This window comes from Myotis lucifugus, unplaced genomic scaffold (genome assembly GCF_000147115.1).
Source record: "Myotis lucifugus unplaced genomic scaffold, Myoluc2.0 scaffold_1070, whole genome shotgun sequence".
Lineage (NCBI taxonomy): Eukaryota > Metazoa > Chordata > Mammalia > Chiroptera > Vespertilionidae > Myotis > Myotis lucifugus.
In genome coordinates, this window is record NW_005872118.1 from 1 (window position 1) to 71298 (window position 71298).

Consider the following 71298-nt stretch of genomic DNA (forward strand, 5'->3'; position numbering starts at 1 on the left):
GGCTACCTCCCACCTTGCTGACTGGTGGGCCATGGCTGACTTCTCGCCCAGGGGCCTGGGGACCAGTGTGCAGGGCTGTGCAACGGAGAGGCAAGAACACACACACTGCCCTTGGTGAGGATGGCAGGGCCGGTGCAACACAGGGTCAGGGAGAAAAACCAGATGGCACGAGGCAGCCCCTAAATTCAGCAGCAAGAAAACAGACCCAGAGAGGGAAATGGCTTTCCACAAACTCATCCACTCAGGGCAGGTCACACCTGGAAGCCTGAGCACAGCCAACTGTTTCCTTCTGTCCCTCATTTCCCGCCAAGCAGAGGGGGAGGCAGAGCTGACTGGGCGGACTGTGCTCTCTCCTCAGTCCACCAGCTCAGGTGCCTGGCGAGGGCTTTGTCTTTGGCCATAAGGAAGAGAAATGAGTGCAGACCAGCCCCACTCAAAGCCCTTGCAGCCACCTAGACCCTTCTCTTGATCTGGGAAAGGGGGTGGTGGGAGGGAATGAGTGAGGCAGGCCAGGGGAACTCAAGGCTGAGGCTAGGCAGGGGGTGGCCACCCACCACTTTTCCCTTCAGGCTGTCCTCGCTGAGCAGTGTGCCAGCTGGGCTTCCCTTTGGCGATGCAACCAGTCCTTTCCCACCACAAGGGGGGTGGGCAGAGCCCATGGAAGCCCAGTTCTGACCCTGCTCTGGTGACTGTCACCTTCTGCTAGCACCTCCCATGCTGGAGCAGCCTAGTGCACGTGTCACAGAAGACAGGAGAAGAACCAAGCAATGCTTAGAGAGATGGAGTTACATTTATTATTACACACTGGCCCAGAGAAAAATGTCTCTAGAATTCTGGGCAAAGTCACTCAGAAAGTTTCTTGTATTGCTACCTTTTGAGCCTCTTTATCTCCCAAATATAAGGTTTTCTGCCCCGCTTTGCAAGTTCTTAAAGAGCCCCTATGTGCTGGGTCTTTGAGATCTCAACCAAAGACTTGGCCTGGTGCCAGCACTGATATCTTTGTCTGGGGAAGATGGATTCTTCATTCCCCACTGGTTTTATGTACATAAGTCAAATCATTGACTCTTTTGGGTCATTGTTGGGGAGGGAGTTATATTGAGCCCTGAGGACTATAAGCTTAATGGAATTAATTCTCTGCCAAATAAAGTCAGTGGGCTTGCTTATAAAATAAGGGCCAGGAATGAGGGCCAGGAATAATCTCTAGAGGGTCCAAAGAGTCCTGTACTCTCTATTTTCCCTGGCTGTAGTAAGTCGGGTGTGATGAAGACACTTCAGGATCCCATTGACCTTGATTGCCATGGGGGTGGTCCTTTTCAGGTAGGAGTCAGTCCTTGGGTGGCAAATTTATCTAAACAGAGTCACCAGGTTGGAAGGGATGGACCAGATCAGAAGTTGATACAGGCAGAGCATCTTGGACGTGCTTCTGGACTGCTTTCTGGGGGGACTGTAAAGCCTGTAAGAAGTCGAGTAAAGATTGGTTATGGATTTCAGCTTTTTTAGATTGGGCAGGTCAGGGTCTGAAAAAATCACTAGAATCTGTAGAGGCCCCACTGGTTTTAGGGCAGCCTCCCAGGCTCTTTGTCTGTGGCCCGGTTCCCTCTTGCTTCTGTGGAGTCCCCTTACCTTGTAAATAGCATTATGTACATGAGCCGTTGCAAATGTGTACCTGCTATCAGTATAAATTGTTACTGATTTTTCTTTTGCCCACAGGAGAGCCTGAATCTGGGTGACTCGAGTGGTTGACACCCAGCACTCCAGTGTGTTCTGGGGTAAAGCCTCGACTGCATGTGAAGCATTATTTCCTACCCTATGGTTAACTTATTTGCTTTTTTGATAAGCATAGCTGTGGCTGCTGCTGCCCGGAGGCAAGTAGGTCACCCAAATATAAAGAGGTCAAGTCTTTTGGACAAATAGGCTACTGGTCTTTTCTAGGGGCTGAGACTTTGTGTGAGTACCTCTTTGGCTATGCCCCTTGTCTTACATACCTAGAGGTGGAAATACTTATTTATATCTGGTAGTTCTAGTTGGCCTATTGTCCTTGCTCTCCTCATGTCTGTCTAACTTCCCAATATATTACCTCAAGGATCCTGGCACTGAATTCTTTTAGAGAAAATGGACGTTGAATTTCTTCTGTAATTACTTCGTGCTCAGGCGGGTCAGAGGTTCTCTCAGAGTCAAGGGATCCTTGCTGTTTGTCAGAGGGATGATGAGGCCTGGGCACAGGAGGAGGTGGGCTTGTGACCTGGCAGAGACAAACTGTAACAGATGGTCCAGTGGAAGGAAAAGAAAACATTTTAGTTTTAATAACCTCTATAGAAATATAACTTTTATCCTTAAAATTACCTCTATGTTTATCAAAAGAGCCAAATCAAGACCAATTTTTCTATTGTATTTAATTTGGCCTACTTGTTTACACAAACACGACAATAATGGTAAGTGACTACCTTAGCCAGAATTTCACGATTGAATCTTAGTGTGCCCCATAGGGCCAGGAAGCCAAGCCATCCAGCTGCTTATTAGCTAAGTGGGCTGATTTCCTCCGTGATAGAGAGGAAATATCTCTGAGAAAAATAACCCAGCAGCACGGCTTAAGACTTTTGCAGATTATCAGGGGTTCAGCCTTTAATAAATCAAACGTTTAGCCAGATGAACCAACAAAAATGTAGAATTAATCAAAGTAGCTTTCGCTTTTACACAGGCTTTCACACTTATATTTATACACCAGACAATCTGAGCTTTTTACTTTACCAGATATTTACTCAGAGTTTATACAGTCCATCTGATTCCTCATTAATTGCCTGAGGAAGCTGTATGGCTTCCGGGGAGGTGACCAAGCTCCCCCTTCCACTCACTTGGAGTGGGCCTGATTGATAGGGGTCCCTACCAAACCGATTCTGTCGACAGGTCCAGAGGTGTCTGTCCACTCTCTCCAGATGCTGTCCAGGTCCTGGACTGAGGTCTGGGAATGCCTAGAGTACCCCGGTTTAATTCTGCTCAGATCAGCAGTGTGTGTGCCACCCGGAGGCCTGTCTGGGGCCCACGGGCCCCAAATGTGGTCCAATCATCGGAGGCCAAAAGGCCAAACATGGGTTGGTTTTCTCGGTCAGGAAACCAATAATGTTACAAAAGACCGTAGAAGAACCAAGCAATGCTTAGAGAGATGGAGTTACATTTATTAGCACGCGTGGGCCCAGAATTCTAAAGACATTTTTCTCTGGGCCTGCGCATAATAATAAATGTAACTCCATCTCTCTAAGCGTTGCTTGGTTCTTCTCCAGTCTTCTGTAACACAGGCATTTCCTACATGGAGGCCACCAGGAGAAGAGGAGAGGGAAGGAGGGCATGTGGAAGGTGAGTCAGGGTTCAGACCCAGGCCACCAGACTGTGGCAGGCAGCGTCAGTCTGCAGGATGGCTCAGCAGCCCAGGAGACGCCTCCACCTGCCAACTCCCTGGCCCATGAGAACACCTGGATGCTCAACTTGCCAGAGACACAGCCTGCTGTTTCACATGCCAGTCAGGAGTCATATACCCTGGCAGTTTGACCAGGAAGACCTACGGTCACTAATACAACAGGCACCATGTATCACCTGCTTCCCATGTGCCAGGCACCATCCTAGAAACTGCAGGTGCAATTGCAAAAGAACAAAACAAAAACAACCTCCCAACTCATTCAATTCTCAAAGCAATCTTGCAAGGTTGTATTCAAACAACCTTCAACAGGTAAGGCAAGTGAGGCCACAGTCCAGCAGGTCACACATCTAGAGAGTGGCAGGTAGGGGTTGAACCCACAGCTGCCCGGCTCTGCAGCCGTCTTTCACACCACCCGGCCCCTCTCTGCATTCTTCTACATCTTTGATACCATCTTCGTGAGTGCACCCTCCCTGGCCACCCAGAGGGCCCCTCTGTGACACCCTCTCCCAGCATCAACACTCAGGGAGTGGAGGCATGGGCAGGGGCACGGTTGTGAATCCCACTTCTTCAGGCCTGCTTGGGGGTGTCAGGTTAGTGGGGTGAGCATGCTGGGAAGAGGGAGGGAGGTGGCTCTCAGGAGGGAGCATCAGAATCCACAACCAGCTCCTACAGCGAGGCTGCTTTGGTCTCGCTGAGGCTGAAAAGGACCAGTGACCTCTGGGCACTTGGTGGTGATGCAGATTCTCAGGGAGCCCCACCCCAGAGCCCCTGAGCCAGAAACCCAGGTCCATCCTGTGTCCAGGCAGCCCAGGTGAGCGTGAGAGAGGCCGCAGTCTGAGAAGCATGCATCAGACCATGAACTTGAGGGCAGGGCTTTGGTTTGTCTCCAGCCCCTGGCGCACAGTGCTCTATAGTCTGAAACAGAAATGATGGGAGGCAGAGACCATGTACATACTGCCTTCAGGACCGCCCACTTGACTAGGCACCTAGCGAGTATGTGACAAAACTTGCCGATGAACTGGTTTACTTTGTTTTTTGGGGGGATGCAGGCATAATGCATGCTGCCTAACACAGAGGACACACTCAATACATATCTACTGAACAAATAGTCTGTATTCCGTGTCACCAGGCTCTCTTCTGTGGCCAGAGAAAGTTCCACTGTGTATGCTTAAGGGGAAGGAGACAATTACTAAATCCTCCAAGGGTCTCAACTCTCAGGTGGTGACTTCAGCCAGTGCACGGAGGCAACAGCTCAATAACAGGTGCACGTGCAGCTTCAGGAAAGCTACACAGAGACACGAGGGTTTCCTAATGCCGCTGACATCCAGGGGTCAGAGCTGCAGAGCAGCACTCAGCAAACTGGCGCTGCGGGCCGACTCCAGCTCGCCACCCTTCTTTTGTTTTTGTTAATCCTGACCCAAGAATATTTTTTCATTGATTTTTATAGAAAGTGGAAGGGGTTAAGGCAGGGGCATAGAGAGAGAAACATCAGTGTGAGAGAGACACAATGACTGGTTGCCTCCTGCACATGCCCTGACAAAGACTGGTGGATCGAGCTTGCAACTGAGGCACATGCCCTTTACTGGAATCGAACTTGAGACCCTTCAGTCCATGGGCTGAAGCTCTAACCACTGATCCAAACCGGCTAGGACTTGCCACTCATTTTTGTATGGCCTGTGAGCTAAGCAGTCTTTACATTTTTTAATGATTAAAACAAAATATTTTTAAAGAACAGACTTTTGTGAAAACTCTATAGAATTCAGAGGACAGTGTCCACAAATAAAGTGTCATTGGAGCAAAGCCCTGACTGTTTATTGACAGATGGCCTAGGACCGCCTCCTGCCCAGCGGCAGTGAAGAGTAACTGCACAGAGACTGCACAGCTCAGGCCCTCCACGTTGGCCTTCCTGCGGCTCCCTGCACAGATGGAGAGAACAGCCTCCCAGGTCTGGGTGGGCTGCCAGCACAGTCACTTTCTGGCTAGTGGTTATGTCCCCCATCCAAGCCAGCTCTGCAGCCAGGTGGCGCCAGCCCCACCCTATCCCTCTCCATGACTTTGCTGTCCAGGTCTCCCCTCTGGTCCAGGTCCATCTGAGGGGAGAGAGGAAAGAGCGCTCCCAGGCCTCACATAGCGAAGGGGGAGCCCGGTCACGCTCCTCCAGGAACTCCTCCAGGGTGATCATCCACCGCTCTGGGGGACCCTGGGCCACCCCCAGGCCTGGGGCTGGGCAACACCCCTCTTCTGGATGCTTCCTGGTGGAGAAGCCCATTCTGGGTGACAGGTACTCCTGGAGGCCGAGGGTAGTGTATCCTGGGGTGCTGGCATCGCGAGGTGGGGCAGAGTGCTGTGTCCCTGCTGGGCATCAGGTCCTCACTGCTCTTGGGTTTGTGGTGGAGCCGGTCAGTTCGGAGGAACCTGGTGTCAGGGCGAGGGGACACAGAGGGACACACGTCAGCCTCTCACTCTCACGCACCTGCCTCCAGTGGGCTCTGTGCTGCCTCCGGCTCAGGGAACACAGGGAGCCCTGCTGGGGAGCCCAGAGCACACTTCTCCCAGGCTGGCACTGGGATGTCAAGGACATGCTGGGATTCTCTAGAAGTTCACAGTGGGGTTTAAAAACAAAATAACGTGGGAGGGAAGTGCAGAGCTCCTGCTAAAGCTGAAATTAGCAACAGCTGTGAGGCAACTCCCTCCTTAGCCCTTGGGACAGCGTAGACAGACCATCTTCTGCACCATTAACAAACTTAAACGCTGTAAAGGAATCACACTCACCCATGTCCTCTGACCACGATGGACCGGAACTCCCAGCCCTGTCCCCATCCGGAAGCTGCAGGAACTCAGGCTCGGAGGATGAGTGGCTCACCCAGGTGCCCAGAGCCGGTCAGTGAGGAGAAGGGATCTGGACCCAAATTCGTGAAAACTCCCAGGCCTGAGCCTGAAACTGCATGATGTGCCCTATGGAGGCAAACCCCTCATGCTGTGAAGAACTTGCTGATTGTCTTCTTTAAATCACACAAATAACACAAAGCCTACAGCCCAGATCCAAGGGCACTGGAAAGTGCCCAGAAGGAAAGCCGACTTACCCTTCAGGCCCCAAGGTGAGCTGTCACTGGACGCATTACTATGGCTCTCGAGCTGCCTGCCCCGGACCCTGAGAGGAAAGGACAACCCTTAACCCATAGGGCCAATGACCCAGTCTAGCCCAGACTAAGCCCTCCAGCCTGACAACAAGGACATAACAGAGCGATTCTACCACAGCTTAGGGGAGCGCCCCCAGGAGCACAGACCTGAATTCTGGAGACGCCCCAGGAGGGTCCCGCCTCCCCTGAGTGCCAGGCCCCGTGCACAGTGGGCATGGGCTGTGTGGGATGACAGCCTGTGCTTCTGTGTCTGTGAGGTCTGTGGCTGGGCTCAAACAATTTTGTTAACAAAGGAAACTTCACGCAGAACTCCGGTACAGACCAAACAGGGCGGCTCTGGGAAAGTGAAGGGTGTGGAGCCCACCCTTACTACACATGGAGCTTTCTAGACCACGTGGAAACACCCTGCCTAGACCAGGACAGTGGCACCTGGTGAGGGTGGGAGCCAGCACAGGGCAGAGTATGTGCGCCCACGGGTGGACAATGAAGCCTGTGCCCGCTCCAGGGTGCTGGGGTCTCAGGAGGAAAGAACGTGCTGGCTTTCCGTGGCTGTTTGCTGTCCTTCAGCTCCTTCTCTTTTTTGTCTCAAATTGACATCTGCCCCAAAGGGAAAAGAAATGGACCTCCCCTATGTCAAGTGTGGGGCAGCCGCCCTCCTGGCTGCAGTGTGTGCCCGCCTGAGCGTGTCTAGGGCAGCCCTCCCTGCCTCCCTAGGATCACAGGGGAGCACCTGCTGCAGGGATGGCGGCACCACCTGGCCAGGGCAGGCGGTCCCTTCCAGGCCTGCAGACCTCCCCTCCTGGTCCAAGCTCCCAGCACACCCAGTCCCACGGTGCCACCCCCCACCTGCAACTCCCCCCAAGTATCATCAGGGCTGGTCCCACTGCACAGTCATGGCTGGGGACAGGGACTGTGTGCCCGGCGTCCCTGCACACAGCTGGTGTTGAGTTGAACTGCACTGAGAACCGGGGACACACTAGTAGAGGCTCTGCTTCCGCCCCCCAAGCAGTCTGCTCTGGACTCACTGGGGCACAGGGCACCCAGGTCCCCAGCCCCGGCACGCTCCCCAAATAGGAGGCATCAGAACAAGCCTGTTAGCAGCGGGGCTTGGGGGTGAACCAACAAGTACTTGGTTTCCATGAAGAGCACAGAAGCAGAACGAGCCCCCTTTCTGAGTAGGAAAAACTTGAACAAAAAAACCCACCTTCCTCTTGGAAAAGGACGTGTCACTGAAAGGCAACTGTGATACAGCTCAGTGGCTCCCAAAGCCTCCGTCCATTCCAGCCCTGCTCTGCCCACCCCTTCACCTCTGTCTCTTGATGAGAGAAGCTCCAGGAATCGGAACACTGAGGAAGAGGATCCCTTTCCTCAGCGGATTCGGTGTAAATCTGGCCCCTCAGTGACACTTCCAAGAATGCTGGCCGACTCCTCCTGTCATGTTACCCTCCACCCAGTGCCAAGAGGGGAGGGCTCCGCGGTGTCACACTGCCCCCCACAGAGCCTGTCTCTGCCCATAAGTTGCAGGAGTCCATGCCAGCACCATGGAGCTTTCTAGGCAATGGGAGGGTGGGAGATAGTGCTCCTCCTGCACTTATTGTTGATACTTCAGAAGCCGAAGCCAATGTAAACGTTCTCAGTTTTTGTTTTAATTAAAAAGTTAGCTCCCCACCCTCCTAGGATTTTGTTCTTTGGAAATTATAAAAACCAAAGCGACTATTAATGTTCTAGAAGGCTGGTCTCATTCACTGATTCCCTTCTGCCTACATGAGAAGGCAAGTGTTTCCACCAATTTCTAAGATGAAATTTACCCCTGGGAGCTGCTCTGGGCAACTCCAATCCAGGTGAGGAAGGTGAGACCTTCCTGCAATCAGTGCTCTCTGCCTGGGCCACTAGGCCTTCCTTCAGGCAAGGGCACTCAGAGCCTCCAGAATAGTGACTCCCCATCACGGGAGGGGTGCAAGCAGGAGCTGCATGCTTAGGCCCCTCGGGGAGGCAGGGAAGGGGTGTTGAGGAACTGCGGGTCCCCATTCCCGCTTCAGCATAACACCTCCACTTTCACCGCCTTTGTGTATGGGACTTGCACACAGGCCTGAACTTGAAGGAAAAGCACTGTTGATGGAAACAGGTCTGAGATCCAGGCTGAAGGGCACCATGCACCGTCCACTCCCCGTGCTGCCTGTGGTTGGGAACTGGAGCTCCAGGGACCGCTCACGGGGGCTGTCATCTGAATTCTAGCCCGCGGAGAACATAAGGCTGGTGAGTCAGCGAACCTGGAACATCCACGGGGAACCTGGGTTTTTGCCAGACGGCCACCTCTGACTCTGGCCCAGCCCTGAGTCGTGGTCTTGTCCAGCTCCTGGAGGAGGGAGGGTCGGGTGGGCTATGCCCTTGGGGAGTATGTGCCCTGTATGTCCTCTCTCTCCGCGTTTCTCCTGCTGGGACAGCCTCACACTCGGGACTCTCTCTGACTTAACTGTAAATCACTCTTCCGCCTTCGAAATGACTGGGACTCCAAAGGAGAGCAGTGTCCTGGCCTAAGGGCCATGCAGCAAAGGCAGCTGATACTTAGAATCCCGGAAGCCTCTCCCACCTCCAGGGCCAGCTGCACCATAAGCAGGGCCCTGAGAGCAATCCTCTCCCAGGGGCCTGGAGCCTTCAGGGGTTGGAGGAAGCAAAAGGAAAGAACCACCACCTGAGAGAGGTGGCGGGTTCCCTAGAGACTGAGCCTCACCAGCAGCTCCTCACCAGCAACGTCAGGAATCCATGGGCCACCAGTCACTGCTCTTCCCTGAGAAGGACTAGGATGCCCTGTGCCTCAGGCCTGCCAGCTGCTCTCTGACAGCAGCCCTGGGTCCCCCCAAACCGACACCAGGGTCTCCATTGTGCAGACAGTTCTAGGTCCCCCTGAGCGTGAGCACTGGGCTGCCAGGGAATCGCCGTGGGCAGTGCTGGGTGTGCAGTATGAGGGGCCCTCAGGAAGGCTCCACAGGTGTCTGAACAGGCCTGGGCTCTGGCTCAGGGGGGATCCAGGCTGAGGAAGCACAATGGTTAGCCTGGGGGTGGGGCCTGGAGCCACACAGGCCGGGAGCAGGCCCAGGGGAGGTGGTGCTCCCGGCTCCTGCCGGAGCCCAGGCCAGGCTTCTGCTCTGCAGAGATGGGGAGACCAGGCCGAGTGCTGAGTGCCCACAAGGGACACGGAACGAGCCCACCCCAGCCGCACAGGGCACAGCACCCCTGACACCCAACAGTCAGTGGCTGCCATTTCAGTGTCTGGCCAGGATCACAGAGGGACTGCCTCCTGCCCTGTGCTCACTCACTTAACCTTCTCCCAAGGGTGCTCTGATTTGTAAACCAGGGGCCAGGTCCTGAAGCTGAGCCAGGCAGCCTAGAAGGCAGGGGGCCTGTCTGTCTTTGCTGGGCTTGTCAAACCACGGTTATGCTTGTCATAGCTTCCAGGGTCCAGTGGGAGGTAAGATGATGAAAAATCATAACTGCTTCTTTTCTCGTCAGTTTCTAACACCTCCGGGGCCGTCATTTCCAGCTCTTCTGCTGTCCTCAGATGCTGTCATCTCTAGGTCATAAGCAGAATGTCTTTTTGTTTTAAGCTGTATTTCTCCCCTCTGTTGCACATTTTAAATTTCCCAGTGCTCATCCCCAGATGCTCCTTTTCACAGCATCCTGCTCTGGTTGCACCGTGCAAAGTGGCTCACTCTGCTATCATGACCAGCATTTTAAAGCTTTTGCCTCTGTGCCCAATGCCTGCTGACCCTGTTGCTCTCACATTCCTTTGTCTCTGGTGTTGCAGACGCTCCTCATGTGTCCGGGGACCCTGACCTCTCATAGGCTCCCCCTGGCAAGATATGACCCGACTGCCCTGCTGGGAGTGTCTCCCGCTAATCAGATGCCTTGAAGAGGACAGTAATGTCCCATCTAAGCTGCGAGCATGCAGGGCTACTGGCATCTGGAGACATCCAACCTGTCAATCCTCCCCGAATCCCCTTGTTTTTCAGTCTAGGACACCTGCCCTCCTCGCCATGGACCAGCCTCCAGTGCAGGGACCCTGTCAAGTCTCCTCCCTGGAGAATAAACCTCCAATGTTGCCTGATTTTAGCCCAAACTCTGGTTCACCTCTGTTCAGGAGCCGCTTGGTGACACCAATTCCTGAGCAGTGGTGTGGGTCCCAGGGCTCAGGTCCAGCTGTCCAGATGGCGGAGTTACCCTCCCAAAGTCGCACAACTGTAGGCGGAGCTGAGCTCTGAACCTGTGTCTGTGGGACACCAACCTGTCCACAGTATCACCCATATGCTGACCACCACTCAGTCTGAGAGGCGCCTCCTGCCCCTGTGAGCTGGGTCTTTGGGAAGGACCTCGGGCCGAAATGCTCATCCCTCTTGGTTCTGGAGGGACCCGTGACTCACCGTGGGTGTGGCCTGGGAGCCAGGAGGTGGAGGTGGAGCTGGAAGGAGCTGTAGTGATGGCTGAGGATGAACAGGCCCTGGAGCCCAGCTCTGATGGCCTGGGCTTGGTGGCTGGGTCAGCGGAGGCATCAGTGCAGTCAAGGCTGCCTCTGGGTGGGGTCACTCCCTTTGGTATTGGGACCCCAGGGCCTGGGGCAGAGAAGGACAGTGAGTAATGGGGCTGCAAAATCCCATGCCAAGGTGGGGCGATCACACTGAGGCCTAGAAGCAGAGGCAGCAGGGCCAGGGAGCCCAGGGACAAAAGTGGGGCTGTGTGCCTCATGGACTGTCGTCTCAGGTGGGGCTCTGGTGGCAGCCTAGCTGGAGGCCCCTGGAGGCCGGCCCTGGCTCTAACCATGGCTCACAGTGCGAGCCCCCAGAAGCCAGGAGAAAATAAAGGTAAGCTCAGGAGGCTCAACAAAATGTTGGTAAAGTCTAACACGTTAACTACTGTCCCACTGCCGTGTCCCTCAGTCCCTGATTCAATAGTAAGAAGACCTGGCCTATGGCTGCTCAGGACCACTCCCAACCTGTGGGCCAGGCCCTCAAGGTCCAGGATGTGCACCCTGCCAACGGGCTTCCCTTATGATTTGAGAAAGAAGTTCATTGCCATCCTAAAAGTCATCTGTTTAGGAAGTCTTCATCTCTCATGACTTTGATTGCAAGAATGATTTTTACCTTGTATGTTTTGCAATTTCTGAATTTTCTTCTATGAACATATACCCTTGTCTAAGTTAAATAAAATCCTAATAAAAACAACAACAACATTGGAGAAAAAACACACCTAAAATATCTTCGACTACCTCCTAGTAGGAAAGGGGATGGGCTCTCCAAATACAAGTGAAAAATGAAAGTGGCTGGAGTTCCTCAGAGCATCAGGACAAGGTTGTTTTGCCCAGTGTCCTGCTCCAGGCAGCCTGAGAGCTATGGACCCAAAGCCATACCCACTGTGGGGATTCCGGTCCCTCCACACTCTCCCAGGACAAGTCCCCCATGGCCCTCAGCCACCCAGTGTCTGGACTCATGGGGTAGTTTTAAGCACCCAAGCCTTGCAATGTGAAATCAAGAGGAAATTTGGATTCTGAAAGATAACCTTGATGAGCAGCAAGATTCAAGTCTGGTGGGATGAATCTGACAGGCGTCCATTGCGTGAGGTCAGTGTGAGCAGCAGCAAGGAGGCGGAGGTGCCAGACAGCAGCCAGGGCAGAGAGACAGCGTTTCCAGCAGCATGCGGGGCAGGCAGGCGGGGGACCAGCATGGGGCAGCCCAGGAATCAGAGCAATGCATGCAATGAGATCAGTGCCACATCAACTGACAGGAGCAGTGCGAGCGTCATTCGTTTACTTTCACGGTGACCTTGCATTTATGATAGTGGTTTTCCACTCACAGTACTGATAACAATCTTCCCTTTTAAAATAAATTGGAAACGGCAACTCGATTCAAGGGAAAGTATGTCAGTATCACTCAGGTGAAATAGACTTTGCAAAATCATGGAGATGGTAAGAGGATGGCTGAAGACAGAAAACAATGCAGTAGCTAAAGGCTTCTGTGGAACAGTGCTCCCAGCTGACAGTGACAGTGAGCTGATGACCTGTCTGTCCACTGCTGCCCTCACAGCAGCATCCAAGACGTCAGAGGAACTCAGCACGGTCCCAAAACGTCACTCTGGGCTGAACCCTGGCTGGGCAACATCGATCCGATTATTTGAGATGCTGAGTGGAGCAGTCAATTCTTCAAAACACAGAAGACATCTAAAAAGGGACTGCTCCACAAAAGCCAAGACTCTGTGCTTTGACACAGAAGGTGGAGATAAGGGCACCAGATTTAAAGTTAGCTGCCCAAAAATGAGTCTTAAAAAAATCTCACTTGACAGGGGCCACACAGTTTCGGAAGCATAGCGACTGCTGATGAGTTCTGTGCTGCACAGGGGCAAGGTCTACAAGCCTGCAGGTGCTAGAGAGGGGGCGGCACTGGGCCCAGGACTCACGTAGCACTGACACCCTGGCTCAGGGACCAGGCATGGATGCCCTGAGGCTCCCCTAACACTGCGCTGGAGTCTGGTCCAGAGGCCTAGACAACTGGTCTCCTTTGAAGTCAGAATCCAGGTTGGCTGCTTTAAGCTTGGCTTGGAATTTGGGTCAGGAGGAGGGGTCCACTATGGGTCATCTGGCCTTTTGCTACTGTTTTTGTTTTTCTGCTTGTTTGTTTGAATTTCAGACATGAAGGCAGGTACATTGTGAAGACACTGATGGATTAGAAATTCCCAGTGTCTGAGAAAGGGAGGAGCTAGTGGGAAGCAGGTGCGATGTCAGAGGAAGAGGAGAACTTCAGGCGTTTACAGAAACCGGGCGGGATGATGGAGACTTGGCCTTTTCCTCGCTTCTGCTTCTCTAAAAGTGACTCTTTTTGCGCCAAGTTGCTAAGTTGTGATCCCCCGGATAACCCAAGAGAGGAAGGAAAAACAAAACAAAACAGCAAATAAATGAAATGAATAACAAATGACTGCCTTAGCTAAATGGTCTTGGGAAATCAGAGTCCTGTCCTGCCCAGGAGAGTTGGAAACAATACCCACAGCACAACCAGGATCAGGACTCAGTGAGCCATTAAGCTCTGACCCCACTTAATTAATTTAGTGGCGTCCTGTGCCAGGCTTTACTTAGCACGTGAGGAGGATTCTGCATTGCTCTAGGAGCCGCTGCCTTAGACTATTTTTCAATGTCAATGTGTTAAACTATTAAATAAGAATGTTTACTAGTTTAGGACCCGGTTTTTCTTACTCCTCCGCCCTAATGACCAGCTCCCTGACAACTTGGCTCACACACAACTAACTCCTGCTCCTGTTCAAAGACCTTGGGACACTGCCTAGTGTGCTTCTAGCTGCTGCAACGGGATAGTCCACCTGAACTGCTCACTAATAGTCCTTGTGCATCTCAAACAGCCTCTTATGGAAGGATGAGTTTGAAATTCCTCTTTTTCAGACCAAAACACTGTCAACATCAAGAATTATTCCCATTTAGATCCCTACGCATCCTCTACTGCAAACCTACACTTCATGACCTTTAAATTATGGAGTCTTATCAGAGCAGACAATTGGCCTAACTTCCTGAACAAGTCATGTACATGAGCATAACTGACTTATCCGATTTCTGACTTAGGATTCAAGTTCATAGAAGCACCAGTTATTTCTCTCTCCACACCACCACCTGGTGGCCACAGCTCACACCACAGGAGAGGGGACCCACTAGGCAATGCTGGTGCCCCAGGCTTGGTCAACACCTTCAGGGACCAAAGCAGGTTTAACTGCAGGCAGTGCTCACAGTGGATAAGAGTTCAGGCTCCAAAATCTGTCAGACCCGGGTTCAGTTCCCAGCACCACCCCTATTCTCTGGGAAAGTGCTTAACCTTGTCAACCCTCACTCTCCCAGCGCTGAAAAGGGGATAGGAATCGTGCCTGCTCCACATGGCAGTTGGGACTAAAGGAGAGACATAAAGTATGAAACTAGCTAAAGATTGCTGAGCCCAGAAAGAGCCCCCATTACATGGCTGCCTTTACTAATATCTACCACTGACCTCCTCACTCAAGAATCCAAACAGTTCACCTGAGGATATTTTTTTCAGGGAGAGTGGGATGGAGGGCAGAATCAGAGAGAGAAACATTTCTGTGAGAGAGACACATCAATTGGGTGCCACCCACACACCTCAGCTGGGCCGGGTATTGAGCCTGCAACCCAGGCATGTGTCCTTGACCAGAATCGACCCCTGGACTCTCTAGTCTGAGGGCTGACACTCTAACCACTAAGATAAACCGGCCAGGGCAGTCAAGCATCTTTTCTCTGAAAGTTTTTCTAGCTCTATTAGGCTGATTATCGTAAATTAAGTCAAATTAGACAATAACACAAAGGAAGGTGTTGAATGTAAAAAAATTTATGTAGCCCCCATGAGAACCCTTGGCAACAGACACCTCAAGATAAATGTTAATAAGCTTCATTATAATTTCCCTGCATGTGAGCATTTGACCTAATTCACCTCCTGTAAAGACTGGGAATGCGAGCATAAGTCCCTAAACCCTGGTATGGATGTGTGTGCACACTTCGTTTTTTTGCATTTCGAGGTCCTGAAGTGGTGAATGTCACCCAGAAAGGCATGTGCACAGGTCACACTCAGGAGGCAGCTTGTCATAGGCTCTGGTGCTGTAACAGCCGCCCCTGAGAGGGCACGAGTCTCAGGCCTGGGCTGGTCTTCAGGAAGTCCTGGTGTCCTTCATAAAATTTAAATTCTCAGGGTGCATGTTTGGCAGGTTTATAGGTAAGTCATGTATGAAATGATATTTAAAAGTAAATTGAAAACTCAGCCATGTTTAAAGCAAGTAGGATGCACTTTCTCCCTTGCCGGAAGCCGGTCCATCATTGCCGCTTGACATAGTCGCTGCAGGGAAGAACCATCTGCACAGCATATGTTTCAAGGGACCTGGTTTATATGGCATACTGTTCTTAATATGGTTGCTCCCCTACTTAACGCTATATTTTTAACCAAGGTCACCTCTCCGAGAAAGGTTGTTTCTCCAGGTGGGGATTTTTCCCTGGAGTTAGGGATTAACAGGACTAAGAAAGGGAATAAATCAGTAAAAACCCTTAACTAAGTGCCTGGCCGGTAGTTAACCACTTTAACTATGAACAATCACTCTTAAGCTACATAATCTTTACTGAGGATAATCTCCTTCAGTTACTTCCTTGTAGCTTAACAGAACAATAGAGTAGTGACCTTGGAATGGAGATAACAAACATCGTAACCTTTGGAATAGAATGGATAGGATTAAAATCAATTGGTATAAATACAGATGTAACAGGAGAATAAAGACAGAACCTTGCTGGAGAACTGACTAGAGAACCTGGACAGAACCTGGCTAGAAAACATGACTAGAAAACCTGGCTAGGCTGCTGATCAACTGAACACTGTCTCCGTGTCATTCCTTCTTCGCTGACTCCGTCCACACCTTTGGGAACTCCTAGACCTGCTGGGGCTGGACCCCAAAACCCCCTCTCCCAAACCTTAACATCTCTGAAATCAGGATGCAGCTTTGAGCCTGCCTCACAGTCACTGTTGTCCTGGTGGCAATTGTGACAAAATCGTCACTGCCACAACACATTTATCTTCTTCTTATGTGAGCACCCTTGTCCTAACAGCCTCTGAGATTCCATGAAATACATACAGCACATGCAACTAGGAATCCACTTCAGAACCTCTGGCAATTCCACGTGACAACCCTGAATGATGAGGTGCAGTGCACCCCATGGTGGCAGGACTCAAGGCCAGATCAGGTCAGAGAAGAAAACCAAACCCCCTTTTCAAAGTGACAGGAAGATCAGAGCCACAGGAGGCCTTGCTGAAGACCTTGCAGGTGTTCTCACTTGTGAAATGCACTGCGGATCTCCCTACAGAAGTGGCCTATTGTAGGCCTGGAGGAAACAGGGAACCCCAAAATCCTCTGCTGTGGAGCTTGTCTCTGCAGTAACTGTGTGGACACCAGCTCTGGATATTCGAGTCCCTACCACAGTGGCCATGAGGCGTTAGGCTCCTCATAAGGCTCCTCATACTAAAGGAACTGAATTGTTCTGGGACGAAAGTACAGCAACACTGACTGGGGGTTATATTTCCTACTTGGGTGTTCACATTCCTAAGGAGACAGACGTGCATGTGTGGAGCACACTCCCTTCAGCATCCTACACACACACACACACACACACACACACACATGTGCACACAGAGGCAGTCAGGGAGACCTGAGTTCCTGCCCTTCACTTCCCGCCTGCAGACAGGTCAGCCCCTCCTACCTTTTCCCCTGGGCTTCCTGCAGGTCTCTTGCTCTTCTGTTCACTTTGAGCAGCATGGGGTGGCCTGGAGGGGCTCCAGCTGAGATTGAAGAGGCTGAGAAGTACTGGGCAAGGCCTGGTTTGAGGACCCCAGCGGCCAGGAAGGCCTCTCTGAGGTTGACTTTGGTCGTTCTCTGGAACCCCCTTTCTTTAGTTTGATGAGTTTGAGTAAGAATTTGGCTCCAATCCAGTGCTTTTTCCTGTAAGAGGTAGGTTTTTAGGACACAGCCAACCCTCACTGCCCCTCCAGCAGGTGTCTGGGTGCCCTATGCGAGCTGGAATTTCCATCACCAGCCTGTAAAGGTGGTGGTTAATCTGGTTCAGAAAGCGGGTGCTCTTCACTGTCACCACGCTCACCCCACCTGGGGCTCAGGAGATGGCACACAATGTGCAGTTAATTCGCACAGACCCAGGGGTGGTAGAAGCCTTCATCGTACAGGAACCCACACTGGCCACTCGGGAGAACAGAATTTCAAACCCAGCTTTCAGCTCTTAATTACTGTGCCAAGTGCAGGAAGTGGTGCTATACTAACCTAATCATGCTGGTTGGCAAAATTCCACCAAAATGCCATTTTTAGAAAGAGTCAGGGACATCCTCACCTTCTGATAGAGTTAATAATACGTGAAATAGGCTGGCATATTCTGCCCACTCCTGGCACTGAGGAATCTGGGTGAGGGGAAGAGGGCAGGAGAGTGGACCCCTTCAAGTAAAAACAGTGAGCCCTGGATGAGTTACCCAGTGGTTGGAGCATCAGCCTGAGCACTGAAGGGTGGTGGGTTCCATCCCCCGTCAAGGGCACATACCTGGTTTGCAGGTTCGATCCCCGGCCCCGGTCGAGGTGTGTGCAGATGGAAACCAATTGATGGGTCTCTCTCATCTCTCTCTCTCTCTCTCTCTCTCTCTCTCTCTCTCTCTCTCCCCCCTCTCTCTTTCACTCTCTCTCTCTCTCTCCCTCCCACCGCTGTCACCTCACTCCCTCCCTTCTACTCTCTCTAAAAATCAATGGGAAAAATATCCTCAGATGAGGATTAGAAAAATAAGTAAATAAATTAAAACTGTGAATGTAAAAGGTAATTCATTCCAGCTAACAGGAAATGAAGCATTCTAATGTAACAGGGACCATAGCTAGGTTCTGGTCCTGGCTCTGCCACGAAACAGCACTGTGCTTACAGAAGCCACTCAATTTCCTCATCAGTGCCTCAATTTCCCTGTCAACAGAAGGGTCAGGCAGAGGTTCCGAAATTCTGTGGTTCTGTGATTTCTACAGAGAGGCCCTGCCGGATTCATGGTGTTTTAACCTCAAGGCTGGGCTGGGACAGGACAATGGGAAGGCCCAGCTCCTGGGCTCAGGCTCGGGCCCAGGGGGAGCCCTGTTGGATGGAGGCCGGCAGTCTCAGGGGTCAAATCGGCCCACCACCTGGGCTGCTGCTCTCTGGGGAAGGGAATGTGTTTGTGAACTTGCCCTCGGGTCAGGTCCAGTGAACCCAGAGGAATGGTGGTCAGAACAAAAGTTTCCTGTGCTTGAAGACAGGGGTGCTCGTCCAGCATCTGACCCAAGCTTCCATCCCAAAACAGAAACATGATTCTAGGTCCCGCAAACTTAAGACAAAGGCTGATATGCCTGCTTTAGTGGCTCTAAAAGCACAGACTCTGCCCTTAAACAGGCTCCTGGCCAGCTGGCATTCACCATCCCTCATAGGATAACCCTGAGTATGGAGGGTGGGACCGAAAGAAACTCTAAATTCTTTCCCTGCTGGGAGGGACCTGCACACAGGGACCTGCCATAGAGCAGAAGGTACAGGCCCAACAAACTGGCAACTGCTCTAGATGCTACAGCTTCCCCAGCTCATGAAAAAGCAAACTTTCTGTCCTGTGTGTAAGCCACTGATGCTTAAGTCAACTCACTTCTTTGGCGCTGGATCATGGAACTTGTGCTGAGCCATGCTTTTTTCTTCCAGTTTTTCATTTTGTCTCTGTAAGGCATTTAATTTGTCTCTAATAGAGGAGAGAGAAGAACAATCTGGTTTTTAAAATAAAACACATAAATTGACTCAACACCCCACCTAGGACCTGGCCCAGAAGGAGCCTGTGTGTTTCTGGGACTCAGACATCACGGTGCTCATGACCACCATGACCCCTGAGTTGGGAATATGGGATGGAAACATGTGACATGGGTCCAGGAGCCTAACTCATCAAGGAGACGGCTGAATACCTAGGGTCAGGCTGTGCGTCACATCAAGAGAGAGACCCGAACCACCTGAAACTCAAGCTGGGAAACCCCGAGGGTTCGGGCCAGGTCAGCTCAGGATGCTGGGCCCTCGGGTCAGACTCAGGGCTAGGCTAGCTCCTGCAGGTGCAGACCAAGGATAGCTTTAGTGGTGGGAGGGGTCTGCCCTCGCTGAGTTAGACAGGCATCAGGTTAAAAAGGTCAGTTTAGCAAAGTCAGACCTCCAACCTGGACCCACTCCAATGTTGGGCTTCTGCTAACACTTCTAGTGAAGCAAACTCAAAGCCTTTTGGGAGCCAGACAGAGAAGATAAGGAGCAAAGCAGCCTGGGAGGAACTGAGGGAGGAGTGGGGGCTGCAGCGAGGCTGAGCACTTGGTGCAACCTGGGACCCTACACGGGGCCTGCAAAGGAGCACCACTCTCCATGTGGTGGAGCTTCTGACTGCTTTTCCCAAAGGTTCCAGAAGCCCTGGCTCTGAAGCAAAATCTTTTAATTTCTAAATGTGGGAAGTCAGTTCACATTTTTAAAAACACAGAAAGGAGCCTCTTAAACCTTGGGCTGCCAGAGGGCACCCCCGCTCCTGGGAGAGGAAGCCTGGCTTTCCTGAAGCAGAAGACATGGCATGCTTTCCTGTTGTCTGTCTAGGAGCCATGCACGCAGTGCTCGCTATACAGCTCCACCCACTGGGCCGCTGGCTCCTGTCCTGTTCCTGCCTCTCTTCAACCATGTGGCCTTGACAGCTCAGACCCCGGCTTTCCCTGCTTGAAAATGAGTCCTAGGCATCCAGACAGCTGCTCAGGCTCCTTCAGTCAAGAAGGTGCCCAGGCCCCTCCTAATATGAGGGCTTTTCCCTGAGTTCACCGCATAGTGAGCACCCGTGAGAAGATTGCTTGCAAACCACTGGGTCCCTGGCCACAGACCTGATCTGCTCCCAGCACCCTCGGCTCGGCCTCTGTTCTTCTAGTCTGTGTTATTCTATTCCCATAGCTGTCCCCCAGCCCCGCAAACTCATGGCCCAGCTATCCCAGGGCTGGGGATGACTCTGCTTGGAGCAGGCTCAGGAAGCCTGCCCACTCCCTGGCCTCCTGCAGACACTTTCTAATGCAAAACCGTCATCAGATCATCCCCAGGGTACCAGGTCCCCACTCTTGTAGTTTGCACCTGCCCAACCTCTGCTGGTAATTTTTAGCAGCTGCGTTATAGAGAGCCCACTTCAGGCTACAAACTCTCACTTCTACCCTAAAAGTACAGTGCAGTTTCCCATGTCAGTCATCCTTGGTTTCCCATGTCAACCATCCTTGGTAGATGTTGAGTCCCCTGTAGATGAGCAGACGAATCCAGGAGAACAGTGAACAGCAGCATCACCCCGGGGATCTGGGACAGTACCCAGTGGTCACTGTGGCCATGTCCCTCTGTCCCACACTGGCCAGCCATTCCCGATCACAAGGAAGGACAGTCCCAACAGCACAGCACCGAGGGGTGAAGACCACCGTGGACCCACAAGATGCATCTCCGATGACTTGACTTCCAAACCACAAGGATTCCAGACCAAGGCTTTTCCTCCTGCCCTCATTTCTGGCAGCTTCCTAGGCCCTGTACACCAGCATCCTTAATCACCCACTTCCCAGTGAATCTGACTCATTAGCCAGGTATGGCAGTCTTCCACGGCTAAGTGCTGCCTCCTCCAGCTCCCCTCCTGCCACTCCCTGCACCTTCCCTGCGCCTAGAAAACTCGAAGCTCCACCTTCACGTTCCCCGGGCCCCCTCCAGTTCCCCACACACACAGGCTAGCTTTCTGCCCATCCGTGTCAGCAACAGAACTTCAACTCCCACCACCACGCTTCCTTCCATTTCCAGGAAGCTCCTCAACATCTGTTTGTGTGCACACAGCTCTGCTCACATCCCATCACCCCTACTGGTTCCTGGAGACCAGGTAACTGGTTCTGTGTATCTCACAGGGCCAGGACTGTCCACAAAGACAACGTGGGCAGAAGGAGGACAGCCACTGTGCACCAACAACCCACTCTGCAACCCATTCAGGGAAAAACCGACACAGAAAGGGCTCAGCCTGTGATCTGAAGTCCTTCCCTAGGAACCTCTCTTTACCACTGTTGTATTTTTCAAATTGACCTTGATCCCAAAAGCAGATTAAGAAGCGCCTGGCAGAGGGAAGTGTCTCTGTAAAGCCAACAAAGCCAACCACCCCTATTTGCAGAAATCTGGAACCATTCCCAGGAAAACGAGAAGGATGTGCTGGTAAGATGGTCTGTCCCCTTGCCTGGGACACGAATGCGCCCAGGGGGTTCTCTGCTGCCCAGAATGGCGCAGTCTAGTCACGGAGCTGTTGACAGGCATCCGTCAGCCCACACCCCTCACACGTACTGCCGCTGCTCCTCCTGGTGCTGGTCCTTGTACTCCACGTCCTCCTGGAGAAGCCTCTTGTTCTGCTCTTTCAACCTTTGGTTTTGGCTCTGCAGGTGACGGTTTTCTCCCTCCAAGTTGCCCTTGAGGCGGGAGAGCAGCTAAAACACAGATGGACAATGTCTCAAACACCACACGCTCCCGTGATTCCACTGCTGGGAATCTACTTCCAAAAGGAGAAAAAGGTCACATGCACAAAGATGGCCATTTTGGTATTATCTACGTCAGCTGGCATGACCAATATGGCCAATGCCATGGGGATGGCCAAGCCTTCTGTCACTGCACCGTCCAATCAGGCAGCCACAGGCCACGTGTGGCTGCTAAGCACTGAAAACGCAGCCAGTCTGAGCTGGGATGAGCCATAAGTGCAAAATATATAATAGGTTCTGAGGACTTAATAATGATTCCAAAATAATGTAAAATATCTCATTAATAAGCTGCCTGGTGCATGTGGCTTGGTTGAGTATCATTCCATGCACCAAGAAATCACCAGTGTAGTTCCTGATGAAGGCACATGCCTGGGTTGCTGGCTCCATTCCCAAGTAGAGGCCATGCAGGAGGCAGTTGATGGATGTTTCTCTCAAAAAGTCAGGAAAAACATATCATAAAAAAATCTCATTAATAAGCTTTAGGGGTTACATGTGATATTTTAGATATAAGGGTTCAATAAAATAGACCCTTAAATTAATCCAACCTGATTCCTTTTACTTTTTGAATATGGCTACTAGAAAGATGAGTATTACGTGTGGTGGCCTGCATTATATTCTTATTGCACATCTCTGCTCTAGGCAGGGTTGGCGTGCTTTTCCGGTAAAGAACGAGGTACTAAATATGTTAGGCTTTCCAGGCCGACAGTGGTCCTGTTGCAACTGTTCAACCCTGTTATTACAGCAGGAAAGGAGCCAGAGAAACAATGCACACGCATGGGTGTGGCTGTGTTTAAAAAAACAAACCAAAAATCTTAACTCATGGACACCAACATTTAAATTTCATGTCACTTTCACTTTCCCCCAAATATTATCCTGCTTTTGATTTTCCCCAGCCATTAAAAACTGTGAAAGCTACTCTTGGTTCTCAGCCATACACAAACAGGCGTGAAGCTGGACCTGAATTTTGGGCTGAGGGTGGCCAGCTCCTGCTCTAGAATATCATTGTGGTTGGTGTAGCAGGAAGTCCCAAGCTTTGGCTTCAGACAAACGGGGTTCCAACCCGCTACTTCAGAGGGACAAGGATGGGAACCCCAGCTCACAAGATCATTGTGAGAATTAAAAGAGATGACACAGAGAGCAGAGTGCTCAGCCGAGAGGACGGAGATACAACGGTACTTGGCTGTTTCCATGCACTGCCCCGACCCTGCAAAAAGCAAAGATCAGGTGAAAGGTGTTCTGTAGCACACCCCTGCCAGTCCTGGTGTTCATCCCAGTCAACTGCCTCTGGCTTTCTCTCTGCCTCTGTGTGACATTCACACCCACCCTTTGAGCAGAGATGCCAATGAGGACCCATTCCCACCTGGTGGAGCCCAAGGCGTCAGCCCAGGGAACAGGCCCACCCAGGGTCCTGGGGCCTCCAGCTCTGGCCTCACCTGGCAGTGGTTGCCCAGCTCGGTCAGCGAGATGTCCCTGCTCTGGAGCTCCTCCCTGAGCCAGTTGCACTGGTCCTGCCAGCAGTTCACCTCCAGCTGGGTGTCCTGCAGGGAGGTCTGCAGCTTCTTGCTGTGCACCTGCAGCTCCTCCTGCTGCCCCTTCAGCCCCTTATACCGGGCCTGCCAGCAGTTCTTCTCCAGCTGCATTTCATTCAGGGATGTTTGAAGCTCGTTGTTGTAGATCTGCAGCTCTTCCTGCTCCTTCCTCAGCCAGTCGCACTGGGCCTGCCAGCAGTTCACCTGCAGCTGGGTGTCACTCAGGGAGGTCTGCAGCTTCTTGCTGTGCCTCTGCAGCTCCTCCTGCTCCCTCTTCAGCTGCTGGTGCAGGGAATTGGCCCTGGGGGTGGAGAGACACAGGGCCCAGGGCTGAGGCACACTCCCAGGCTCTGTCCCAGTTGTGCAACCTTAATCAAAACAGCAACCTCTCTGGCCCTCAGATTTTTCATGTGTTAATGAAGGGTTGAACAAAATCAGCGGTTTTCAAACTGTGTTCATTGGGGTTCTAGGAGGCTACCCCAGCTGCCCCACTGCGGGCTGGGAGAGACAGGACAGGTAGGCTCGGACACCATTACAACAGAGCATCCCTGTAAAAGTTCTTTCTATGTGAGGCTTTGGCACATCTGCCTACTTAGAAAAAGAGTTCTTTGATTGAGACACTTAAACACAGAATCAGAACATTTCTGCTCTAAGACTCTATGTCTATATCCAGCTCTTCTCCCCAATTTCAAACCCCTTTCTAATTTCAACTACTGAGATAAATAAAATAGGAGATTCTGGAGTGTTACCTAAATCCACGAAATTATCATCATCATCATCATTACCGAACTGGGATTCCTGGGGAAGATTTATACCAAAAAGCTCATATGACCAGAGGCTCATGGACTCAATTTGAACACAGGTGTGTGAAATTTGGCCCACACAGCTTTTTAAAAAAATTTTAACATTTACTTATTTTATTTCATTTTAAAATTTACAGTGTGTGCGGTTTTATTAATTCAAGTCTCTCCAATAAAGTCAACTAAAATAACATAAAGAAAGGAAACAGAACAAGATAAAAAGATTCTCTGTTGTGGTTCTGTAAGTACTTGCTGGTTTAGGTTTAAGGGCCCCTGGCTTCAGACATGTTTCCAGGTCCTCCCACTCAGCGGTTCTCAACCTGTGGATTGGGACCCTTTCACAGGGGTCGTCTAATATCATCGGAAACACTCATATAGCATGTCCCAAAATTCACGCAAGATTTGCAATTGAATTGAGTTGCATATCTTGCGTGAATTTTGGGACACCCGATATAATTACATATTGTTTTTGTGATTAATCACTATGCTTTAATTATGTTCAATTTGTAACAATGGAATTGGGGTCACCACAACATGAGGAACTGTATTAAAGGATCATGGCATTAGGAAGGTTGAGAACCACTGCTCCTGTTCCTCTGTCCTGCCTATATAAAGCAGATATTTTTGAAAAACAAACACAACAAAAAAATAATTATTGTACCAGCATTCCAAAATTTTGTTTCCCATCAACATTCAGATATCTTCTTCTCAGAAAAAAAAAAAAAAAGCATAAAGAAGGATGACCTGGCAGCCTGGCCTGCCTCCCAACTGACAGCCTCTAGCTGGGTGTATTCTCCACCAGGACCTGGTCTATTGCTGACTCTCCTTCCCCACCTGCTGGACCTGCCTGGCCACTGCAGGCAGCTGAGTTTACAGCCCCACAGCACATGTTAAATCAGGGCTGTGGGAAGGAAGACTTCATGTGCTCAGGCCTCTGGGTTGAGGCAAGACCTGGATTTGAATCCTGCCTGTGCCACTAACTAGGAGCATTGACATTGAACAAGTTGTTTAATCTCCCTGAGCCTGTTTTCTCCTCTGTTGCTGTGGATTTTTTAAAGGATAACAATAGCTCAATCAATTATGATTTGCAGTATAATGTGAATACTGAACCTGTTCCCACCGGTTCTTGGGAGTCTCTGGTCACATTGTGTCAGCTGATCAAGACACAGAGACGCCTCCTGTAATACACTCAGGGCCAAAAGCACCATACCTGGGTCCAAATGACCCTTGAGTGTCACTCGTATATTCCCCGTAAGGCCCAGCGCAGCCTTGCACTAGACAGCACTTCAGCACTCCATTTGGGAGCCATTTCAAACAGCGAAATCATCACCAAAATGCACACAAAAATGAATACCATGGCACTCAATGGCCCATGAAGGGGAGGATGGTAGGTGAGAGCTGAAAAAAGGCTGGGGTCAAAGGCCTTGTTCAACCTCAGCTGCAAATGTGCACATCAGGCGACTCCAGTATCTCCCACTCTGGGCTCGTCCATGACAGGCCACAGGCACTGAAATGGGGGTCACCAGTACATTTCAGCCAGGAGGTGATTTCACAAATGGGAATGCGTGAATGCTGAGGACCGAGCCTCCCTCCTGCTGGTGTTAGAGGATGCAGGAGGATGCAGGTGCCCCTGCCCGACAGTCATCAGCATCATAACTGTGGGAGGGGAGGTTGTCCAAACCTAGACAATGCCCCATCCCAGCTTCCAGCCACCAGCTGGAGTCCCCTTTACCTCGTTACCCACCAGCTGCGTCCAGGGCAGGGTTGGTAAAAATGCACCATCACCAGGGGTCTCACTTGAGCTCAGCTCAGCGGGTGCTGAGTGAGTGGGTCAGACTGACATCCCAGCAGAGGCGCTGCAGGGGGCCTGGCGGTTACCTGTCCAGCTCTCGCTGCAGCCTCTGGTTCTCCTCGGCGGCCATGGCGCTCGTCCTCTGCTCCTGCTGCAGAGCCTCCCGCGTGGTGGTCAAGAGTGTCCCCAGCTGCTCCAGCGCCGCCTTATGTTGGAGCTGGTCCTTGTATCTGTTGAAGGAAAACACACCCACTAGGAATGGGCACCCAGGGAGACCTCAAAGCCTGGGTGAGCACCTTTTCTCTGCAGAGCTGAGGGAGAGGGTGGTGGGCAGGGGACAGGGCTGGATGGAGAGAAGGAACAGACACTGGGCCAGCTCGGGGTGGTCTCCTTCAGCCCAGGAGCCAAGTACCCCTCCTCCCACCCAAGGTGTCTCCATGGTCCCTTCCATCCCTGTCAAAACAGCCTCCCTCCTTCATCCCACTGGGAACAAAACCACTGTTTTCTGAACTCCACACGCTTCTCAAAGAAACCACAACACATACAGGGGAATTCCACCGCCCATAACAGCTGATTCCCCTCACCGGGCCCTGGGTGAGCCCTCCGCCCCAGCTCAGGAACACAACTCTTCCTGCTCTGAGCCAGGCAGCCTGGGGGCCAGAGGCTTGCCTGGTGGGTCCCAAGCAGTCACGAGGGGCAGCTGCACACCCTGCTCCTCAAGGCAACCCCAGTCCAGCCTTTGCCCTCGCCCTCGCCCTCAGCTCGGGCTTTTATTTCCTTCCTGTCTCAGTCTGCAGAGTCTGCAGAGGGTCCCGCACAGCCTCTCTGGAGGGCAGCAGAGCACAAGAGGGAGCCCCTGACCAGTCTCAGGCTGTTCCTCCTCCTGCAGGAACCTTCCCTGTTCAGGGTGACTCGGGTGGACCCCCTAGGTCCAAGGTGGAGACTGAGTCATCACCTTTCAATCTTCCCCAGGCAGGCAAATGCCTTTCCAGACCTCCTTCCTGAGGTGTCCACACCCAGAGACAGGCTGACAGAGACCACCCAGGTTCCATGGTTTCAGCCCCTGCCCTCAGCACTCAATCCTCACCCGCCCCTCCTCCCCCGACCCCATATCAGCTGTACTTGTAACCTCTGCCTGGAGCCAAGACCTGTGGGGACTCAAACTCAGACACCTGCTCGGGTGGCTGTGGGAAGACAAACATTCCTTCCTGTGGCCTTTAGCCATGGGTGGAGACTGCCAGGACAGGACGTGGGATGAGGAAGGTGGGGGTGGGGGCTCTGCTGGGCTTTCAGGGCGGTGATCTTTCTCATCCAGGTTTGAGAAACAGGGCCACGGACCATTAGGGTCCCCACATCCTGCTTCCCTGTTGTGTCTTGGAAAAGCACAGGGTCAAGCATATCGCAACCATTAGTAACCAGCCTACTGCAGGGCAGAAACTGGGAGTCTTACTCCCCACTGAATCCCTGGTACTAGGCTTGACACCCAGTGCATTTGCGCCAGGGGAATGAAGGAGCGAGTGTCCCAGTCAAGTGTCAGGTGAAATGAATACAGACCCCCCAGCCTGTGTTTCAGGCACCTCCAGCTCCAACCTGTAGTCTTGCTGCAGACACACCAAGGGCCTCCTGCTATCTGTCCAACCAGCAAAAACCACTGAATCACACAGGCGGTCCACCAAGCAAGGAGTCATAGGCAGAACAATGAACTCCTCCCTCAGAGCAGTCAAATGCCACCTGCACAAACCTTCCCATGTCAACAGACAAAAGAATATATCCACACGGTTATCATAGGGCATTGAGGGTAAGGCCCGCAGCGCCTGGTGCGGGGTGGGCACCACAGGAGGCTCCCATCAGTAGTCAGCTGGGTGCATTCCCACCATGTTAGACAGCACCAGGCGCCCAGTGGGTGCTCACTAAGAGTGTAGTGAACACAGGATGGGTGCGGAGGAGACAGAGAAGGAGATGCCAAGAGGCAGAAGATACTCATTCTGGCGGGAAGAAACGAGAGTCTTATAGGAGCAGACGTCTCGGCACCCCCGAAGGAAGGGAATCTGGGTGGAGAAAGGGGTGGAAGGCTCTGGAGAGAGTCCACATACAGCACTGGGTGAGTGCGTAAATGAACATCATTGCCCCCAAGTTCATGCAGCAGCAGGCGCCCTCCACAGGCTCTGCAGGCTCAGCGCTCTCCCTGGTCCCTGTGATGCCAAATCCCTGCACCTCACCTGCTCCTAGGGAAGCCCCAGCCTTTGCCTGGCATCTGCTGAGACAGAGGCAAGGGAAGTACTCAGCAGGGACAACTCACAAGCACAGAAGGTGGACAGCTCCCTCCTGTGCTGCTCCAAGTGTGGGAGAGCCTCTCTTTATTGCATCTCTCCTCCCCTCCCCCCCACCTTGGAGTCCTCTGTACATCTCACTTCCCCCAGGCTCTGAGTCCCGCTGTACCTCCCGGGGCCATTCTAATCAGGGATCTGCTGGGCAGGAGTTTGGCCGAAGTTGGGTGACTACATGCACACAAAGCCCTGATTTGGCAAAAGCCCAAAGTTAAGATTTATGCATTTAAGGTACATCAATTTTACTTTAAAAAAAAAAAAGGTGTATGAAGAGTCAGAGGTAAAGGTGACATGAGAATGGCCGAGTATTGGTAATGCTGCTGCAGGTGAGGGGAATACCGGGTTTTCACTATACTATTCTGTACACGTCCATATATTCAAAAGTTTCCAAAATTAAAAGTAAAAAAAGAAATTCAGAAGCCCAGACTTTGAGACATACAGGGAAAAGGCCTGGGGAGCTCGGTAAGGCACGCCCCTGAACATCAGCAGCTGTGGTGACTTCCCGTCCTTGTCCTTGGTTTGGAGAGAAAAGGAAGAGGGGGTAGGAATGCCCAGGGGAGCTGGGTCCCCAATGCTGACACCTGGTTTCCCTGAGCCTGGATTAGTGGGCACACCCTTCTCCCCTGGGGGACCCTCCTGCCCCTCAGTCTCCAGCCGCACCAACTCCACATCGCTGAGGGAGATGGTGGATTTACTTCTCTTCACTGTGAAGCAGCGGGACCAGAGGAAACATGAGGGAACAGAGTGAAGGGGGGACAGGAGCCCGGGGAGCCGGTCAGGCACCCCCAGCCGCAGGCACCCACCTGTCACTGAGCACCTTGCTCTCCAGCTCCAGGGTCCGTCGCAGCAGTGTCTTCTGGTGGCTGTTCTCATCCATGAGGGCCTCATGTTCCCCAGACAGGTGCTCATGGAGCTCGCCCAGGCACGCGTGTTCCCGCTGCAGGGCCTCGTGGGCTGCTGCCAGTTGCTGGTGCTGGAGCTGCGTGTTCTTCTCTATGAGCGCAGTGAGCGAGGCGCTCTGGGGGCTCAGAGTGGAATTTTCCACCTTCCAGGAGGGAGAAGGGGATGATCCTCACCAGGTTCAGGCCCAGGGGGACCACAAACTCCGGATCCCTGGATCCCCACATCCTCCCACACAGGGAAGGGCCAAGAGAAGGTCAAGTTTTGACACAAAAATAGCAGGACCCTCGGGACTGGCAAAACCCAGCCGTGCTGAGGACAGTTCTACCTGCACTCAAGGAACTGCTCTGGGAAGGCCCATGGCAGAAACAGACTGTCACATGGGCCTAAGCTTAGTCCTGGGCACCTGTCTACACATGTGACTTTTCTTGAGCAATTTATGCCCTTTCTCTGGATAACCTCCTTGGGTACCCTCTCTGACCACTTTGAAAAGTACATGGAAATTCAGTAAGGACATAGAGAACCTGAACAGCAATACCAACGCAATTAACCAATATTTTCACAACACCCATCCAACCGCATTCAAACCACCAGAGAGTTGACCAGGGAGGAATGCGTCCTAACGCATTCTGAGGCCAGAATTACCCTGCTGTCCAGCTGCATGTCCCGCTCCAGACCCTCAGGCTGCAGGGTGTCCAGAGACGTCTGCAGTCTCTGGTTCTCCAGCAACAGGTCCTGGCTTTCCCGCTCCAGGGCGTGGACCCTTTCGGGGGCCGTCGTCAGGGCGCTGACCTCCATGGCCAGCTTCTCATTCTCCTCCTGCAGCCGATGCAGCTCCTGCTCCAGCTCCTGCGCCCGTGCCGCCTGCTCCTTCACCTGCTCCAGATCCTGGTGCAGCTGCTGCCGCTCCCACTCCAGCTTGCTGACTCTGCTGCTGGTCTCCATCACTGTCTGGTGGAGGACTTTGTTCTCATTCTCGATGTCCTGCAAGCAGGCCTCACTGCTGGCCTGTGAACTCTCCCGTAGCGAAAGCACCACTTGTTCAAGATCCTTGATCTGCAGGAAAACACAATGGAAAGGACACAGGCGTGATTTCATCCAAACTGGGAGCCCAAAGTGTAGGCCTGGAATGTTCATCTCATCATGGACCCAAAGGACGTCCTAACGTTTCCCAAAGGCCTGATATGGACACAAGGTGAAGGGCATGGAGATCCCCACCCAGACAGTTCAAGTCTAAACACTTTCACAGAAGCCAGATGACTTAGAAACAGAAACCGCATCTTCTCTTAAAACAATGAAAGTGATTTCCTTTTGCTTTTTACCCTGGTCCACAGTGGCCCGAGAGCTGACTGCCCACCCCTGTGGCCGCTCCTCACACCACTCTCCCCTGCAGGCATTGCACATGAACTTCCCTCTGCTGTGAATGCTCACCTGCCTCCACCCCCAGCCTCCAGCTTCTCTGGCTCCTTCTCATCATCCAGGGCTCAGTGTAATTGACTGCACCGCAGGGAAGCCCTGCACCACGATTCTAAATGTCCTGCACCTAATAAGACTCTCCCTGGACCCACGTATATTCCCTCAATAGCACAGGTCTGAAGACACCTGGCTTGTCACCTATCATTCAACCTGCTAGACTGGAAGGTGTATCAGGGGAGGGTGGATGCATGTCTCTTATGTATACACAGCACCACCCCAAGCCCCCTTTTTTGCTCTATTGAGGCTGAAGAACTCAAGTACCTGATACCCAGCCTCCCTTGCAGCTAGGGTTAGTCATGTGTCAGGTGTGGCCAATGAGATGTCCACAGAGGATCCCAGGAGGCCTTCCCTCTGTCTCTTCACCCTCCACATTCTTCCTGCCCACTTCTTGGCGAGGTACAACAGCCACGGCCAAGATTGGCAGAGCAGGAAGGGAGAAGCCTGGTTTCTGGGTGGTGTCCCTGAGCCGCTGCCCCAGCACTGGGCTGCCTACCCTGGGACTTCCTGTAGTGTGAGGCAGATCAACCCTGGAGGTTCTCCAGAGCTCTGAGCGTGAAGCTGGACATTTGAAGGGGGATCTTTGTCCTGTGGGCTGTCCCATGTGCTGCAGGACATTTAGCAGCATCCTGGCCTCTCCCACCACAGCCAGCAGCACCTCCCCTCTCCTCCCCCAAGTCATGACGATCAAAAACAAGATTGCCAGTGTCCCTGGGGGCAATATCTGCCCCCCCTCCTGCCCTGCTGTGGCTGGAATTGTTGGTCTGACTGCAGCTGACAAGGAAACTGGTAACCCGGGAATCACTGCTGGATTCCCAGGACATCCTATGATCCTGGACTCTCCCTCTTGTAGGCAGGAGTGTCAGGGGAGGCATGGCGCTGGAGGGCCTACCTCCTGGGCTTTCTCAGCCTTCAGGGTCTCTATGTCACGGAGCAGCTCTTCTCTCTCCTCCAGCAGCTCCTCACTGAGGATCTCCAGATCCTGGTTGGTCTGCTTTTCTCTTTCCATCTGGACTCGCAAGTCTTCAATCTGTTGAGCCAAAGACCGAGCCCATGCAAAAGTCCGTTTCAGGGAGTGAACTGTGTTTTAAAGCAAACCTGAAACCTGTGAGCCCCACAGAACACTTTATGAAGTATAGTAACCTCCATCTTGGGTAAAAACTGCTGTTTAAAACTTTAACCCTGCTACTCTGTAAACGTTTGCTTGCTTAAATAATAGGGAAATAAGACTACTCCCCACTCCAGAGAGGACATAAACTCTGCCCCAGACAGAGTTGTCAGTGCTGGCACCTGGCCAGGCCTTGAGATATGGTCTCATGGCCCTGTCCGAGCAAACAGGACTTTTTCTCAGAAGGTCCTGAAGTCTCATTCTAAATTTGGAAAACAAAGAGCTGAAAAACATATAAGTTGAAAAGACTTCCACCATATTGGGCTCCAGAATTTGAGAATCAAGAGTTCCTCTGGGCCCGCTAGGGCTAGCAAAAATGAATAAGACTCCAAATAAATTTGGCTTATTGATTAAGGCTTCTTCTGATTTACTGCAGAACAGGAAGGGAGAAGCCTGGGACCTCAGTGGCATCCCTGAGCCCCTGACCCAGCACTGGGAGGCCTACCCTGGGACTTGTTGTACTGTGAGGTGGATCAACCCTGGAGGTTGCCAGGGTTCTCAGTGATGCTGGACATTTCAAGTGGGATGTTTCTTTGTCCTGCAGGCTGTCCCGTGTGCAGCAGGACATTTTCAGCATCCTGGCCTCTCCCACCACAGCCAGGAGCACCTCCCCTCTCCTCCCCCAAGTCATGACAATCAAAAACAAGATTGCCAGTGTCCCTGGGGGCAATAACTGTCCCTGGCCCCTCCCCCTTTCCGTGGCTGTAATTGCTGGTCTGACTGCAGCTGATGAGGAAACTGGTAACCCGGGAATCACTGCTGGATTCCCAGGACATCCTATGATCCTGGACTCTCCGTCTTGCAGGCAGGGGTGCCAGAGGAGGCATGGGCACTGGAGGGCCTACCTCCTGGGCTCTCTCAGCCTTCAGGGTCTCTATGTTACAGAGCAGCTGTTCTCTCTCCTCCATCAGCTCCTCACAGAGAGTCTCCAGATCCTGGTTGGTCTGCTTTTCTCTTTCCATCTGGACTCGCAAGTCTTCAATCTGCAGAGCCAAAGACCCAGCCCATGCAAAAGTCCGTTTCAGGGAGTGAACTGTGTTTTAAAGCAAACCCGAAACCTGTGAGCCCCACAGAACACTTTATGAAGTATAGTAACCTCCATCTTGGGTAAAAACTGCTGTTTAAAACTTTAACCCTGCTACTCTGTAAACGTTTGCTTGCTTAAATAATAGGGAAATAAGACTACTCCCCACTCCAGAGAGGACATAAACTCTGCCCCAGACAGAGTTGTCAGTGCTGGCACCTGGCCAGGCCTTGAGATATGGTCTCACGGCCCTGTCCCAGCAAACAGGACTTTTTCTCAGAAGGTCCTGAAGTCTCATTCCAAATTTGGAAAACAAAGAGCTGAAAAACATATAAGTTGAAAAGACTTCCACCATATTGGGCTCCAGAATTTGAGAAGCAAGATTTCCTCTGGGCCCGCTAGGGCTAGCAAAAATGAATAGGACTCCAAATAAATTTGGCTTATTGATTAAGGCTTCTTCTGATTTACTGCAGAACAGTAAGGGAGAAGCCTGGGACCTCAGTGGCATCCCTGAGCCCCTGACCCAGCACTGGGAGGCCTACCCTGGGACTTGTTGTACTGTGAGGTGGATCAACCCTGGAGGTTGCCAGGGTTCTCAGTGATGCTGGACATTTCAAGTGGGATGTTTCTTTGTCCTGCAGGCTGTCCCGTGTGCAGCAGGACATTTTCAGCATCCTGGCCTCTCCCACCACAGCCAGGAGCACCTCCCCTCTCCTCCCCCAAGTCATGACAATCAAAAACAAGATTGCCAGTGTCCCTGGGGGCAATAACTGTCCCTGGCCCCTCCCCCTTTCCGTGGCTGTAATTGCTGGTCTGACTGCAGCTGATGAGGAAACTGGTAACCCGGGAATCACTGCTGGATTCCCAGGACATCCTATGATCCTGGACTCTCCGTCTTGCAGGCCGGGGAGCCAGGGGAGGCATGGGGCTGGAGGGCCTACCTCCTGGGCTCTCTCAGCCTTCAGGGTCTCTATGTCACAGAGCAGCTGTTCTCTCTCCTCCATCAGCTCCTCACTGAGGATCTCCAGATCCTGGCTGGTCTGCTTTTCTCTTTCCATCTGGACTCGCAAGTCTTCAATCTGCGGAGCCAAAGACCCAGCCCATGCAAAAGTCCGTTTCAGGGAGTGAACTGTGTTTTAAAGCAAACCCAAAACCTGTCAGCCCCACGGAACACTTTATAAGACCTTTTAACAAGGGAAAACCTTCCGTCCCACTTCTTGGGGAAGTACTTCAGCCACTGCCAAGACTGCAGAGCAGGAAGGGAGAAGCCTGGCTCCTGGGTGGCATCCCTGAGCTGCTGCCCAGGTCAGGCCTAGTTGCACAGTGAGCTCCCCACACCCAGACCATCACCTCTCAGCCCATGGTGTGTACTTCCAGCTCATGGTAGAGAAAAAGGCCATGGACACCAATCGGTCAGCTTCCCTCCCAGCTTTCCACTGCTCACTCTCAATGCTTCCATCTTAGGCCGTGTCCACTACTGTCCTGAGGGTCAGGCCACATTCCAGGGGCCAGCAGCCACCACTGGATGTCCTACCGGGCTTCACCCAGTTGGTGACATTCCTATTCATCCAGCTGCTCTGAGGGGTCCTCCGCCATCTCTCTCCCTCCTCTCCCCTCCAAGTAAATGGACCACCAAAGACTGTCCTCGTTCCCCATGTGGCTCCCCCTCCACACCCCACTGCTGCCCAGGCCAGACCCTCTCCGTCCTGCCTGGACGATGCCCAATCAGCGGCCCATCACAGAGCACTTCTGTGGGACCCACCAGTGCCCACTCCCTGAACATGAACTGCCTGGACCCGCACATCTCACACTCTGTGCCTGACACCTGAACACCTTGATGGATCCAGATTCAGACTCAGGGTGGGCCCTGAGGTGCGACTCCCAGGCGAGGCCCATGGTGCTGTCCCTTCCCACTGACACCAAACTCATGACCACCTGTGAGGGGGAGAGGGTGGCTCCCTGCTAACAATGTGACCTCGAGTGCATTTCCATAACTGACAGGGCCAGCAAGCAGCAGGCATTGGCGCCAGCTTGTGTCAGGGTGACGTGCTCATCTCACACCTGGGAGGTGGAAGGTACAACAAGAGCTGACCCCTCCTGAGAGTGCCAGGCCCCTCCCACCCTCAGAGCTTCTGACATGGTCAGTCTGGGCTGGGGCCCAAGAGCCTGCATTTGGACTTGTGACCCTGATGCTGGTTTGGGTTGACGGCTCTAAAACTAAAACAGAGGAGCCCCACGATCCAGATCAGGAGGCTCTCAGAGCATTAAACACCCCAGACCGCAGGACACAGACTAGAACCTCTGGGGGCAGGACCTTCAGACACCAGCGACCCAGTGAGCAGCAGGACCAAGAGCCGGCTCCATTCACCTGGCTGGGAGCGGCCTGGCACAGGCAGGTTTACAAACTCCCAGAAAGGTCGCTGCTCTAATGCCAGCTCTGCCTACTTCTCCTGGGCTGAGGCCGCCCTGCCTTTGTCTCACAGGTCTGGGCACAGTCTCCAGACTCCTCAGAAGCAGCAGGCAGGCAGCTTCTTCCCCATGAGGGGGAGGGTCAGGCAGTGGGGCTCATATCCGTGTCCTCACAGCACCCTGTGGGCACACCCAGCCCCCTGCCCCAACATTGGGACCGGGCAGCCCCACCAGCCAGGGCCAACAGCAAAAGGCGCTGCAAGGTGCCACGTGTCTGAGTCTTTCTCACAAGTGAGAATATCTTTCTTCTCCTTCCTCATCGCTGCCCCACTTCCTAGCACCAGGTCTGGGCTCAGCAGGAAGCAGGCATCTGCCCTGGTGGCCGTGCCTGCTCTGGAGCCGGCCCTGAGGAGGAAGGCCATGCACAGCTGTCACTCACCCTCATTCAGAGAAGGGCATCAGCCCAGGGAGTCCAGTGATCTGCCCAGAGCCCCACAGTGAGGATGCGGCAGAGCCGAATGCATGGCAGTGGTCAGACCCCAGGCCTGCTCTCTCAGATGGAGCCTGGGGTTTGTGGCCCATGCCTCCCGCCTTGTTTTCCCCTCCCCATCTTACTGTTAATCCTTCTCCCCTGCCGCCCCGTCTGTCCAGTGAAAGGAATGTTATATCCAACCTTTGCATATCTGGTGTGGCTGCTTCTGGTCTGAAGATGTGACTGCCCCCTGTCCACACGCATCCCCCCCCTGGCTGGACACCCCCGCTGGACACCCCCATCTTCTCTGCTTCTTTTTGCGGTGGAACTGGAGCCCTCACTCCTGTCCTTCCATGAAGGCCCTCCCTTCCCCTAGGGAGAGCTCAATAGGCTGAGATGGGTTTATATCCTCCTCAAAGCACCAGGGTTGGGCCGAGGGCTCCTGTAGGGAGGCTCCAATTCCCCAGAGCACTCGGATGCCAGGGGTCTGCTCATCAGTCCCTGTGCTGCTCTTGTGTTCCCAGGATAGGCCCCAAAGTGCTACCCTCTTCCTCTCAAAAACCGGACTCCTGGCTAAAGGAATGAACTCTTAGATGTCAGTGCAAAGTGAGGGTGGGGGGCGCACCCTCTCTAAGGTCCACAGAAGGGTCGTGAGTTACAGGGAAGGACGCGAACTTCAGGAACTAAGGTTTACACAGACTGAAGGGAGCCTACAGCCTGGGCGACACTGGGTGGTGGGAGAGCCAAGCTGGCACCGGGGGGCCTGGGACTCTGGGCCACCTGCCCTGGCTGACCCTTGTCCCTCCTTCTCTGACACCTCCCAAAGGGCCATGTTGTCTGGACGTGTCCAAGGCTGGGCCTGTCGTGGCTCCAGGGAGGTCAATGTAAGGCCATGTCCCCTGTGGTTTTTAGCTGATGGCCCAGATGCACCATCGATCCAACATGAGGGAGGAACTGTGATGCAGCCAGGCCCCGAGCGGGCTGAGCAGGACAGGAAGCCCCTTCCTCCCACCAGGGGCTCGGAGCCAAGACAGGCCTCCCAAGGGCTGTGGCAGGACTGCCCGGAGTCCTACAAGGAACTGATGGAGAGAAAGCGGGGGATGGGACCCGAGAGACAGGGCTAAGGAGTCATGTGGGGAGGCGGCAGCCACCACCTGTCCTGAGTGTGTGGAGGAGGGACCAGAGTGGACTCCAGGGCAGGAGAAGTGTCAGGGGTCATCTCTCATCCCTGCCGGGAGCTGGGCCAGAGGCTACAGCGCAGGCCTCTGCAGCTCACCCCTGGGGACCCGCCCCGTTGGAGGTTGTCATCTTTCTAAAGGTCAAGCCTTTCTATCTCAGCCGAGGTCAGGCTGCCATTTACAGAGACATTCACTGTACCCAGAGCATGTGAATCTAAAACCCAGACTGTCCGGTGGCTTTCCCTGAGCTGCGCTGCACAGAGAGACGCGGCATGAGGAGGGGCTTCCTCCCGGCCCCCAGGGAGAGGACACACTGCTTGGCAGCTTCTCTGCTGCGAGGCGCACGGAGTCTTAAAGGACGAGAAGCGTGAGTCACTGAACCTTGGACGTCCCAGGAGAGGCCTGGAGAAACCACTGCACAGGAGGAGGGGCGGTCCCAAGCCTCACCCAGAGATGAAGTTCCAGCAGAGCCATGACCAGCGGGACCCAGGTCTCTGGTCTGCAGCCCATGTCCTTGCCATTGCCGGGGCAGCCTCAGCAAATGACGCTGGCAGGACCCCTGGGCCGGTCGGGACAGACACCCAGACACCTGAAAGCATCAGTCCTGCCAGGGGGTCAGCAAGCAGGGGTGCCCTTGCGCCTCCCTCATCCGGAATCCGGGCACCCGTCAAGGTGTGCTCAGAGCCCACGACGCAGCTGTGTCACCCACGGTGGCTACATGGACTGAGGCCCTCTGACCCAGAATGACCTGCTCAGGGAGGCCGTCGCTAGTCTCTCAGGGCCCTTCTTGCCATGTGAATGGGGTCCTGGTAACTGTAGGATGAACCTGGCTGGTGAGCCTGTCTGTCCTCCTGGATGTCTCTTCTACTGCGCTACTGGGAAGACCTGGTTTGTCCAGAAAGGCAATCCCGTCCAGCCATCTCTTCCTCCCCATCCCCTCGACCAAAAGGAGAGAGTGAGCACTGCACTCCTGTCACCAGCAGCCATGCCCTGAAACGGCCCATCCACGGTCTCCACACGGGAGCGTGTCTTCCATCGCTGCCTCCCTTCGGGACCCACCAGTGTTTTCTGTTTTATTCTTTGTTTGTTTGTTTTATGTTTTCAATATATTAAAAAGTAACAGTACAAAATGCTGTAGTTATTAAACAGGATCCAAATAAATCCTTTATAAACTAGTTCTAAAATTAAAGGGAAACATCTTGATACATAAAAGCTTTAACAGGATTTAAAATTTTTAAAACTAGAAAGTGTATAAGACTTAACTCATTCAAATGTTCAAACAGAAAGACAACATGCATAATCCCTCTAATAAAATGTGTCCTTGCACACATACCCTGATAACCAATTAGGGCAAAACTCAAAGAGCATGTCACAGAACTTACACTTACATTCTTTATGAAGTTAAACAATATGATTTATCTCAAACTTCACCAATAATCTTTCTCAAATGTTAGTAAAATGAATCATTGATGTGACATTTTCTCATTTGTTAACAAAATACTACTGTATTTTAGACTACCAACTTGAATGTTTTCTATTATATACACAAAATGTGATTCACTAATAAGCAGGTTCTTGCAATACAATAGATAATAGAGCATTAAAATATTTTCTTTATGATACAACCAATACATAGAACACGTGCCTTTCTCAATTTCTAAAACGATTAGGAATTGTGGAACTTCCTTTTGCATAAAACCCTTTCCTCTGCATGAAGCCCTGAGGTGAAAGGCTATCCATGTAAAAGCTGTCATCACAAGTCTTCTCAGTTCTGTATTAGACGATAGCTATATGTTTAAAAAATTTTATAAAAAAATGTGGCAACTTATAAAACTGCTCTGTACAGTTTTAACGAAACATTCCCAGACCAACTCAGCCTAGGATGACCCTATAAAAACACTGTCCTTTGGACACTTGCTCGTTTGGAGATGAAGCCCCTTCCCAGGTCTCCTGCTGCCTCTTCTGTTGTCCTGGTCGTGGCTCCAGCCAGGTGGTTCCTGTCCTCACGGAAGTGACCATCTCCGTGTCCTCTGGGTGCTGCTCACGGCTATCGTGTCTGCTCCTGGGCAGGGAGGAGAGCTCTGCCTGGTTGACGCAGCGATGACGGTGTGTCTTGACGCCATTGGGAGCTTGGAGACTCTTGATAACGACGATTATGTGACTGAACTGATGGGGAAATCCTGACTGATCCAGCCGTGGAGAAGCACATTCCCCGCCCTATGGCCTGTCTCATCACTGCTTGTTTCTGAACGTTTTCTGGAGGAGAGAGAGATCTCCCAATTGCCTGTGGTAATGGGGCCATGTTATCCAGGCCCTTCCGTGTCTGTGAGGAGATGTAGAGGCCGGGCTTGAATGCCCACATGACGCTGGACTATGATGACTCACATCCTGGGAGGCATGGCTACTTCCTGAGGAAACTGGGTTTTGCTGGGCCTTCCAAAGAGTTTTTTTGCATTAAGTAGATTCGTTGCTTAAGTAACAGATAGTCCATGTTGGAGATTCAGAAATGCAAACCGCTTTGCTTTGCCATCCTACCTTCTGGCCCCACCTGGCTATCACTGGCCCCACCTGGCGGGAAGGGATCTGCTCCCACCACTGCCACCACTCCAAGGGGTCTTCCTGATGCTCCCACTGCGCACTCTCCGAAGCCCAAGTCCTAGGCCCAAGTCCTAGGCAACCAGGTGGCATGAGGTAAACATCATCACGCTCCTCGGTGGGCGCTCCATGAAAGCCACGGGAGGCCAGAGAGGCTCGTGGAGCAGGCATACCCGCGCCCATCACACTGGCCTGCGGAGCGCGGAGGCCTCCCTGGACTGAGGGACTTGGGACAGACACAGCGGCCGCCTTGGAAGGTGGCCCTGAATGACGGGTCCCTGTGCCCCGCGACAAGGAACACGGTGGCCTTTCGGGCTCCCCTCAATGGCCTCAGCCCGCTGGCCTCAGCGCCCGCGACAGTCTCTACAGACAGCGCCCTCCTGCCAGGCCCAAGGCGACCCAGCGGGGACCTCCTCCTTCCCAGAGGACGCGGCCAGGCGTCTGGACCAGAGTCCTTGAGCGACTGGCAGCGGCTGGAGCCCATGATGCTCAGTGAAGGGAAGGGACCCAGATGGACTGTGCCAAGGCCACCAGGTGAGATTCTCCCGGTACCTGCCCCGCCCCCTGCGGAACCAGAAATGCTGTGGAGCTCGGGGTTAGGACAATGCTTGTGTGACCTGCCACTGTGTGACCTCAGCCCGCACTTGGGCCACGCCTGGTGCTTTCTAACAGGGCGCTGCTCTCCTTTCATGAGGCACTTACCACGGGCTGGACCCTTTACACTAACTCACACCATCCTCACCACACCTACTAGGTGGGTACATTGCAACCCCATTTCACAGATGAAGGCAGCGAGGCACACAGAGGCCCATCGTGTGCGGTCTCACTGCTGCAGGGACTCCTCCTGCTGCCTCCTGACGCCTCTCCAGGAGGCCCCCTGCCCCCCTACCATAATGGTGGCTGCACTGGTCTCTGCCTGTCCCCCAGATGCGCATGCTCACCAACACCTGGGTGCTCCCCCTGGCCACTTACATGCCTGTATGTTCTAGACACTACCCACAGGTACCTGCTTGCTGAGCTGCTGGTTCTCCTTCTCCAGCTCCTGGCGCTGGAGGCGGCTCTCCTGCAGGGCCAGGGAGGCGTCCTGCAGGCCCTGGATGGTGCCCTGGAGACTCTGCTTCTCCTGGTCCAGCTTCAGGAAGCAGCTAGAGGCTGAAGAGTAAAGTGGAGTCAGAGCCCATATTCCAGGGGCCTCAGCTTCTGCTCTCTGTCCCCAGCCCTGAGTCGGCCATCACCCTGAGCCCTAGGTTAGGGGGGCCAGGATGGTGATCTGGGTGCCCTCCCTTTTCCCCAGGGTGCTGTTGCTGTCTGCACCTGAGGGTTCCTCGGGCGGTTATGGCCCCTCTGCTGGCTCCGCTGGGATTGTTAGGGAAGCAAGCAGAGCTTAAGAAGAAAGCAGGTGATGGTAGAGAGAAGCCAATGCAAAAGTTCAAGATGATGGAACTGCTGGAACCACTTTTTTACAAAGTTGTAACCTGACCATCAAGTCAAGGATTGCAGAGACTAACAGATGGCAAAGAGAGTGTGTTCTCCGTGCCAGCCTCAGAGTGGTGGGAGTCCGGGAGGCTCAGCCGAGGGTTTAGAGGGGACAGGATCACTGACCCGCATGTCTGTGGGTGGAAGAGGCTATGGGGCACATATGCCCAGTACTTGCCACCTCAGGGTAAATTCCTTCAGTCAGAGATTTCATTTTGTACTTTCACAATTGCATTGAAAAAGAATGAGACCTGGACACAATGTCATTAAGAGTTCTCATTAGGGCCCTTGAGATAATTGCTGATAGTCTACTAGAGACCAGCCACTACGATGTCCAATCCAGTGACTAGAGCGAGAGCTGCCAGGAGACTGAAGAAGACCAAATTATCTCAAGAAATAGCACCTGCTGCCGTAGTGGAGACAAGGAAAGGTTCTCAAGCGATCCAGCCACACAAAGAGATTATATCAGAATCTGAAACAATGGAAATAATGGAGATAGCAACTACTCAAGAATCTGTGCCACTCAATTCTGAGATAATGGAGCAGACAGTTAGCCAAGTACAGGGCATGCTGTCAGTTGCCCAGACTCAATCTGCAGAATCAGCCTGCAGCATTAGAACCGCGCTTCTCCAGCTGATCGACGTGTTAAAGAAACCTCCTGAAACATCTGCTCCCCAACTTCAGGTCATTATAGAAATGATAGACCATGTTTTGAGAGACCTAAAGGACATTTGGGAAGAAATAGCTGACATTAAGAGGCACATAAGTCGACTCAGCCTGTCATCATACGTCTCGACATGTGCACCACAAGGCCACGTTGACTTAACACCCTGCTTAGATCCACAGCCGATTGCATCTGCTCTAGAGTCCTCTACGGGTCAGCTCGCACCACCCTCTCAGCCAAGCGAGATCCAGTCCTCCCTTGACGAGTTCTTCCGTTCATTCTCATAAGCAAAAATTAAGAAAGAAAAAGAAAAAGAATGAGACAGTATAGCCAAATTGCTTTAAAAATTCTAGGCGAGATGAAAACATAAGGTAAAGCCAGAAAAAGGCAGATTTCCTCTGTTGCTTTTAAACAGCTTGAATGCAGAACAGAAAAGGGAGCCCAACCTGAGAAGTATGGGAGTTTTCGGCCCTTCGCTGCCACCAGGAGGTACATGACTTTGGATAAGTCCCATGGCTTGTTCAGGAGGAAACCATGAATGTCTGAGGGGTCAGGGTTGTTCCCTCACCTGTCCCTCCAGGGCCACACACTCAACCCTGGGAGCCTTATCGCACTGTACTGCTAGTAGGGCTGCTCACGAGCACCCCAAGAAGCAGAGTAAGATAAGACAAGGATAAGACAAGGTATCTTTGGATAAGACAAGGGCAATAAGAACAGCCATCCTTTGTTGGCGCCCTGTGGGCCAGGCACAGCCTAACGCTTCACTGTCTCCTCTCACAAGATACCCATAGCAATCCTGTGAGGCAGCTTCATTACCCCCATTTTGCAGATAAGAAAACTGAGGTGCAGAAGAGGTCACTTGGCTAACAAGTAGAGGAGCCAGGACTTTAAACCAGGCCTTTCTGTTTCAAGAAGCCACCACCCCAACCACACAAAAGTACATTCACACTTTGTTCGTGAGCCTCCAGCTAAGCAGTAGGAGTTGGGAACATCAAGAAGTCAGTCAGTCACTGACCTGAAAGGGCTCATAAGCTACACTGAGCATCTGAATCAGGGAGGCTTTCCAGCCCCATCAGCCACCTTGGCTTCTAACAAGCACATTTGGTCTGAGCCAGTCCCTGCCAGCCAGCACTACTTCTGTGTCCCACCAGGGGGCGGTGGTGTTCCCCAGGAACCTGAACTCCCAGAGCCTGGATTCCCAGGAGTGAGGAGACACCAAACCAAAGAAAAAAACTAACTTCTCACACAGACTCATAATTCAATGAACTGATTTTAGGTTTGGAGTAGATGGGACGCCTTGAAGAGAGGACTACCCAGCTGCTTTCAACAATCTTTCCATGACGCTTAGGAATGTTGCTCAGAATTGAAAAACCAGCCAAAGACCTTCCTGGCTCTGCAGAGCTCTAAGCAAAGCCTGACCTGCACTCACAGGTGCACGCGCGCTATTGTTGGACACAGGAACTGGCTTGTTGTTTGCTGGGTGCTGAGGCTTCTGCTGCACGGCCGCCCCACCCACCTTCCCTGGCCAACCCCACACCTCCTCTGGGGGCTGGGAGGGGACACACAACAGAGGGAGAGGAAGAGGCCTGGGTCGCCTGTACAGCAGCCACTGAGCAGCCACTGCCCAGGAAGATGGAGAGCAGACTACACCCATCTGCCAGATTATGAAATCAACGGAGGAAACCATGCCCCGGGTACAACTATGATGGAGGTGAGTGACCACTGGGGACATCTCCTGCATCCAGAGCTTCCAGTGCTCCACAGAGAGATCTAAGACACCCTCTGGGTGTCAGCGTGCTGTCATATGGAAGCTTCTGTGTCTAGCTGAATGGGAACTGAGAAATCTGGCTGCACTTCCTTTACATTTCATGTCCTGACTTCAAGGCTGCCAGGCCCTTCATGTTCTTGGAGAGAATTGCAATGAAACAGTTCCAAATGGCCCTTGAATAAAACCCTATTTATTTGGGCTGACACACGAGTTTCAGAGCCAAGGGCTCAGCTCCCTGGCTTAGGGAGAAGCCGAACAGTCAGCTGCTCCTGGAGAAGGCCCTTGGTTATCTATTAAAGTGTAATAGTCTTCAATCAGGTTGGCTCCACGGCACCAGCGGCTGCTGCCTACCCTCTGACAGCTGGTCCAGCTCCCAGCGCAGGTGGGCGGACTCCACACTCTGCCGCTGTGCAGCCTTGAGGGCCAAGTTCTCTTCCTGCAGCTCCTCAAGGTGTTTCTGGTCTGTGTCCTGGGCCTGAATGTGCAGAAAAGGGGATGGGGTGAGGATTCGGACTGGAGCACGCTCTGGACAGGTCCTGGCCCCTGTGAATCTGCCCTCATTCCCCCAGGATGAAGGGCCTCCATGCCCCTGCTCACTTCCACAAACACAGCTGCACAGAAATGACTCCAACACCTTGCCCAGCTGTGAGAGTTACAACCACTGAAAGGTATGTTGACCGAGTGACCTAGGCCCTAAGTCAGGGGTGGGCAACCTTTTTGTGAGTGCGTGCCAAAATCAGCAAAATCTCTGACTCAAAATTCTTCTGCGTGCCAGCCCTAATTTTTTGAGAACATGTTATGCCTACTTGATATTTCTTAAGGTGCACATATGTGTAGAACCTTGAAGAAATAATAAAATTCATTTGAGCAACAAAAACACAGTATATGATGATGAAAAATACATTTATTTTTTAATGTATACATGTACACTGATAGTCTGACAGAAAACTTTATGACTCGTTTGATATTATCAGTGGGACTTTTGCTGCTGCATCACTGATGACAGAGATTTTACATCAGGTTTATATTTCGTGACCTTCAGAGATATGCACGAGCTACTACTTTCATCTGTCAGGCTACTCCTATTATGAGACTTAACAAAATTCATCACTGAGAACAAAGATTCACAATTGTAAATGGAAGATCATATGAGAGGGTTTCAAGTGCCAGCAAAAGTTACTGGCGTGCCATGTTTCACACGAATGCCAGGGGTTGCCCACCCCTGCCCTAGGTCCTAGGGGATGAAGTTCTCTGAGTGGTGTCTGAACAAAGTGACGTACAGCACAGGGCTTTAGAGCAAATGCTATAATGACGGCAGCTCTGTGGCCCCTTAGCAGGCCTAACGCCTTGGAAAGGCTGTAGGGACTCACACATCACAGCTCAACCCACATCATAAACGCCAGAGGAGACCCTTTTTGCAAAGAGGCCCACATCCATCCAACCTCACAGGAAAGCAACACAGCATCAGGCCCTCTCTGTGTTGGGAGCCTTCAGTGGTGCCCACTCAAGCCACTGAAGTTAGCAAGTCTCCGCCATCAGCAGGTCATTGTGCCGGCGGCAGCACCAACCCAGTAGCTGAACATCAGAGAAGAGCACAACATGAACCTAAACCGCCCTCATCTGTGTTACACGTGGCGATGACAGCCTGTCCTACCAAATGTAGGCGGCGCAGCTTTGATTTCAGCTGCGCGTTCTCCTCCTCAAGCTCGTATAGCTTATCGACCCGGGACCAAGCGACAGTCAGCTGCTCCTGGAGAAGGCCCTTCGTGTCCATTAGGGTAAAATTATCTTCAATCAGCTCCTGGTCAGCAAGAACATACATGAGAGCAATGAGGTTAAGGCCCTGGTCATGACGACAGCTCTTCCAGGAATCTGGACCCAAACCAACAACCTAGGGGTGACTCTGCTGCTGCGGGAAGTTCTGTCTCCACTTTTGAGCCCCTGCCCTTCTCCATTAGGCCAGGCAGATGGAAAAATCCCCGAAGCAAGACACTATTTAACTTTGGGAAGGGACCACTGTGAGAGTGTCTGACACATACAACCTCGGGTAGTTGGACGAGTGCACCTGCTGACAGATATGGGGCTTGGCTGAGCCCCTTTCCTTCACAAAGAAGGGGTGGGGCTGAGAGTCCTGGGTTTGAGGGCTGAGGCTAGGCCTCTCAGTCACTCCACTGATCTTGGTTCTGGAACAAAATTCAGATAAGCTTTTGGTCAATATGCACTTCCTATTTGAACATTTCACACACCTACTCTCAGCAGTTTCCTGGAAATGAGGGGTCTGTAAGACACAACAAACAAGTACTATGGGCCTCTGTGGGTCAGACACATGCTGGGAGTGGGACGCAATGTCTGGGCCCTCAAAGGCCACCAAATGGGAAGGGTCCATGGTACTTACTCCTATCCCAGTGCCCAGCACACAGGGGAACCGTTCAGTTCATTCCGCTCAGCCCTGGTCCTGCCCTCCAGAGTCCTCCCAGCGCCACTCATGTCTTAGGGGGCTGAGTCTCCCCTGAATGCCCTCACAGTTTGCGAGCACTGATACTCGCGGATGTGTCTGTTTCTCTCAGGGAGCAGTTTTCCAAGGCTTGCCTCGCTCATGAGAGCAGGCCGGTAGCTCCTGCTTATCCATCACCTGTTCATTTCCCCGCATGGGCCAGAACCCCAGATTCTCGGTGGAGGGGAAACCGTACACCTACCTCCAGTAGACACGGTTCTGGTCAAAGCCTGGCAGCGGGAAGGGTTTGGTCACTGACTCTGGCTTCACCTGGCCGCCCCCTCTCTGCCTAACCCTGACCCTGCACTAGGTGCTCTCTGTCTCTGCCACATTCACTCTGCACAACAGCCTCCAGAGGGAGGCAGGGACAGTCCCTTCTTACACACGAAGAGGCTGACTTGGGTCAATTAAGGAATGAGCCCCAAGTCACAAAGCCAACCAGTGGTGAAGTTGGGCTTGAATTCAGGCTGGAGAGCTCCAGACTTGTCGCTTCACTGCCTTCAGCAGCCTGCACCCCATCCTTAAGGAGCCCGGACTAGTATCAGCGATGTGAGCCAGAGTACATGGAGGGGCTTCACGCAGGAAGAAGGTCCAACTCTCCCTCATTGGCCACTGCCCCCAGCATTCGGATCTAGTGTTCCAGCCGGTTTACCCACCAGTACTCACCAGTATCACCATAATCCCAGGCCCTGAGTTCCATAGCACAGCCTGCCCCATTCACCCTTACAACCAACTCCTACCCAGCCTTCAAAACCCAGCCGGAATTGGGGTGAGCATTGTCCTCGCTGATCCCTGGGCCCCAGCACACGGGCCTCGGAGAACAGTGTGACTCATTCTCTATGTGGCCTGGCCTCCACGGACCACTCTGTTTCTCTTGTAATTCATTTACTAATGCAAAGTGTAAGGCATTGCTAGTTTCAGAGAAAAATTATTAATCAATATGAGAAATGTTGCTGCTGTTATCCAGAGGCACACACCCTGAGAACACGAAAAAGGGGTTCCCATGGGAAGCCCTGCAAAAGCCCAGAAGCTCCCCAATGCCAGGAGCGAGTCTTGCTTTGTGTTAGATCCCCTGCTCCTGGTGCAGGGCTTGGTGCCACACAGGCCTTCAGTCACTGCGTCTGCATGACTGAGCGAGGCTGCTTGGACAGGCCCGGAAAAGACACGGAGACAGGGGCTGAGCCCTGAAACCCACACCATCCACGGGGCAGAGTGTTGGCTGACATGTGGGGGCTGCCTTAGGTCCCCTGTGTGCAGGAGGCTGCGGAGGCCACAGCCTGGGGAAGCTTGCACATGACCTTCCGCAACCCTCCTACCTGTGAGGGAGGGTGCCCTTGCCGCACACCTGTCTGTGCTGCAGATTGATGCCTTTCATCAGCAGCTGGGCCAGGGGGCCATTTCCAGGACAAAGCCAAGAGCTGGCCCCCACTGCCACCCCTCCTGGGCCGGGCTGCTAGGGCACAGCACCCAGGGTGCCTTGTCCCCAGGGAGCAGAGCAGTGATCCACCAACATTCCTGCGGGAACAGCCACTCCCTGAGTAGGTGGGAGGAGCCAACATGCCTGGAAGAGAGGGTCCTGAACTCACTGCTCACATGAGGCAGTTGGGTGCATGGTCAGAGCGTCAGTTACCCTGCCTGGGCCTTGGTCTCCATCCCCCCTCAGCCCTGACACCCTCCTCTGAACAGACCCATAACCTCGGGATCTGAGTAGGCTACACCATGGAGAGCTTCATATGGGACTTGCCCAAATACCAGGTGTTTTACCTCTTTCATTGTATAAACCTCACGAACTAGTACAGTTATCTCTGTTTTATAGATGAGGAAGCAGTCCTGGTAAGATTTAGCCATAGAAATTACAAGGAGTCTTAAAGAAAAAGATTAGTGAATAGAAGGTCATCATTGTGGCATGAAGGAGGAAGAGGAAAAGTCCTAGAAGAATCAGGGCCTTTCAACCACATTCCCAATCCTATTCCTTCCACTACCAGAGGGAGCCCAGGGGTCGCGCAGTCAGTCTGCGATGCAGGGAGAGGGCCAGCTGGGGAGACATCGCAGCCCCTCTCCCCTCTTCCAGGACCCAAGTGCCCACCGGCCACCTACCCTGGTCAGCCTCACCTTCATGCGGGATGCATAGAACTCTACTATGTCCTTCTGCTTCTGCCTGAGGCCCATCGCCTCCATCTCCAGCCTCTCCACGCGGCTCGCCTTCTCCCTCAGGGAGTCCAGCTCAGGGACCGGGGCACAGCAAGCCTGGGCTCTGGCTGCCAGCTCCATATTCTGGGAGGTGGGCAAAGGCAGGGGACCTGGCTCAGGGAAAGGCCCAAGTCCCTGCAGGCCCAGGAGAAGCCAGGAGCGGCCAAGCTGGTCCATGTGCAGGCCCCTGTATGTGGGCCCCACATGCTGTCACTGAAGCACATCATCCCCCAGCAGCTCCCAGGACAGCTGGCTCTCGGGCACCGCCACTTTGAGCGGGAAGGAGAGGTGTCCCAGGTCACATTCCTGGACCTGGGGCCCCGGTGACTGGGGCGTCCTAGCCCCCCACCCGCGGCCCACACGATAGGCCTCCTGCTCACATTGTGCCGGGCCTCCTGCAGCTCCAGCACCAGCTGGTACAACTGATTCCTGGTGTCTGCCAGTTGCTTTGTCTTCTCCTCCCTGGGGGCGATGAGAACACGTGGTGAGGGTTCCTCAGAAGCACCTGGAAAGCCCACCACCTGGAGACCAAAGTGGGGAAGGAGGGGGTCCTGGCTTCTAGGCGTGAGGAGGGCGTCTGCACGTGGGGCTGCGAAAATGCTCTGGAGTCCAAGGTGAGCTTTAAGTTGTCACTGCTGCTCTCAGACTTCAGCACAGACCTGAGCTTTCCTGGAGCCCCCAGAGCCACTGCTCCCTCCACAGCCAGGCAGCATGGAGACCCCCTGGCAGGGAGGTGAAGGCTGGCAGCTTCCCAGACACCGGGCATGGTGCCATAACCAGCTGCACGAAAGGGGCAACAGGCCCACCAGATGGGACGGGAGAGACACATCCTTCCTCCAGCCAAGAGCACCCACACTGGGCCCGAGGCTGAGCGGCAGGCTGCTGCTCTGAGTCTGCCATGTCTGGACTGGCAGGAGCCCTAAAGGCCCAGCAGAACCCTGCTGTGCAGGTCCGGGGAGGGAAGAGTGTGGGCTAGCCCAGGGCCCAACAGGGACCCAGCTCAAAGCAGAGCCCCGTCACTCCAGGGCACTGTGAGAGCTGCCTCGTTTGCTGCACTGCATGGCAGTGAACCACATGTGCGAGCAATGGGTGGTGACACACAGCACAAGAGCAGAAAGACCGGGGTCACTGGGGAACTCACAGCTCCTGCCTGACGCCACGCAGGGTGGCCTTGGTGTCCGCCAGCTCCATGGCCAGGTGCTGCGTGTCCTCGCTGGGGCGGCTGCTGGTGTTCCACTCCTGGGTCATGGTCACGAACAGCTACAGCAGGGCAGACAGAGGGGTCTCACCGGCGTGCTCCTGTGCCCGGCACAGTGCCCGCACTAGAAAGTGGTGAAGAATGACTAAAAGATGGAAGAAAGTAAAAGAGAAGATGGCAGCCGAGACTGCAAAGCCAGGAGGGAGGCAGGAGAAAATGAGGGAGTTTTTAAGAAGCGGAGATATATTTAGTGAAACAGAAGGGCCGAGTGAATGGAGCAGGCCCCCCAAGCTCAACCTCTGTCCTCACACAGGTGTCTCAGGGGACTGTGCCCTGCAGGGAAAGTGCCCACGTCCTGCCCCCATGGAAATGGGCCAGGAGGACAGACAATGTGCAGCTTGAGAGGAAGTCAGGATGAGGAGCGTGGCCATAACTAGGCCCCAGACCAAGGCTCCTCCCCACCGTCCCCCAGGCTGTTGGGCCACCCACAAACACACCTTCCTGCAATGGTCTTGCTCAATTAAGAGCCTCCTGAGGCGAAAGGTCATGTTGTTGGTGACGTACTCCACATCCTCCAGGGCCATGTCTGGGACCTCCAACCACTGCAGGTCCAACACACTCTCCTGGTGGCGCGTCACCTGAGGGCACACAAGGGTAAGGTGCTGCAGAGGCCGGGCAGGGAGCAGCGGAGGGTCCCTGAGAGCACCCATCTCCCAAGGCCACGCCCCCTGGGACCTAGGCCCACTCTCCCACAGCTGACCCACCTCACTGACATTATTAACCCTCAGCCACCAAGTTCCTGTGGGGGGCGGGCAGGCTCCTCAGCAAGTGCAGCCACACTCTGCAGCAGAGCACTTTCCTCACACACCACTGCTGCTGTCACACTAGCTCAAGGAGGACACTGACTTCCCACCAGACAGCACTCCGCCCAGTATGGGAGCTCCCTCAACTGTCCCAGGGATTCCAGTCGCGTCCATCCATGTGTCACACAAAGAGGGTAAGCCTTGGGAGGGGAGGGTCAGGAGGGATAGCATCTTATTCTTCAAATAAAATCTAACGTGAAGATGGCAAAATATTAGAGCGCTTATGTCAGAAGGTTGGGTCCATGACAATCTTATTTTTTGAGGAAACCTTTCATAACCTGAAATACTTCTCAGGTGAGCCTGGATCTCATCCCCACAGGCCACACAGGACCACCTGGTTCCCCCTTTCTGCGGGTGTGAGCGCAGGCCCACGGCCTCATCCTCACTGGGCAGCCTCTCCTCCAACTGCCGACATCACCTTCTTCAACCCAGGGACATGCCCTTGACGGGGAATCAAACCTGCGACCCTTTGGTCAGCAGTCCAACACTCTAACCACTGAGTCAAACCATCTAGAGCCTGGACCCGCAGCCTAGCCCCCTGGCAGGAGCAGGTGAACTCATCTCAGTCCAGGGCTGGAAGCACCAGGGGGTCCTGCATCTGGTGCATGGGCACCAGAGTAGGAAACCCCTCAGGCCTCCAGGCCAGGACCCCTGCCCCAGTTTGGAAACCTGTGAAGACCCCTGAGTCCCAGGACTGCCAGGGCCCAGGCGGGTGGGGTCTGTGGAGACCCCAGGGGGTCAGGAGAGGACCCAGGGCACCCGAAATGGGACAGCCACCAACGGGCTCTGTAGAAAGAGCAACGGGCTCTGTAGAAAGAGCTCCATGAGAGGCTGTGTCCACCGTCCATCGCTATGCACACAGGCCATCGCTATGCACACAGGCTCTGGGCCCACCGTCTCTGTGCCCACCAGCTCTGTGCCAAGCAGTGCCAATGGCTCCTCACCTCACATTCTAAACTGCTATTTGCACCACATTCTAAACTGCTATTTGCACCACATTCTAAACTGCTATTTGCTCCACATTCGAAAAAGGCTCTTTGCCCCAAATTCTAACTGCTCTGCGCCCCGTATTCCAAAGGGCTCTAGCAGGGAACACAGCTGTGTCAGGGGCTGTGGCAGCTCCCTGTCAATGCTCAGTGCTTTGGAATACACAAAAATTATGACACACTCCCTATGAAATTTAAAATCTTTCTGGGCACATGAAATATGAGGAAATATAAAAGGTCTATGTCTACATCCTATGTACTTATAAATGTAAATTAACCACTTCAACATAATCTTGCCAATCTCCATTTTTAATTATTTTTTTCCATCAGCCAAATTGCAGAAATTCGATCAGTTCCTTTGAAGTAACCATTCATTTTATTTTGTTAAGTCTGACCTAGTAGCTCAGCTTGGGAGTTCTCTTTCCCATCACAGTGAACGGGACCCTCCAGTTAGTAGTTCATACATTACAACACCTAAACCCACAAGTCAGCTGCCTACAAAACGATTTGATAGAATATTAACTAGTAAGTAATTTAGAGGAAAGAAAAATTAACAAAATAAAGCTGCATATTTGGGAAATATTTGAACAAAAAGTGCCTGTGCATAGCTTTCTGTGCAAGGAGCATTAAACTAGCATATATAAGAAAGACATTTAGAGAACAGATATGCAGGTATGTCAGAACAAATGTAAACACCTAGGCTGTCAATCAATGAACTAAAAGTGTTTAATTATTTTCTAAACTAGTAATGGTTTTATTTTGGTTAACTAACAAATTTATTTTGATTTAAAATAAATTTAATTTTTTAAGTAAATGAAATCTTTGGACTTATGATAGAGGGGGGACAAAGTACCAATTAGCATTTTTAGTGACTATCCAGCTCCAATAAATATTACAAATTCCTTAAAGTCAAAGAACAAAAATGAGAAAAAGCCCACCTACAGGTGTTATTTTTTCATAAGCACCTAAATCAATTCCTCTTATAGAACCTTCCAAAAATCTAATAGCCTTCATTTGTGGGAAGCATGATGAGATTTAAAATAATGCAAAACAAAATGTGATCTAAATGGGAAACAAATTTATAAATGTAGTTACCTGAACTGAGAACACAGCAAATTACACATAATTAGAGATTCTTGATATATTGAAAATTATTTCTTTTATGATTATGCAAATCAGGATTTGAATAATGGTTGCCAATATGAGCTTATGCCAATGAGATATTAACTGGATGCTAAAATTTTAAACTCTCTGCTTCCAAATTTCAGGGCCAAGGTTTCAGAGAAATGCAGCAAAATTTATGGGACTAGAACTGTTTTAAAGAAAACACATAACAGTGACATAGAAAACAGGGTCAGGCAGACTGAAACCACAAGAGTGCGTGCAAGCCAGGCACAGTGATGAGCACATTGCACACATTATCGCTCATTCAATCAACTCAAAGGCCTCAAGGTGTCCCATCTACTCTCAATGACTTAGCTGAACTTTGGACCTCAGGTATGCAGAAATTCTAGGAGGAATATAAGGTTTTCTTTCCTGAAACCCGGTTCCATGCCCTGGCTGCTGTGGCTCAATGTTGGCTGGAGCATCATTCCATACACTGAAAGGTTGTGGGTCCAGGCCATATACTTAGGTTGTGGGTTCAATCCCCAGTCAGGCTGAATATGGGAGGCAACCAATCAATGTTTCTCTCTTACCTTCTCTCTCTCTCTCTCTCTCTCTCTCTCAATCTCTGTCTCTCTATCTCCCCCCGCCCCTCTCTAAAATCAATAAGCATATCCAAAGAAAATTGGTTCTATTAGATCTTAGAAAACTTAGAAAGTAATTTTCAAATTTTAATAGTTATAAATTCCTACCAAAATCCCAATAGTTTCAGAGAATACCTTGACTCAAACTAAACTAACAATTCAATTATTTTATTTATACAAGCAGTTTTACTGCCATCTGAGTCAGACCCTCAGAATGTTCTGCTATTGGATTGGAAATCAATAGATATAGCTCTACAATCAGATTCCTAGTTGTGAAAAGTTGAATAATAGTCTTTAAACATATGATGAGTCATTAGCAAACATCTCTACACTTAAGATATGTGGACTGTACATGTGGGATTTTGCAAGGGAATGAGGAAGAGGGGAAGGTGAGAAACAAAAAATAGTCAGAATCCCTTACTTGGAGAAAGTTATTAATAAAGCAAAAGTGTTCACAACTGGACAGCCCTAACCGGTTTGGCTTAGTGGATAAAAAGTCAGCCTGCAGAATGAAGGATCCTTCCTGGGTTCGATTCCAGTCAAGTGCATGTACCTTGGATGCAGGCTCCATCCCCTGTAGGGGACGTGCAGGAGGCAGCTGGTTGATGTTTTTCTCTCATCGATGTTTCTAACTCTCTGTCCCTTTCCCTTCCTCTTTGTAATATCCATAAAATATATATATTTTAAAAAAGATAAAGAACTGGCGGGGAGTCGAGCGCAGCCATCCGAGCGCCTGGGGGGCGGCGGCGCGCGTGATGGCTCCGGTCGTGGACCGTCAGGGCTACTGGGGCTCCAGGACCTCCACGCTGGACTGGTGCGAGGAGAACTACGCGGTGACCTGGTACATGGCCGAGTTCTGGAATACAGTGAGTAACCTGATTATAATTATACCTCCAATTTTTGGTGCAATTCAGAGTGTTAGAGATGGACTGGAAAAGCGGTACATTGCTGCTTATTTAGCACTTAAAGTGGTAGGAATGGGATCCTGGTGCTTCCACATGACTGAAATATGAAATGCAGCTATTGGATGAACTCCCAATGATTTACAGCAGTTGTATATTTGTGTACTGCATGTTTGAATGTTTCAAGACCAAGAACTCAGTAAACTACCATCTGCTTTTTATCTTAGTTCTATTCAGTTTAATAGTAACCACCGTTTACCTTAAGGTAAAGGAGCCTGTATTCCATCAGGTCATGTATGGAATGTTGGTCTTCACATTAGTACTTCGATCACTTTATATTGTTACATGGGTTTATCCATGGCTTAGAGGACTTGGTTATACATCTTTGGGTGTATTTTTATTGGGATTTTTATTATGGAACGTAGATAACATCTTTTGTAATTCACTGAGGAACTTTCGAAAGAAGGTACCACCTATCGTAGGTGTTACCACACAGTTTCATGCATGGTGGCATATTTTAACTGGCCTTGGTTCTTATCTTCACATCCTTTTCAGTATATATACAAGAACACTTTACCTGAGATATAGGCCAAAAGTGAAGTTTCTCTTCGGAATCTGGCCAGTGATCCTGTTTGAGCCTCTCAGAAAGCACTGATGAATTATTCCACCAAGAAAACAAAAAAAACACCTACCATAGGCCCAGCCAAATGAATAAGGAAATCCTTAAAGATCTACATGTTCAAATATATCAGGACTATCACGGCAAACAAGTGGCTTTCTGACTAACACTGTCAGCCACACAGAGAATGAGGAATGGGGCTTGTTGGATGTTTAGCTTATGTCATTATCTCATTCGTCCTCCTCCTCACCCTAAGATGTTTAAAAAGAAACATACACAATATATCTATATATACTTGAATGCCAGAAAAATTGGGATTTTCATAACAGGTTAACAGTTTGTGCTTATAACAGGAAATTTACCATTTCCTCTTTTTTGACAAGGGTTGCATGTGAACTATACTTTTCATAATATTTGTTTAAATAGTGAAAACAGCTAGACTGTCAAACCCCATGTCCAGATGGCCAGCTATAAGCCAGCCCTTAGCTGTGTCAGCCTTGATTTATATTTTTGTCAAAGTAGCCTCATGGATGGTTTTCCACGGTTAAAAAAGGAAGAAAAAGAGCTATCGGTGGGATTCTGGTAGTTTTGCACTGCTGCCTCTGTGCTACTCAGAGTGTGTCATGAGCAAGCTCAGACCTGCCATTGGGTTATCACATCCCAGCTCTGGCTTGTCTGTGTTTAGCCACCGTCAGTCAGAGTAGGAGGGTCATCTTGCAACCTTTATGAAGGCTCTGAGGACACCTATACAATGTTGTATCCCCAGACAGTTAAAGGTGGTTGTTCAGTTTCCTTTGATCTTTGCAGACCTTTAAGTTTGTTACTGTTTTTATGGCTAGGCAAACATGATTGGTGGTCTGGTCTACCCGTATTCCATCCTCCTAGCATAATTTATGTGAAGTTACCAGTGAATGTCATTATACTCTGACTTTTTAGATTATGCAATATTTTCCAGTTTTCAGAGAGGTCATGGTTACGCCCAGAGAAATGTGTTGGGTTACCTAGAGCCAAACGACCAGGATCCTATTTACATAAAGCTTATTAGAATACCTGCTCCTTCATTTCAGGTTTGAGAACAGCTCTAACTTACTTGAACTTGTAACAGAACTCCCTAAAGTTAAAGTGCTGAAAAACAGCAGTGAAATCTCATTGTAAAGCAGCCAGTTCTAATTTAGATTTGAATTATAACAAATTGTATCACTTTTCACAAACATAACACCTGTCTGGATTTTAAAATTCTATTTAATCCCCTTTATTCATATATCACCATATTTGTAGTCTACACCATTTAGCATTTTTATGACTTCTTCTTGCTTATTCATTATTATAAATTCCAGAGTGTTTTTACCACATGGTTTCATTATCCCAGATGAAATCCTGAGCTACAGCTTCAAAAGGAAACATTTTCTTATGCAAAGGTATTAAACACTTCTGTCATTTTTCCAGTATTCAGTAAGTAGCCTTAGTACAAATTTAAAACCAATGCAAATTTTATCCTTTTTCTTCACCTACTGGCCTTAGTTTTAGTCCAAATGCTATCATCCTTATCATGCCATTAGGCAGATGATTCCACCTACTTTTATGACCCTCTAGCTAGAAAAACACTTGCCAAAACATAAATGTAACACAACTGTGGTCGTGCCTTAGGAAAACATGAAACTCAACAGTTCCAACACACAGCCCATAGACTTATTTCTTTTCCCACAAGATTCTGACTTCTGGCTACATCTCATGTGCAGCTACCTAGGCTGTCAGCCATCTTACATTTTTTAATGACTTCCATTTGTTCCACACCATTGCCTTTTGTACTTTTCCTTCAAGATATACTTCTGCATAAAGAATCTATATAGAAACAGAGGCACATCCTTAATGATGATGCTGCTAAACACTGGGAGATGGAGGTGCTGCAGTGTTAAAGTCAGATTAAGGTTATCGGGAGCACACCCTGAGAGGGGCCCTTCAGAGCAGTTTGTTGAATGAGCATTTCAACCATCAGTTGTTGACTAAAGTTGTCTAGCACCTCATTGGAGAAGCACACCAGTGGGCGACTTGTGACATTATGGCCAATTTTTCAAAGACCTTTGTTTCTGTTGTGAAGATAGCTGTGAAATATTTCACATGTGTTTAGCAAAAGGGGGCTAAATCCAGTCTCTTTCATTTTCCAAGTTAGTTTTTGCCCCACATGGCTCTCTTTTTAGCAGCCTAAGTATTAGCACACCCAAGGCATTGTATCTGTGCCACAGATAGTATTTGGAAATACTGCTGACCTTCAGGATATTTGCTAAATCGTCTTTATGTCAATGGCTTTTTCCTTCTAGGATTCTGGGTGGGCATTACAGGGTTGGCTTACTACCCTGCTCCCTTCCCTTTATTTTCTTAGAAGACTTCCTGTTAACTAGAGTGTACAAAAAGCAACAAAAACAAACCTGTTTCCTACTGAGCAAATAATGGTTTGTTTGCATATCACCTGATGCGAAAGGTGCTCATCTGTGAGCCCTACAGCACATTATATTTTAGAAAACAATATTTCATGAGGATGTGAAAGAGGCAGTTTGCTTGCACATTTTAATATTTTTCTTATGCTGCCATTTTCACTTCAGAAAATTGAAAGCAATTAGACTTTTTTTTTAAGGGAAAACTAGGTGAAAGGTGGTTGTGTTCATCAGATTGGTCATTCTGCCTACTCCTCCCCACCTTGGTACTTTCATGAAACATTGCCACCACCTGAAGTGATCTCTTTAATCTTTGTGATATTATATAAATTGATCATTAACTGGAAAAACACTTGTGTGAATAATCTACAAATGAGGACCCCAAACAGTGGTATTTGGTTTAGCAGAATTCTATAAAAAAACCTTCCTGCAAAATTTCCAGGACTGTTAATCTGGCCTTTCCCTACACTAAAAGGTTTTACTTAGTAATACTAAGAAGAAGAGGTGTGAGTCAATGAAAATCAAAAGACTCAAATTTCAGGTATATAGTACATACATGAAAGTCTTTAAATGCCTGCAGAAACGAAGTTCTATTTTAATGCAAACACCTTCTGAATTTAGCCAGTGCCCCTAAAAGTGTCTAATAATTTACTTTAAGGTTTTCTTGTGAGTTTTATGGGTTCCATATTACTTTGCTCTTGAAAAAAAATTACTGGTTGCTAAGTGTGCAGTTTTAGCTCTCAATTACACATTTACATGACTGAAGAAACTCCTTTAACCCATGGATTATGATGTGCCACTGGATAAACATTTGTGTAAAACTGAAGTTTCGAGGAGAACCAGTTATATTGGAATTTGCAGCTATATGGTGATTTGCAGATCTACCTCTGTCTTACATCTTACATCATATCAGTGCCATAATATAATTAGTTTGATCACTTAAAAAAAGATAAAGAACTGGACAGGTGTGTACCCTTTCATTCATGAAATAAAAATATGTGACCTAGATTTTATAACATAATTACTTAGAAAGCCTCTTCCCAGCCTTCATTTTGCAAATACAAAGAAAGTGGGAAGGAAAAAATTGAGATCTTTAGAGCAGCGGTCGCCAACCTTTCGGACCTCACGGACCACCAATGGTCTGCGGGCCACCGGTTGGCGACTGCTGCTTTAGAGGGCTTAGGAAAACAGAGACTATCTTGGATTTTCTTTCTCCAAGGAGTGTTACAATGATTATTTCTGTGGGAGAGATAATCAACAAAGTCTCCAGTATGTCTACAAAGTTAAAAGCACAATTGGAAATAAAAAATAGGAAAGATTCCCTTTTCAATGCTCTCTTAGAAAGCATATATCAACCTAAGGTGACACAGCCAACTATATATCCCATGTATTTTTCTAACAAATATCAATAATGCCAGCGCTGTCCAAAATCATCAAGCGCGACTCACACAGGAGCAGTGGACAGTCTGCGCATTCAGTGACACCTCTGCACTGTGCTGTGGCTCAGCTGATTCCTAAAACAGCAGGTCCCATGCAACAGAAAATGAATGATTTTGGTTTTATATAGAGTTACCACTGGTGCTTTGCTCAAGATACAAATCCTTTTCATGCAAATAACGTAAAAATTATTATATGAAGAATCAGTTGCTTTTGAAGTTCCCTTTAACAAAGAGTTACTCTATAAAACAATAGATGATCCTCAGCAGTAAACCTTGAAAAAAGGGAAATCCAGAATGTCCTAACCTTTCTATTATCTTTTCCCTCTACAACCCTAGATACCATAATGTGTTCATGTATACAAAGCAAAGGAGAGAAAAAGTAAAGATAAGGCAACACCAGAAAGAGGACTCTGTTGGAAACTCTACCTAAGTTATTAGCTAGGATTCTTATTATACAGTTTATAGTGATATATAAAGATGTGTCAAAAATAGAACATACCTTGTCATGTCTTGAATCTCCCCCTCTGACAGTATCTGGTGCCACGTGTTCAATAGTGCCACAGAACAAACACAACAAATCGAGGAGGTATGACAGGCGACAGTTTCTGGTGGGAGGCAGGAAATTTTGTAGGTCATATTTTACGAACTACTAGAGGCCTGAGCCAGGCTTGCACCCTCTCGCAGTCTGGGGCTCCATGTGGGCAGTTGGACATCCTTAGCTTTGCTGCAAGGCAGGCTCCTGCCACTGCCACTGCCACTGCACTCGCCAGCTATGAGCCCAGCTTCTGGCTGAGCTGCTCCCCCTGTGGGAGCCCACTGACCACCAGAGGGCAGCTCCTGCGTTGAGCATTTGCCCCTGGTGGTCAGTGCGTGTCACAGTGTCATAGCTTGGTCTTTCTGCCATTAGGTTGATTTGCATATTAGCCTTTTATTAGATAGGATGATATAAAAAGGCTAGGAAAACATAGCTAAATTCTATTGTGATTACTGTTTATTGTAGCACCTAAAAAGAAATAAATGAAACACAGACCATATTTTATTTTTATTTATATATGTATATATCATAATTAAGTAGTTTTAATATATTTATTAGCATCGACCTATGACACCAGGAGGTCACAGTTTGATTAGAGTCAGGGCACATCTAAATATCCTTTTTTTTAAAGGAAAATCTGTATTGCTGAGAGCATTACAGATGACCCCCTTTGCCCTCCAGGGCCCCCATCCACCCAGATCCCACCCCACTCCAGGCATTCACCACCCTATTGTCTGTGTCCATAGGTAATGCATATATGCATATAAGATTTTCCTTAATATCTTCCTATTCTCCTTTCCTCTGAGATTTGTCAGTCTGCTCTGTTTCCATGCCTCTGATTCTATTTTATTCATCAGTTTATTTTGTTCATTAGATTTCTTGTTCATTTATTTTGATTTTTAAATTCAGTTGCTGATAGATATGTATTTATTGCCATTTTGTTGTTCATATTTTTTTATCTTTTTTCCTTCTGCCTCTTCTTCTTAAAGAATACACTTCAACATTTCATGTAATGCTGGCTTGGTGGAGATAAACTCCTTTAGCTTTTTCTTGTCTGTGCAGCTCTTTATCTGACATTCAATTCTCAATGATAGCTTTGCTGGGTAGAGTAGTCTTGGTTATAGGTTCTTGCTATTCATCACTTTCATTATTTCTTGCTACTCTCTTCTGGCCTGCAAAGTTTCTGTTGAGAATTCAGCTGACAGTCATACGAGTGCTCCCTTGTAGGTAACTAATTGCTTTTCTCTTGCTCCTTTTAAAATCCTCTGTTTTTCTTTATCGCTTGGCATTTTAGTTATGATGTGGACCTCTTTGGATTCATCTTGTTTGGGACTTACTGTGTTTCCTGAACTTGTAAGACTCTTTCTTTCACCATGTGGGGGAAGTTTTCTGTCATTATTTATTCAAATAGGTTTTCAAGATCTTGCTCTCTCTTTCTTCTCCTTCTAGCACCCCCATAATGGGAATGTTGGTACACTGGAAGTTGTCCCAGAGGCTCCTTGCGTTATCTTCATACCTTTTTATTCTTTTCCCTTTTGTTCTTCTTATTAAGTGTCCTTTGCTTTCTCATATTCCAAATCATTTATTTGATTCTCAGAATCCTCTACTCTACTGTTGAATTCCTGTAAATTATTCTTTATTTCACTTAGTATATGCTTAATTTCTGACTGGTCCTATTTTTACATCTTTGGCATTCTCACCAAGATCCTTGAAAGTCTTACTAAGACCCTTGAATCTCTCATTAATTCCTTTGAAGCTCTCATTAAGTCCCTTGAAACTCTCATGAAGATCCTTGAGTAACCTTAGAACCATTGTTTTGAACACTGTCTCCAGTAGTTTGCTTACTTCCATTTCTTTCATTTGTGACATGTTTCATTGTCTCTGCATTTTGGCAGCTTCCCTGTATCTGTATTTGTTTCTCTGTATTAGGTAAAACTACTATGTCTCCTGGAATTGGTAGAGAGAACTTGTGTATTAGGTTTCCTGTAGGGCCTAGTGGCTCAGACTCCCCAGTCACCTGAGCAGGGCCCTCTAGGTATGTTCCTGTGTGTGCTGTGTGCTGTGCACAGTCTTGTTGTAGTTGAGACTTGACTGCTGTTGGCATCACTGGGAGGAACTGATTTCCAGGCTGATGGGCTGTGAGGACCAGTTGCATCCAAAATGGAAGAGCTGCTGTGCAGGAGACACCCATATGGAACAGGACTTGTTTCAGTGGGGCTTTGGTGCTCACTGAGTCAGCTCCTTGAGTGTGTTGCTTGTGGATGTGCAGAGCTGTAATTTGTTATGATATGAAGCTGTCCACCAGTTTCATTGGCTTTGGGGCCTCCAAGAGGTGTAAAGTCAGCCACTGTCTGGGGCCACCTAGCAGGAGCTAGAGAGAGATCTGCAGATGGCTGCTATTTGTTTTGGGCTAGGAAGTGCCCAGGTAAGACCCAGCTGTGAAGCAAAACAGGCTGGTGCTAGTGCAGAGTCTTGGGCCTTTTATTGATAGGTTTGATGCCAGCTGCTGCTTGTTTGAGATTTTAGTAAAGACTAAAGCCTGAGCCAAGATAGGCCACTCATATGGAAAATTGGCTACAAACAGCTTGGGTAGGGCTGCCAATTGGATGGAGTGTTGTCTCAGGGAATAACCAGTGTGGAGAAAACAGTGAGAGCCACGCTGACGGAAAGTCTGATATGGCTGCCAGTCAGCTTTGTGACTGGGGAGGTCCCAGCACAGGAACAATGAACCTTGCGAGCACACACTTGACAATCATGCTGGCAAGGTACTCTCAGGGATCCTTCTTTTCAACAAAATTAGATGTTTATGTTGAAAGAGTCAGTACTTTAAAAATTAATGCATAAGTCGGGCCAGTGTCGCTCAGTGGTTGAACATTGAACTATGAACCAGGAGGTCACAGTTCAATTCCAGTCAGGGCACAACCCCAGTGTTTCTGGCTCATTTCCCAATAGGGGGCATGCAGGAGGCTACCCATCAGTTATTCTTTCTCATCATTGATGTCTCTATCTCTCTCTCTCCCTCTCCCTTTCTCTCTGAAGTTAACAAAAACATATTAAAAATTAACACATAGATATGCATATGATAGTGTGTACACTACCACAGGGCATAATCTTTGCAAACCTGTCTGAGTGTATAGTATTGATGCACAACAGCACGGACTGGTGAATGAAGCACAGAGCAATCTGCCACAGAACTCAAACCTCCCCTGTAAGTACACCCTCTCATCTCCTACAAGGTGGAGTGCTTTGATCAGCAGCCATCTGGTTCCCTGGAAAAACAGCACTGTTAGAAGTGTTCAAATGCATCTCTGTCCGTAACGCTGCACAAGGATGCATATCTAACAGCACTCATTCTGAACTGCAGGCTGAGACTGGAGGAGGAGGAGGGAGTAGTAGGATGGCTTGGACGGATGTCAAGGGTCCAGTCAGGAAGTGAGACCTAGGCCTGGAGGAACACAGCTGTGTAGGACAACTAGCAGGTATGACCAGCCACTCAGACACTGGATGAGAAAGATTTAAACATTGGTGAACAAAAGCCAGAAAAAGAAACTGGGGGGAGAGCAGGTTAGTGGGGGCTAGTTAAATTGTGGGTGCAGGTGAGCTCAACAGGTTAGACTGTAATATACACGTGTCACTGCCAAAGTGCAAACACTAAATGCTAGAAGACCCCAGAGAAAGGCACCGATGGGCAGGATGGGACGATGACTTCACAGAGGCCAGCTCCTATAGACTTGGAATATTCTTTAGTTAATAAATAAATGTAACCTGTAAACTCCCCATTCGAGCCCCTTTTAAAGGTAAACCTGAAGAGGCACTATATTATGTTCAAATATAACTTTAAAAAGAAATTAGAATTCTTTAGATATCAAGAAAAACTCATGCATAACAGCCACTCAAGTTGGATGTTTTAAACAAGTGAATGGGATTATTTAATTATATCAAATTTTCTCAAATTTTAAATTTAATTGATGTCTTCAAAATAAAACTTAATATAGCATTTAAAAATAGCAATACCGTTCATGTTACTGAGGTTATTTAAGCTCTTACATTCATTCGATGGGATTTTAACACAAATCAGCAGAGACCTGGTTGTATTTTTAAGTGACTCACGCGCCATTCAGTGACTGACGCCAAGGGCTTCATGCTCCTCTCATCCCGGGAGGACCTTCCTGGCCCCACAGAACTGGGGTTCCCTGGGCGCAGCGTCGGGAGAGCTCCTCGCTGGGCACAGGCTTCAGGGGCTGCCATGGGCTGAGGCCCCGCAATGGCTTCCCTGGAACTGTCATTGCTGGTGCCCTTCACCCCACGAGTGAAGGTGAAGTGAGAAATGGCCATAACCTCAGTCCCACGGCTGTTCCCACATCTCCCTGCAATCCTGTCCAGGCCAGAACCGTGTGGCTGCGGGGGGTCTCAGTCTGACACAGGAGGTGGGGGCGGGGGGGCGCTGGGAAACTCTGGATCCACAGGGGCACAAGGAAGGCCCGGGCTCCGTCACACTCTGCAGGGAGCAGCAGGCCTGGCGAGGTGAGGATGGAGGGAACCCCGACCTCAGAAGGCGGCTCCCTACGCAGCTGGTGCCTGCAGAGCGGGGGTCCCGCCGGGAGGACCTCGCCAGGCCTGCCCTGCCCTGGCCTGGCCTGGCCTCCTTCTGGGGGAGGGAATGGACCACCTGCAATGGGCGCTGCTCCGCCACGGGGCTGGCCTAGGAGGCCCCAGCAGGGACTCCTCACTGCGGGCTAAGCTGCTTCAGGGCCCCGCCTGCCGCCCTCTTCGCTCCATCCCAAGGGCCCATGCCTGCCTCGCGCTTCCTGAGGCCATGAGCACTGGAAAGCCACCATCTTCCAGAGGCAGGGACTCTAACTTCCGGCAGGGGCGGGACTTCCTGGGGAGAACAGGGAGCAGGGAGGGGCGGGACTTCCTGTGGAGAGCAGGGAGCAGGGAGTGGCGGGACTTCCTGGTGGAGGGCAGGGAGCAGCAAGGGGCGGGATGTCGCCCCCTTCTGACCAGAGGGCAGCAGCCCCGGAAACGCGGTCACAGTGAGTCTCCTCTCAGAAGCTTGGTCCACTGATGTGAGATCAGAGCTAGGCTCTCACTTCAAGTCTGGCGGATCTGGCTTCTCCTATGGTGACTGGCACTTAGGGCATGTTAAAACACTTGGAGTGCGGGAAACGAGTTAAATCGGCTCGCGTGAATTGCGCGTACTCCTCGGGAGCCGTCTTTAACTTGGTTCATATAGATTTGCGGTGGAGTGCGGGAAACGTGTAAACTCGGGCCGATTGTAACTGCGTATTACCAAATATTTGTTTGTAATCCACCCTTTTGGTGGATGGAACAAAACCAAAAGACAGAGCCATCTTATATTTTGGCGGGAAATTCACCCGCACTCCAAGTGTTAAGTGCATATTTGAGCAAAGATCAATTTAAATCAGGCAGCATGCAATCTAGTAGATAAAAAGGAGTTCTGTGAAGCTGTACAAAATGAAACATTTTTATAGCCAGAATAGAATGGGGAAAGAATGTTATAGTAAGCAGAGAAGTAGAGTGCTGGAGGCAGTTACTTTCCTCTAGTCTAGGGGGTGGTGCGGGTCTATCTAGTGCTGATCAGGTGATTTCTGATTGACTGGTTTAAGAGTACATTTCTGGTTAAGTCTTGGCTTTGGTGATGTGGGACTTAGTAAAAGCAACTCCATTTTTGGCCTGTTGTCTTGTTTTTAACAATTCCCCTCCTTCTGATCAGATTATCAGCCACACAGAGAGATGTGGTCAATATTTGAGGCATTGGCATTATTCGTGCTACTGATTTGGATCCTCCATTATTTTTTTTGCTGAGTCTGTGGGGTATTCACAGGTAATGCTGTCGGGTTCACATTTTTAAGTCAGTCATTCTCCTTGCTCTTTTTTTGATGTTCTAATCTTAGGGAGATCATCTTCTTGGTGGTTACTGGCTGTGAACATGCGTTTACAACTTTTGAGGTACCAAGGAGACTAATGATTATAAGCATGACTAGAGGTCAAGTGCACGAATTTGTACACATAAAGGGTCCAGCCTGCCTACCCTGATTGGGGCCATCTCAGCCAGGGGGAGGGGATGAGAGAGTTTGGCCAGCTGGCTCCGTCCCCTGGGTCAAACTCCCAGTAGAGGGGCCAATTTGCATATTAGCCTTTTATTATATTGGATAATTCTCAATGTCTGAAATTCATTTCAGAGCCAAACCAATTAGGATAAAGTAAGTTTTAAAAATACCCAGTTTTAAGGAGTGACTTTCTTAAGCCAACTGGCTTCTTCTATGTAGCTGAGTCTCAACTTCCTCAGAAGTGGCAATCCAACATATGAGGTTACCTTTCTTGCTCACGCATTTTGTAATAGAGATAACATGAGCTTATTTGACTTTTAGTAAACCTAGGTGGAATAAAGTATTATATTTAATTCTAATAACTCTAAAGACATGCCTGCTTTATTTAAACTAACAAACTTAAACTAGAAGTTTATCTTAGATCAAGTGACCATGACAAACATTTGGTAAGACTCAAAGTCTTTGCTTTTTAGGTCGAATAAAGGTTAAACATTTAAAACAAAATAAATAAAACCTTTTATAATCTATTATCAAGAGCAGACCAATAGTCCAGGAACACTTTGTTCTCCTAGCTGATGAAAACAGTAGACTTACGTAAAACAAAAACTTAATTTTCTTTCATTATGTGTTTTTAGTAGTCTCTATATTTTTGATGGTATATACTTGATCTCAATAGAGCTCTTTAAAAATGAATTTGGCTATACCATTCAGAGAAAGAAAAAATGACCCATGTTTAACATATAAGTATGCATAGACATGCAAAAATATATAGACCAATGCTACCAGAGATCTTGTAGCTTTCATTTTAAAATCTTAACTATGAGACAGGTACAACAATGCACAGCTCACTAGTCAGATGGGTAAGTTAAGGTTACTTGGTCAAGTGACAGATGGCTGAAGCTTTTTGCTAATATTTGTGAAGGAGATTGCTGAAGCTTTTTGCTAATATTTGTGAAGGAGATTTTTAAGGTTTTTGTTTGTTCTTGACACATAAACATTTTGTTATAACACTAATGAATTGCCCCAGGGATTTAACCCCACACTAATGAATTGCCCCAGGGATTTAACTCGTTGTTTTTATATATATATATCAATGAGGCTGTGGTAAAATTGTAATTATTATGCATCATTTTGCTGCAGTTCCAAGAACCTATTGACATTGTTAAGTGAGGACTTAATATAATTTTATAAAGGCTGTGGACAAGATTTTCAAGAAGAGTGCCTTTATAAGAATCTATATTTTTAAAAGCCTCTTTCCCACTTCTATTTACCTCCATCTCCTTTGATTGTGGGCAGTGTTTTACTTACCTTTTGGGGTGTTTACATCATAAATAAGCTCTTCCTAAAATTGTTCATGTTTCTATTTCATAATCCATTAATTTTATTATCTGCAAGTATAGATTTTTCATTGCATTCTAAAAACAAATTACTTTCTGACTAAAATGACAGATATTCCATGATTATAGTAAATTCCCTTCATGTTCTATAATATAGCAGAAACACTCTACATACTAGCAAGTACTAAAACATTATTGTTTGCAAAAAGGCAGAGCTAGTCTCCTTTCAGCCTCTGATCATAGCTTGCCCATCCATCAGTTAGTACATCATCTTGTTTTATATGTGTCTCTATTTAAAGACATTTTAGTTGTGACTGGCTTTTATCACCTAGCATAACATTTTGAAGTTTTATGTATGCTATATTCTAGTGTGTGGGTATACCACATGTTGTTTACCCATTTATCAGTTGATGAGTATTTCGGTTGTTTCTGTTTTGAGGCTCTTATGAATAACGCCGCTGTGAACATTGTGTACAAGTTTTTAGTGTGAACATGTTTCCATTTCTTTTGGGTATGTACCTGGACGTGGAACTTCTGGGCCATCGGGTGACTCTCGTTTTCCGACGTGGCCCCGCTATTTTACATTTTCACCAGCAATGTACGAGGGGTCTGATTTTTAAACATTCTCATGAATGTTTTTTATTTTATTATTTTTTAAATCTTTAATTTCTTTATTGGTTAAGGTATTACAAATGTGTCCTCATCTCCCCAATAACCCCCAACCTCCCCACCCACTCATGTTCTCATCCCCCTGTTGTCCATGTCCATTGGTTTGGCTTATAATGCATGCATACAAGTCCTTTGATTGATCTCTTCCCCTTACCCACACACTTCCCCTACTTTCCCTCTGGGGATTGATAGTCTGATCACTGTTTCTCTCTCTTTGGATCTATCCCTGTTCATCAGTCTATGTTGTTCTCTATATTCCACAAAGGAGTGAGATCATGTGGTATTTATCTTTCTCTGACTGGCTAATTTCACTTAGCAAAATGCTCTCCAGTTCCATCCATGCTGTTGCAAATGGCAAGAATTCCTTCTTTTTTACCGCAGTGTAGTATTCCATTGTGTAGATGTACCACAGTTGTGTTTATTTTTTACTGCATTTCTGGGAAATGTCCCCCCCACCACCCCCCATAGGCATTTCCCTGGAGGCACCTCCCTACAGAAAGCAGATTAGTGACTGCCTGGGGTTAGGGTGGGAGGACAGGGGAGGGCACTGGAAAAGGGAGGCAACTGTTAATGGGTATGGGTTTAAAGTCCTACAATTGGCTCCTCTCTGAGAGGGCGTGGCTAGGCCCTAGGGGGCATGGCTGGACTCTAGGGCAGACCCAGTCAGCTTAAAACCCTGCTGAGGGGCGGCTGCCCACACTGTGGTGGCTGTTAAGCGTGGAGGCATGGAGTAATGCGCTTGCCTCTGCGGAGTGGGCTCTTCGCTGGGATGTCGGTGTCATCAGGAGTGTCAGGGCCCAGCTGAGAGGGCAGCGGCCAAGGGCAATCAGTGTCAACAGGGGTGCCAGGGCCCAGCTGAGACGACAGCCACCGAGGGCAAGCCAGCTCTGGCAAAAAAGCACCTCGATGCAGACACGGAAGCGCAGTGCTGTGCGGGGAGTGGAGGAATCTCGAGCCCCATGCCGCCCCCGTACTGCTCGCTGCAGGACCTGCCGGTGGAGATGCTAGTGAAAATCTTCGCCTTGCTCCTGGGCACCAACCTGCCCAGCCTGGCCCAGGCCTGCACCAAATTCCACCACATCCTGCACACCTACAGCATCTGGAGACGGCGCTGCCGGGAAGAGTATGGCGTTCGTGAAATCCTGCAGAACCTGAAGATGATCAGTATGTCTTATGGAGAAGTCTATGCGAAGCTGCTCCATCCATACAGAAACATTTGGGGATTGTGGCAGCTAGATAAAGACTATGGAACACTGCTGAATGTAGTGGTAGATGGCTTATGCATTACTGGTGGGACGTGCAGACCTTCCCATAACACCCATGTGGATGACCCAATGCAATTCAAGCCCTCCTTTAGAATTCGCCTGACAGAGAGAAAATCAGCCACGCTGGAGTACTTGGACGACTTCTACAGCTTTTCCCACAGCCGCCACCTGCAGATTCGGAAGGACAGGTTCAGCATCCTGTGGATCCAAAGAGACCACCGAATGGGTTTACCACCGCACATTAGGAGAGAATGGGGGCTGGAGCTGGTGCGGGAGGACAGACAGCAGTATGACTGGGTGACCTACTGCCGCCTCTACCTCCCGCCACGCCACCCGGGAACCTCATCAGGCCAGGCCTCTTCCAATTCAAAGACGAGAGCTTCAGACCAAAGAAGATTGCCATACTCAGCTTCCATGGGAAGTATGCCAGGGTCACCGAGATCAGGGGAGGGTTAATCTGGACGTTTGAGATCCACCTCAGGCGCCGCATCCAGCTGCGAGATGGCCAGATCTTCCGCAACTTCAACGAGCTCTCCCGCGTGGTCCGGGAGATTGACGAGCAGGTGATCCGGGAGCAGCAGCAGCAAGAAGACGGGACTGAGGAAAGCCAGGGCCATGGCTGGCAGAGCCCTGCCCAGCCCAGCGTCGGGGAGTCCGGGGCTGCAGCTTCGGAGGAGCAGCCTGCTCCGTTTGTTCTGCCCGTGGGCGTGAGCTCAAGAGACCAGAGCTACCCCCAAACCTGCAGGATGTGTTTCTATGGCGTGCACAATGTTATCTTAAGTGGCTTCCACAACCTCATGCGCCTCCCTGGAGTCGTCATCCTGTTCGATGAGAACCACCTCGGGTTCATCTCGCTGGAGGAGAAATACTTCATCCTGCTTGGCAGAGTCCAGAACACCTTCCAGAATGTGGAGGCGCCATCCCCGCAGGCCTTCCTGGAGATGCTCTCGAACATTCAGTCCAGACACCCTGTGATGAGCAGCTTCCATGCACTTCGAAGATTTGGCCTTCTGACCAGGTTACCCACCTTTGTTTGTTTTTTAAATCCTCACCCGAGGATATTTTCCCATTGATGTTTAGAGAGTGGGGGAGAGAGGGAAAGACAGAAATAATCCAAGTGAAAGAAACACATCAGTTGTTTGCCTCCTGCCCAAGCCGGGACCTGGTCCAGGCTGGGTATGAGCCAGCAACTGAGGTAGAAATAAACCTTAGACCAGTGGTCTCAACCTTCCTAATGCCGCGACCCTTTAATACAGTTCCTCATGTTGTGGCGACCCCCAATTTCATTGTTACCAGTTGAACATAATTAAAGCATAGTGATGAATCACAAAAACAATATGTGTTTTCCCATGGTCTTAGGTCTTCCCATCCACAGGTCCAGGCTCTATCCACTGAGCCAAACCAGCTAGGGCTGAGCATGTCCTTTTAAAAAGAAAGAAAGAAAAAGGAAATAGCCTAAAGTTAGATAGTGGTAATTGTTAGATTGTACAACTCTGAATATAATATAAACCACTGAATTGTACATTTTATTTTATGTTTTTAACTAAATCTTTATTGTTCAGATTATTACAGTTGTTCCTCTTTTTTCCTCAAATAGCTCCCCTCCACCCAGTTCCCACCCCACCCTCTGGCCTTACCTCTCTTTCCCACTGTCCTCATCCATAGGTGTATGATTTTTGTCCATTCTCTTCCTGCACCCCCACACCGCTTTCCCCCTGAGAATAGTCAGTCCACTCCCTTTCTATGCCCCTGATTCTATTATATTTACCAGTTTATTCTGTTCATCAGATTATTTATTCACTTGATTTTTAGATTCACTTGTTGATATATGTGTATTTGTTGTTCATAATTTGTATCTTTACCTTTTTCTCCTTCCTCTTCTTAAAGGATACCTTACAGCATTTCATATAGTACTGGTTTGGTGGTGATGAACTCCTTTAGCTTTTTCTTATCTGTGAAGCTCTTTATCTGACCTTCAATTCTGAATGATAGCTTTGCTGGGTAAAATAAACTTGGTTACTAGTGGCCCAGTGTTCCATCCCAGGTTCTTGGTATTCATCACTTTGAATATTTCTGGCCACTTCCTTCTGGCCTTCATAGTTTCTGTTGAGAAATCAGCTGACAGTCCTATGGTTACTCCCTTGTAAGTAACTGACTGTTTTCCTCTTGCTGCTTTTAACACCTTTTATACAGCTCACGAGCTTTCTCGTGTTTCACGCGCCATCTGTTAAGGACCGCTCATGAGTTTTCGTGTTTCACGTGCCATCTGTTATAGACCTTAGATGTCAACACACTGTCTTGTCCACATCGAAAAACTATATAATTGCACGAACACATAAAGCATTGCAGTTACATTGTATTTTGGTCATTCTGACATAAAGCATTGCAGTTACATTGTATTTTGGTCATTCTGTCTGTTCAGAATGGTTTACATATTTTTAAATGGGTTTACTGTTTGAATTTCACTCATTCCTCAATGACTCAAGTGACTTCTTTGCCATATGGAACTATTGGTTTTGACTCAAGTGACTTCTTTGCCATATGGAACTATTGGTTTTGAATACTGGAAGCAAAATTGTTTTTCTCAATTTTTATCTTATGTACAATTGAAATAAACTGGTACCATATTAACACAGGTTTAATCTGCATTGCTTACATTGCCCATCTATTGAAGTCTAAGCATTCAATAATACATTAAGTGAAGTCTAGTTTTGTAGTACTTGTCATCTTCCCTGGTGTAAATGTTCTCATCATCATCAGTGTCAAACTGCTAAAATGATAGCACTGAACATGGACATGATAAGATATTTCAGTAGAACATCATATATTTTATTTCCAACATACTGATACAGTAGCAACAAATATGCTCAAGACAAGACCTTTCATAATTACAGAGTAAAATAATTGGGACGTGGCAAGTTTTATACATTACTAAAAGTTTGTTTAAGTACAATTGATTTAACTGTAAATTTTTTTAAACATTCACTTTTGGTGGTTCCATACATGCCTGCATCCCTGAACCCAACTTCCTCCTGCCCTCCTCAGTGCTTCTTCCTCCGCATATGGAATAACTGCTGCAAGGACATATTCCACCTTTGTAATCAGTTATTTGAAATATCCTCCCCAATAAAGAGAGAATATACAAATTGACTGTCACACCGTCACAGAGATGGCTGCACCCACAGTGGAGGCCATGTTCTGTAATGAGCCTTAACAAGCAATCAGCAGGAACTTGAAGCTGCATGGCATCTGGCCGGGGCAGGGACCTGAGGTTGTGCCCCCGACCCAGTGGGG

At 49.9% G+C, this 71298-nt stretch overlaps 1 protein-coding gene and 1 pseudogene across 1 annotated transcript; one reads left to right on the top strand and one right to left on the bottom strand.

Moving 5' to 3' along the window:
- Positions 1-16880: 16880 nt before the first annotated feature.
- LOC102426266 (protein Daple-like) lies at positions 16881-50605 on the bottom strand. The gene is made up of 17 exons (XM_023747946.1): positions 50582-50605; positions 49633-49773; positions 49079-49197; positions 48318-48399; positions 47860-48021; positions 44908-45054; positions 43605-43728; positions 40352-40497; positions 31392-31529; positions 29672-30082; positions 28930-29171; positions 25886-26029; positions 23359-23508; positions 23112-23148; positions 21485-21630; positions 18786-18875; positions 16881-17079 (listed from the first exon to the last, which is right to left on the bottom strand). Exons 1-17 carry the CDS (start codon positions 50603-50605, stop codon positions 16881-16883), a joined length of 2502 nt encoding a protein of 833 aa, XP_023603714.1.
- Positions 50606-53443: 2838 nt separating this feature from the next.
- Positions 53444-54543, top strand: LOC102425955 (annotated as a pseudogene).
- The last annotated feature ends 16755 nt before the right edge of the window (positions 54544-71298 follow it).

What these genes read in the sequence shown, in the direction of transcription:
- LOC102426266 (XM_023747946.1), bottom strand. Translation starts at nt 50,605, where the DNA reads ATGCACCAGATGCAGGACCCCCTG. An exon ending in CTGCAGCGAGAGCTGGACAG is followed by an intron (nt 23,509 to 25,885) that starts GTAACCGCCAGG and finishes CTCCACCCCCAG; the next exon opens with GGCCAATTCCCTGCACCAGC. An exon ending in AGGAAGGAGCAGGAAGAGCT is followed by an intron (nt 23,149 to 23,358) that starts GCAGATCTACAA and finishes GCTCCAGAGCAG; the next exon opens with GGACATCTCGCTGACCGAGC.